Below are 60,948 nucleotides of genomic sequence, written 5' to 3'. Positions count from 1 at the left end.
CTGCTTTTTGCCCACTGGAGGGCGCCTAAACTTCTCCCTGCAGTACAGCTGGTTTACTGAAACAGTGTCTCAGACGTGGGACGCTTGCATGTTTACCCAGGGAGAGCGTCCTTTCTGATAGGCTGATCCACCCTGTGTCTCCAACAGTCACATTTATCGGGTCTGTGAAGCTTCCAGACCCGCATAGGAGAGAGCCTAGTATCCCGGACATTGTTACATCAGCCAGGAGAAGGACATTCGATCGATGTTTACATCTGGCTGGGTAATGTACTGTGCTCACCATTTGCACTAATGATGTCTTGCTAGACAGCCCACAAACTAAAACCGCAAGCTTTAACAATTTGAAGTCTGAAGAGGGTGCTGGTCTGATGCAGACATTTGGAAAGTTTTTTTTATACTTTTTTTTATTATATTGTGTACATTGTGGAAACTTTCCCTTTTTTAACCATATAAAGGACTGGATCTTCCGAAAATTAAAGTGTTAATGTATGTTTTTTTCTTCACAAACATTAAGTGGATTTATAATTGGTGAACTTTCAGGAGCGCAGAGTTTTCCTTTTTGGTGTATTTCAGTGTGAAAGCACTCAGGCTTTCACATTGGGATTGCAGATGAGGCTTCTTTCAGGCGCTTTACAGGCGCTTTTGTTAACACTAAAGCGCCTGAAAAAACGTCCCAGTGTGAAAGGGCTCTAAGGTGCCATGCTTCGGGGGAGGGCCCATGACACTCACAGTCCAGAAATTCAACTCAGAAGACTGGGGACATCTTGTGACAAAGGAGAGGTACTGTAGTAGACAGCTCAAGGTTCAAGGTGAGCATTGCAGCCAGAGCTGCTTTTTTTGTTGGCACAAAGAAGATCATCATACCTCAACATATTGAAAGTGTTTTATTGTTGTAACGGAATGGCCCATGATACCCAGAAACTTTTGAAGGATGTGGGGTACTCCTGTGCCAGCTTCACTAATGACTCTTGGGTCTAGGGTCATCCTATGTCCAATAGGGGCATAGGATGACTGAGAAATGATATCTCGGATTACATGAGATGGGACAGTAATGATAATTCATGTATTGCAGGAAATAAGGGACATATGTTGGATTGTTTTAGCATGGAACAGTAATCTGCAATATATTCCTTAATGTCTAGAAGAACTAATTACAACCGGTCAATAGAATGACTCATTCAATGTGGGGACACATACTGTTGAGGTGTTAATTGAGTCTGGCTCCTAAAATATTCTATTGTGCTAATTAAGTCTGCCTCTCAAGAACCTTTCATTGTGTAAAGTTCCATTGATGATAGATATGTGTTGGCAGTCTAAAAGGTCAGATGTCTGACCTTTCAGGTGTATTGGATTAGCATGTCAATTATGTTTACTAAAGGAATGTGTATTATGTAGCAGGTGAGAATAACTTATCGCAGAGTCAGAACGTCTGGGTAATGATTAGTAATTAGCTCATCTGAATGTCATTATCTAACGGAATGTTGTGTTCCTTGTGTCATGTTGTGGGTGGAGTTGAGTCATTGTCCAGATTTGGTTTCTAACTGTATATAACAAGCTGAGTTTACCATTAAAGTATTCATTCATTTTGGAACCAGAGACAGAGCTGTGTGTGTGTCTCGTTTCTGGGGGAAATCCAATGGGTCCTGTCTGCTGGATTGTGGAGTGTCGGATAAGCATGTCGTGGGTTGGTGGAATGGAATATCGTAAATGATGTTAACTCCTGACCGTTACAATTGTCTATTCAATTTTGTGCTAAATGAACTTTTAACCTCTTTATTCCTCATACTATAGATGAAAGGATTTAACATTGGAGTCACTGTAGTATATATGATGGAAACGACACTGTCCATTTCATGAGTGCTAATAGAGCGGGGCCTCAGGTACATGAACATGATGGTTCCATAAAAAATGGTGACCACAGTCAGGTGAGATCCACACGTGGAGAACGCTTTATGCCTCCCTTGCGAGGAACGGATCTTCAAGACCGTGGAGATAATACGGATGTACGAGATGAGAGTCAAGAAGAAAGAACTAATGACGATGAGCCCTGCAGATGTGAAGACCACCAGAAGGTTGTGCTAAGTGTCTGTGCAGGCTATTCGTAACATTGGAGGAATTTCACAGAAGAAGTGGTTGAGCTGTGCCCTGCAGAAAGGCAGCGTGAAGGTGTCACTCACCAAGACAACAGAGTTGAGGATTCCTATACTCCAGGTTATTGCTGACAAACAAAAGCAGAATTTCTTATTCATGATGGTATTGTAGTGCAAGGGCTTGCAGATGGCAACATATCTATCATAAGCCATGACTGCCAGTATCATACACTCTATTGCCCCTAGAGCTAAGGAGATAAATATTTGTATGCCACATTCCAGTAAGGAAATACTTCTGTCTTTGGCAAGCAATTTGACTAAGATTAGAGGAATGATACTGGAGGAAATGGAGGCATCAATAATGGAGAGGTTACTCAGGAAAAAGTACATGGGAGTGTGGAGTTTCGGGTTGATCCTCACCACAATGACCAACAGAAAATTACCCGACAACATGATAATATAGATCACCATGAAGACGATGAAGAAGATGACCTGAAGATTCGGGACATCGGAGATGCCGAGAAGAATTATTCAAGGTGGATATGTCTGGTTGATGACTTCCATAATTACCTAGTAGAAGGAATACATTGAAATTGTTTTAGAACATGATATAAAAATGCAATTATGGAACATAGTAATATAAATTTGATGTGTCTCAGGAGCACATGTAGGCTTTTACTTTATACAACTATTAATCACGATCAAGGAATTGTTCACAATAAATATAAGTAAACTGGCACTCCAGGAATTTATGTTTGTAGTGGAGCACAGGCCCAAGAGACTGTATCAAAATGCAGATGCCCTCTCCCGAGCCCATTGTCTTAGCTCCACTGTTGCCTCCACATCCTTGGTCTTGGGGATACGTACAGGACGCTATATTTCTTCTCTGTTTGGACTGTGGTTCCTTTAAGGTAGGGTGACCAGACATCCCCGGTTTCCTGTGGACAGTCCCCGGATTGAGGACACTGTCCCTGGAGCCAGTCTGTCCCCAGATTTGTCCCCGGATTGCAGTGGCATGGCAGTGGCAGTGGCATGGTCGGGCATCTGGTACTCTACGTACAGCAACTATTGGAGAAGCTCTTGGCAGGGGATACTGAGGAGCAGCTGGGTGTCGGGAACAGTACCTGGTGCTGGGGAGAGCCCTGCTCTGATGGATTATCATGAAGGCCATGGAGAGGTGAGAAAAATCAACTGATCTACACTGTTCATATAGGGGGGGGTGTGTGGGTAGTGCAGGAATCAGGTAGGTCAGTTTAGTGGTCAGTATAGGAATCAGGTAGGTCAGTGTAGTGGTCAGTATAGGAATCAGGTAGGTCAGTGTAGTGGTCAGTATAGGAATAAGGTAGGTCAGTGTAGTTGTCAGTATAGGAATCAGGTAGGTCAGTGTAGTGGTCAGTATAGGAATCAGGTAGGTCAGTGTAGTGGTCAGTATAGGAATAAGGTAGGTCAGTGTAGTTGTCAGTATAGGAATCAGGTAGGTCAGTGTAGTGGTCAGTATAGGAATCAGGTAGGTCAGTGTAGTGGTCAGTATAGGAATCAGGTAGGTCAGTGCAGTGGTCAGTATAGGAAAAAGGTAGGTCATTGTAGGAATAAGGTAGGCCAGTGTAGTGGTCAGAATAAAAATCAAGTAGGTCAATGTAGTGTTCAGTATAGAAATCAGGTAGGTCAGCGTAGTGGTCAGTATAGGAATCAGGTAGGCCAGTGTAATGGTCAGTGTAGAAATCAGGTAGGTCAGTGTAGGGCTAAGGTAGGCCAGTGTAGTGTTTAGCGTAGAAATCAGGTAGGTTAGTGCAGTGGTCAGTGTAGGAATCAGGTAGGTCAGTGTAGTGGTCAGGTAGGTCAGTGTAGGAATCAAGTTGGTCAGTACTAGTGTACTGGTGGAAGGGACTCAGGGAGTGCTAAAAGTCTGTCAGGGGGGTGCAAATTTCTTGCCTTGTGCCGTCGCTGACAACCCATGTTACACCACTGACTGCATAAATAATTTGAGGAAAATATGCGTATAAAATAGTTTACCATTTGCCAATAAAAAAAGATGTCCCCAGATTTCATTTTAAAAATCTGGTTACCTTACTTTAAGGGAAAAACAGGGTTAACTCACTGGCCAGAGGAAGTGGGCTTAAAAAAGACAGGACGCCTACGAGTTTCAGACATTAGTCTTTAGTCACAGCCATGACTAAGGGTAGAGTTGAGCGGACACCTGGATGTTCGGGTTTGACGGGTTTGGCCGAACTTCGGAAAAAAGTCCGGGTTCGGGACCCGAACTTGACTCCGAACCCGAACCACATTGAAGTCAATGGGGATCCGAACTTTTGAGTACTAAAATGTCTCTAAAAAAGTAATGGAAAGGGCCAGAGGGCTGCAAATGGCAGCAAAATGTTGGTAAGAGCATGGCAAATACTCTGCAAATAAATGTGGATTGGAAAATAACTTAAAATAACATAAAAAAAATTAAAAATAAAAATAAATTAAATAAATTAAAAATAAATAAAAATAATCTTGACCTAGGAGGACGAGGTCCATATGAAGTAGGGGGTTGAGGTGGCGGTGGATGTGGCGTTGTAGGTGGAAGCGGCTGTGGAGGAGGACGAGGTACCCAACACAGGTTTTTGTTTTTAATTTATTTATTTTTTAAATTAGGGTAAACCCCAAAAGAGTGAGAAAGATCTAGGGTTGCCACCTCATCCCTTTAAACCCGAACACATAGTAATTACACAGGTTCTGGGGCTAATTTAATGTCGATAAGCCACCAAGTGAGTTTAATTAGCACCTTAATCAGCCAGAGAACCTGTGTAATTAATATGTTTTCGGTTTTAAAGGGATGAGATGGCAACCCTATAAAGATCAGAAATACAAGAATGGCTGGGTAAGGCCGGAATATTCTGCACAAGGTACGGACAAGTCCTGTGGGATCCATGCCTGGTTCATTTTAATGAACGTGAGCTTGTCCACATTGGCTCTGGACAGGCGGTTGTGCTTGTCTGTGATAACACCCCCTGCCGTGCTAAATACACGTTCAGATAATACACTGGCTGCAGGGCAGGCCAGCACCTCCAAGGCGTACGGGGCAAGCTCAGGCCATGTGCCCAATTTGGAGACCCAGAAGTTTAAGGGGGCATAGCCATCATTCAGTACGTGTAGGCGTGTGCACAGATACTGCTCAACCATGTTGGTGAAATGCTGCCTCCTGCTAAAACGTTCCATATCAGCTGGGGGTGCTGGTTGTTGTGGCGTGCTGACAAAGCTTTTCCACATTTCGGCCATGCTAACCCTGCCTTCTGAGGTGCTGGCGGTGCCCTGGCTGCGTTGGCGACCTCTTCCTCCTCCTCTGCCTTCGCCTTGTGCTTCCACTGTGCCCTCGCTGTCAGGTGGGAATTCCACCAGCAGCGTGTCTACCAGCGTGCGCTTGTACTCGCGCATCTTGCAATCACGCTCCAGTGAGGGAATTAAGGATGGTTCATTGTCCTTGTAACGGGGATCCAGCAGCGTGGCCACCCAGTAATCAGCACCTGTTAAAATGTGGGCAACACGGCGTCGTTGCGGAGACACTGCAGCATGTAATCGCTCATGTGTGCCAGGCTGCCCAGAGGCAACGAAAAGCTGTCCTCTGTGGGAGGTGTATCGTCTGTGTCCTCGGTATCCCCCCAGCCACGCACCAGTTATGGCCATGAGCTGGTCTGGGTGCCACCCTGCTGTGAACATGGCTCCTCCTCCTCCATCTCCTCCTCCTCATCCTCCACCTCGTCATCCTCCAGAACTGTGCCCTTGCTGGAGAATTGTGCACCTGACGTTTGTTGGTGCAGGAACCCACCCTCGGGGCCACTTGTGAATGCCTGCCCTGAAAGCCTTGGAAATGATCCCAATTCCTCCTCCTCCTCCTCCTCCTCCTCCTCCTCCTCCTCCTGTGCCACATCCTCTTCCATCATCGCCCGAAGCGTTTTTTCAAGGAGGCATAGAACTGGGATAGTAACGCTGAGAACGGCGTCATCGGCACTGGCCATGTTGGTGGAGTACTTGAAACAGCGCAACAAGGCACTGTAACAATACGCCAAATTAAAAATAGGTGAAACTCCTGCGCTGAAATGGGTAGATGGGGAAGGGAGGGAATGGGAAGGGGAGGGGGGGAGAGGGGATGCAAAGGGCTGTGAATGTGGGCACTGCAGCAAACAAAGAAAGGTCTGTCCAATGAAGACAATGAATAAATGTGCAAATAGGTATGAGTGTCTGCGCTGTGGTTAAAACTAGTGAATGGGTGAATGGATGAGGGAAGAGCAGGGGAGGTGGGAGGGGATGTGGACTAGGGGAGACAGAGAGTGTACAAACACAATGAAGTGACCTAACGCGGTAATGGTTGGGTACAGTGCTAGCTAAGCTGTGTCACAATGAACACAGTAAAAAACTTAAGGTGGCAAAACATATATAGTGACAAAAATGTACTGTATATATAAAAATATATAAAAATGAAAAATCCAGTCAATATAGTCCCAGATAGGTTCAAACAAAAAGAAAAAGCCACAGTTCCAAGAAGGGTTGATGCAAAGGTGAATAAGTGAATAAATGAAAAAATGGAAAAAATACACGGCTACACGGCTTGTGGATTAGATTAGGCTGCACACCTTCACTTACTGGATCTTGCAATTTTTTCCATTTTTTCATTTAGCGCAAGGCTACAGGAAGTGAGAGGATATTCAGAAAGAACGAAGAGAGTTGACTGGGAAAGAAGCAACTATAGTTGTACTTAGTGCAAAGCTAATAGGGTGGCGTTACATAGCCCCCTCCTCAAGGGAGCACCTCCGGGGCTCCGACGACCAGATGGCCGATTAGGGTACCTGCGATGGAAGAGCTTGATTAAACGAGGAGCATGAACATGTGAAGCGTCTTCCCAAGGGTCATCCTGAGGCCCATAGCCTTTCCAGCGTATTAAATATTGTAGAGTAGATCCACGCTTTCTGGAATCTAAAATCTTCTCTACTATGTATTCAATCTCGCCCACTACCTCCACAGGAGGAGGAGGTCGTGGGACTCTGCCAGGAAACGGATTGGGTTTGAAGGGTTTGATGAGAGAGACATGGAACGAAGGGTGTATCTTCCAAACCGGAGGTAACTTGAGTTGTACAGCATTGCTGTTGATTATTTGTAGAATTGGGAAGGGACCGACAAACTGACGGCCAAATTTTTTGGAAGGGACCTTGAGACGTAGATTACGGGTAGACAACCAAACAAAATCTCCCACTTTATATGAAGGGGGAGTTGTTCTATGTGCATCGTAGTACATTTTCTGCCTTTGTTGGGCTGCTTCTAGGTTAGAACGAAGAAGTCCAGAAGTAGTTTTCAGAGTAGAGAGGTAGTCATCCACCGATGGCACATTACTTGGAAGGAAGGATGAAGGAAGAGTTGTAGGGTGGAACCCATAATTCGCGAAGAATGGAGAGAACTGTGTAGATGAATTGGTAGCGTTGTTGTACGCAAATTCAGCGTGAGGAAGTACTTGGAACCAGTTGTCTTGAAGGTGGGTACAGTAGCAGCGAAGGTACTGTTCAAGTGTTTGATTAACACGTTCAGTTTGCCCGTTGGTTTGCGGGTGATATGCGGTGGACATGCGATGGTCAATTTGTAATGCTGCACAGAGTGCCTTCCAGAATCTAGAGATGAATTGGCTACCTCTGTCGGAGATGATGCGAGATGGTAAGCCATGGAGCTTAAGAATGTGGGCGATGAAGGCTTTGGCAGTCTGAATGGCTGTGGAAATTAGCCATTTTAGTAAGTGAGTCGACAATGACCATAATGGTATTGGCACCTTGAGAGGTGGGAAGCTCGACAATGAAGTCCATTGAAACAGTCTCCCAAGGTCTCTTCGGAATTGGAAGAGAGGTTAGAAGACCAAAAGGAGGTTTACGTGAATGTTTGCTACAAGCGCAAATTTCACAAGAAGAAACATAGTCTTGTATAGTTTTAGTCATACCAGGCCACCAGTAATTCCTTTTTACAAGGTGGATAGTCTTTGTAATGCCAGGGTGACCAGCCAAGGGGCTGTCATGAAGTTGTTTAAGGAGTAGAAGATGCAACGTAGGTGGGACATAAAGCTTGTTGTTGTGGGTATATAACCCATTAGGTTGCTTAATGAGTCCATCGGGTAAGGTGGGATCATTGGTAGTATCTTGAATGAGTAGTTGTTTGAAACTGGTGGTAACCCCAATGAAACGGTTCGAAGGCAAAATAGGAAGAGGTAGAACGTCAGTGGTGTCTTCTTCATTCAATCGGGATAATGAATCAGCCTTTACATTTTGTGATGCGGGACGATAAGTGATTTGAAAATCAAAGCGGTCGAAGAAGAGACTCCATCTAACCTGTTGGGCAGACAGGGTTTTAGAGGCCTTGAGATGTTGGAGGTTGCGATGATCCGTGAGGATAGTGAAGGGGTATGTGGTACCCTCTAGAAGATGCCTCCAATTAGCTAAAGCAACTTTGATGGCAAGTAATTCCTTCTCTCCAACAGGGTAGTTTTTCTCAGCAGGTGACACAGTTTTGGAGAAGAAGGCAACAGGATGTAAAGGTTTATCAGGAGATTCCCATTGGGAAAGCACAGCACCTAAAGCAAAGTCAGAAGCATCCACTTCCAGAACAAAGTGATAGCATGGGTTAGGTAATTGAAGAATTGGAGCTGTGGTAAACCTTTGCTTCAGAGAATCAAAAGAGAGTTGAGCTTTGTTGGACCATGCAAAAGGAATCTTTGAACTTGTTAGACTACTAAGTGGTTTCACAACAGAGGAGAAATTTTTGATGAATTTGCGGTAGTAATTGGGAAAACCAAGGAAACGTTGTAACGCCTTCCGGGAACGTGGTACAGGCCAGGAAAGGATGCACTCTACCTTCGAGTGGTCCATTTGAATGCCTTCAGGAGTGACGTAGTATCCTAGGAAGGAGATGCAAGCTTGTCCAAAGACACATTTTTCCAATTTGGCATATAAAGAATGTGTTCTGAGTCTGGCTAAAACCCAACGCACATGTTTAGTATGTTCTTGAGGGTTGTCAGAGTATATCAGAATATCATCTAAGTAGATGACAACACATACTGTACATCAAGCAAGTCATGGAAAATGTCATTGATGAATCGCTGAAAAGTTGCAGGTGCGTTGCACAAACCAAATGGCATGATGGTGTACTCAAATAATCCATAACGATGGTTTTGAAGGCTGTTTTCCATTCGTCACCAGAATGAATTCTAATCAAATTGTAGGCACCCCTGAGGTCTAACTTTGTAAAAATGTTTGAAGTTTGTAGCCGCTCGAGTAACTCAGGGATGAGAGGTAAAGGAAAACGATCCTTAACTGTAATCGTGTAATCTATAATGGGTCTTAGAGAACCATCCTTATTCTTAACAAAGAACATTCCAGCACTGGCTGGGGAAGTGGATGGCCTAATAAATCCCTTCTTTAAGTTTTCGTCTAGATAGACCTTGAGATGACCAAGTTCTGGTTGGGGGAGAGGGTAAATCCTTGCAGTAGGGATTGGACAACCAGGAACAAGGTCAATGGGACAGTCATAACTTCGGTGTGGGGGTAGGATGTGGGCCTTGGTGTTACTGAAGATGTCTGTGAAGTCCTGCAGATAGACTGGAAGATCTGGAAGATCTGATGAGTGAGCCTCAGCAATAAGGATGGGAGAGATCGGATAGCAGGTGTCTTTACAGTAAGTGGACTGTAGCTGAAGAGTGCCATTGTTCCATTGGAAGGTAGGTTGATGGAGTAGTAACCACGGAAGACCAAGTACTATAGGATAAAGTGGTGAAGGAATGATATCAAAAACGAGAGACTCAGTGTGACCTTCAGCACAAGTGACTAATAAAGGATGCGTTTGAGTAGTAACTGGGCCTGTGGAAGAAGTGGAACCATCTATGAAGGTAACTGAAAGAGGAGTATGTTTAGTCACCCATGGAATCTTCTTGGAGTGAACTAGGCCAGTGTTGATAAAGTTGCCACAGGCTCCAGTATCAACCATAGCTTCAACAGTGATCCTTTCGTGGTCCCACTGTAGGGTGAGCGTAATGAAAATATAGCTATTAGTTATGGTCTGAGATCGATTGTGCTTACAGATATGTGATATATTACCTTCAGACTTCTTTGAGAGAAGAGGGCAGCAAGAAACTGAATGATCAGAGCCAGCACAGTATAGGCAGAGGTTTTGAACTCTCCTTCTTTGTTTCTCCTTAGGGGATAGTGGCCCCCTGATTGTCCCCAAGTCCATGAGTACCCCTCTAGGAGGTGAACTAGCTCTTTTGGGAGTTGGAGGAATAGATGAGTTAGCTTGCTCCGCCTTTCTTTCTCTGAGGCGGCGGTCTATAGCAACTGTAAGTAGCATGAGGTCCTCCAAGGATGCAGGTATTTCAGTGCGTGCAAGCTCATCTTTCATGGCCTCCGATAGGCCCAGGTGGAATTGGTTCCGGAGGGCGATGTCGTTCCACTGGGAGTCACGACACCAGGGCTTGAATTCGGAAATATAATCCTCTACAGGTCTCTTACCCTGTTTAAGATTCCTGAGGGTATTTTCAGCGGTAAGCTGCTTGTTAGAATCCTCATAGAGGAGGGACATATCTCCTAGGAAAGTGTTGAAAGAACCCAAGAGTTCCCCATGTTCTTCTACATAAGTGTCTGCCCACGCTCTGGGATCTTCTTTGAGGTAAAAAATGAGAGTGAGTATTCTGATCCTGTCAGAGTAGTAAGTGCGCGGCTGTAATTCAAACATTAACTGACAGGAGCTGACAAAATGATGGAATAACTTCCTATCACCAGAGAAGGGTTCAGGTGGGCAGACCTTGGGTTCCGGACGATCCCTGTGAGGAGGAATATCTTGGTTAAGAAAGTTACGGAGAGTGTCATTCTCCAACCGTACTTCATGCAATGAAGCGGAGAGGGTATCAACCCGTTGTGAGATACCTACGAGATGATTGGTTAGTTCCGCTGGATCCATTTTGAAATTGGTTCCTCTATTATGTAACAATACGCCAAATTAGATTCAGGTCTATGGATCGCAACTGCAGAGACTTCTCAGGTTCGAACCCAGGTTTCACTCTTAACTCAGTTAAGAGTTTGGGTTCTACCATCACAGTCTCAGGAAAGTGTATGGCGCTTAGTCCAGCATAAGCAACATAAAGTAAACTTAGTGTTAATGGTATAAATCGGGTGTAAGGGTAAGAGTAGCCGCAGTACTAGATGAGGTTAGTAATGAACTCAGGCATGGAAGCAAAGCAGGTAATTGGTATCTATAGCAGTGAGCACAACATGTGAGCTTGAGTGAAACTCCTTAGTACTTTAGCAATGAACACAGGCTTGGAAGCAAGGCGACAAGCATGGAGAGCAGAGCATAGTAATTGATATCTATAGCAATGAACTTTAACATGAAAGCTGTAGTTGAGACTTTAGCAGATCTCCATAGTAATTGATAGCAAAGCAGTGAACATGAACTTGGAAGCAAAGCGGCAAGTATGGAGATCAGTGCATAGTAATTGGTTTCTATAGCAGAGTACTTGCGGTTTCAGATAGCTGGGCATGGATGAGCGTCCTGGGAGCCTGGATCTGGTTAATGAGAGCGGCTGTGCCGTGCGTGGAGTCCTGGTGGTCCAGTTCAGGAAGCTGGAGCTTAGTAATGTGAGTCTGGAAGCCCAGCTGACAGTGGCGTTCTGTCAGCAATAGAGGAACACCATACTGTCAGTGCTGGGAGTTTAAATAGGCCGCACAGGAGCGGACCAGGAAGTACCACTAGGTGGTGCACCTCCGCAACCACCGTGGAGCGCAAGGCTGCAGGAAGTGAGAGGATATTCAGAAAGAACGAAGAGAGTTGACTGGGAAAGAAGCAACTATAGTTGTACTTAGTGCAAAGCTAATAGGGTGGCGTTACAGGCACACAGGTCTCGCATGGAGGCCCAGTTATTGGTGGTGAAGTGGTTCTGTTCCGCAGAGCGATTCACACGTGCGTGCTGCAGCTGGAGCTCCACTATCGCCTGCTGCTGCTCGCACAGTCTGGCCAGCATGTGTAAGGTGGAGTTCCACCTTGTGGGCACGTCACATATGAGGCGGTGAGCGGGAAGGCCGAAGTTACGCTGCAGCGCTGACAGGCGAGCAGCAGGGTGAGAACGCCGAAAGTGCGCACAGACGGCCCGCACTTTCTGCAGCAGCTGTGGCATATCGGGGTAAGTTTTAAGGAACCTCTGCACCACCAAATTCAGCACATGCGCCAGGCAAGGGATGTGCGTCAAACCGGCTAGGCCCAGAGCTGCTACGAGATTTCGCCCATTATCGCACACCACCAGGCCCCGCTTGAGGCTCACTGCAGCCAACCACTCATCGGTCTGTTGTTCCATGTCCCTCTACAACTCCTGTGCGGTGTGGGTTTTTTCCCCCCAAACAGGAACGTTTTAAAACTGCCTGCTGGCGTTTACCCATGGCTGTGCTGAAGTTGGTGGTGAAAGTGTTACGCTGACCGGATGAGGAGGCGGTAGAGGATGAGGAAGCGGAGTAGGAGGAGTTAGCAACAGGAGGCAAACTGAAGTGCCCTGCAATCCTCGGTGGTGGAAGGACATGCGCCAAACTGCTATCCGCCTCAGGCCCAGCCGCCACTGCATTTACCCAGTGTGCTGTTAGGGAGATATAACGTCCCTGACCGTGCTTAATGGTCCACGTATCCGTAGTTAGGTGGACCTTGCCACAGATGGCGTTGCGCAGTGCACACCTGATTTTGTCCCCCACTTGGTGGTGCAGGGAAGGGATGGCTTGCCTGGAAAAGTAGTGGCGGCTGGGCATGACGTACTATGGGACAGCCAATGCCATCAGGCTTTTAAAACTCTGCTTCTCCACCAGACGGAATGACAGCATTTCAAAGACCAGGAATTTTGAAATGCTGGCATTCAGGGCCAGGGATCGCGGGTGGGTAGGGGGGTACTTCCTCTTCCGCTCCAGTGTTTGGGAGATAGAGAGCTGAATGCTTCCATGGGACATTGTGGAGATGTTTGGTGACCCAGGTCGTAGTGTTGCTTGCCGGTCCTCTGATTGCAGGGTGGCAGGTGGCACTGTCACTACGGAGGTGGATGAAGAGGCAGAGAGGCCCGAGACTGATGCAGAAGAGGAAGCAGGAGGAGCCAGAGATCTTTCTTGGTTTTTGAGGTGTCTACTCCACTGCAGCTCGTGCTTTGCACTTAGATGCCTGGTCATGCAGGTTGTGCTCAGGTTGAGAACGTTTATGCCTCGCTTCAGGCTCTGATTGCACAACGTCCAAACCACGCGTGTCTTGTCATCAGCACATTGTGTGAAGAACTGCCACGCTAGGGAACTCCTTGGACCTGGCTTTGGTGTGCTCGGTCCCTTGCTGCGTTGGGCAGTAGCAGGCGTACTGTCTAGGGGACGGACGCTCTGCTTTGGCACCCTGCTCCCTCTTCTGCTGTGCTGGTGGCTCTGTGCGACCACCGCCTCTTCCTCCGAACTACACGGGTCACCTGCATGAGGTTGATTCCATGTCGGGTCGAGGACCTCATCGTCCTGCACATCATCTTCCACCCAGTCTTCAACACTGCCCTCCTTGTCGGTCTGCACAATTGCAAAAGCACCAGCAGTTGGCAACTGTGTTTCATCATCATCATGCAAGACGTGCTGTGATGGTCCCCCATTAACTCATCCTGAAATATAAGTGTTTGGGCATCGGTGCACTCAATCTCTTCCCCTTCTGGGGCTGGGCTAGGTGGATGGCCCTGGGAACACATGCTAACAGACTCATCAAAAAGAAGAAGAGACTGCTGCATGCTTTGGGGCTCAGACTGCTTGGCTGATTTGCAAGGGGGTGAGGTGAAAGACTGATGGTGGACATCGGCTGTAGGCGCCAACTCTGAACTTTCAGCACAAGACTGGTTGGAAAACAATGTGAAGGAACTGGAGGCACTGTCAGCAACCCAATCTACTACCGCCTGTTCTGCTCCTGGCCTCAACATTCGTAGAGCTGGATTAGGCCCGACCAAATACCGCTGCAGGCTCTGACGGCTACTCGCACCTGAGAAAGGTGTTTTACTTGTGCTTGTAGCTGGCACAGATCGACCACGTCCTCTCCCTGTAACAGGAGCTCCACCAACAGCACCACGACCGCGGCCACGTCCCTTATTTGACGTTTTCCTCATATTTCTCAAATTTAGGGTCTTGCCCTAATTTTGAGAAATGTTAAATACAAAAATAGTGTAATATGGTGAAATAGGCAGAGATTCACCTATATATTTCTCTAGCTATAGCCACAAGCAGGAAGCCAGCCCTAAACAATTGTACTGCACAGACAGTATATGACAGGGGACAGGTAGAGTGTGCTGGTGAAATGGGCAGAGATTCACCTATATATTTCTCAAATTTAGGGTCTTGCCCTAATTTTGAGAAATTTTAAATACAAAAATAGTGTAAGCTGGTGAAATAGGCAGGGATTCACCTATATATTTCTCTACCTATAGCAATAAGCAGGAAGCCAGCCCTAAACAATTGTACTGCACAGACAGTATATGACAGGGGACAGGTAGAGTGTGCTGGTGAAATGGGCAGAGATTCACCTATATATTTCTCAAATTTAGGGTCTTGCCCTAATTTTGAGAAATTTTAAATACAAAAATAGTGTAAGCTGGTGAAATAGGCAGAGATTCACCTATATATTTCTCTACCTATAGCAAAAAGCAGGAAGCCAGCCCTAAACAATTGTAATGCACAGACAGTATATGACAGGGGACAGGTAGAGTGTGCTGGTGAAATGGGCAGAGATTCACCTATATATTTCTCAAATTTAGGGTCTTGCCCTAATTTTGAGAAATTTTAAATACAAAAATAGTGTAAGCTGGTGAAATAGGCAGAGATTCACCTATATATTTCTCTACCTATAGCAATAAGCAGGAAGCCAGCCCTAAACAATGTACTGCACAGACAGTATATCACAGGGGACAGGTGGAGTGCTGGTGAAATGGGCAGAGATTCACCTATATATTTCTCCACCTATAGCAAGAAGCAGGAACCCAGCCCTAAACAATTTACTGCACAGACAGTATATCACAGGGGGCAGGTGCAGTGCTGTTGAAATATTCAGAGTCACCTATAGATTGCTGACTGCCCCTATAGGAAAATTACAGGAACCTGTCCATGAACTATGTACTTGACAGAAAAACACAGTATATCACAGGTGGTGGCAGGTGCAGTGCTGTTGAAATATTCAGAGTCACCTATAGATTGCTGACTGCCCCTATAGGAAAATTACAGGAACCTGTCCCTGAACTATGTACTTGACAGAAAAACACAGTATATCACAGGTGGACAGGTGGTGGCAGGTGCAGTGCTGTTAAAATATTCAGAGTCACCTATAGATTGCTGACTGCCCCTATAGGAACATTTCAGGAACCTGTCCCTGAACTATGTACTTGACAGAAAAACACAGTATATCACAGGTGGACAGGTGGTGGCAGGTGCAGTGCTGTTAAAATATTCAGAGTCACCTATAGATTGCTGACTGCCCCTATAGGAAAAATTCAGGAACCTGTCCCTGAACTATGTACTTGACAGAAAAACACAGTATATCACAGGTGGACAGGTGGTGGCAGGTGCAGTGCTGTTGAAATATTCAGAGTCACCTATAGATTGCTGACTGCCCCTATAGGAACATTTCAGGAACCTGTCCTTGAACTATGTACTTGACAGAAAAACACAGTATATCACAGGTGGTGGCAGGTGCAGTGCTGTTGAAATATTCAGAGTCACCTATAGATTGCTGACTGCCCCTATAGGAAAATTACAGGAACCTGTCCCTGAACTATGTACTTGACATAAAAACACAGTATATCACAGGTGGACAGGTGGTGGCAGGTGCAGTGCTGTTGAAATATTCAGAGTCACCTATAGATTGCTGACTGCCCCTATGGCTGAACAAAATTCCTAAACTATATGAAGCACAGCAGATGTCACAGGAATAAAGAGTGCTTGTTGAGATTTGTGGACCAGGATACACCTAACACTTTCCCTAAGCAGCAACAGCAGCCTTTCCCTATCATAAGTGAAGCACAGTGACGAGCCAGATACCATAAGATGATGCAGATATCAAAGAAATAAAGTGTGCTTCTTGAGATATCTGGAGCAGGATACACCTAAAACTGTCCCTAAGCAGCAGATTCAGCAGCCTTTCCCTATCATAAGTGAAGCCGAGTGATGATCTGTGCTGTGTGCCTCTATCTAATATAGAAGCTGGTCACATGATGGGTCACATGCTGCACTGGCCAATCACAGCCATGCCATAAGTAAGCATGGCTGTGATCAGTTCCCAGTCACAGTAGTAAAACGAATGGCGATTGGCTGCCATGCAGCGCGCCAAAACATACCTGAACTCCGAACCCGAACCCAGACTTTTTCCAATTGTTCAGGTTCGGGTCCAGGAAAAACCCAAAGTCCGTACCGAACCTGAACTTTACAGTTCGGGTTCGCTCAACCCTAATTGCAACCTCTCCAGCATAATGGGGATTTTTCCTGTTGAATCCCATGGACTTTCTCAGGCGTTCTCAAGTCCTTTCTTGTATAAGAGAGGTATGGATTCCAGAGAGAGAGATATCATTTTGCCCCTGTACAAATCATTAGTAAGACCTCATCTGGAATATGCAGTTCAGTTTTGGGCACCAGTTCTCAAAAAGGATATCGGGGAACTTTTTTCTTGAGAAGAGCAGATTAAGGGGGGATAAGATCAACATGCACAAACAGAGGCGGCTCATTACTTAGGCAAATTAGGCGGTCGCCTAAGGCCTCGCACTCACAGGGGCCTCGCGGCCGCCTAATTTGCCTCTGCTTGAATTTTTTTATCCATTATGGGCATGGTGGGGCCCCCGTGTCTCAGTTTTGCTTAAGACCTCACGAAGCCTAGAGCCGCCTCGGTGCACAAATATATAAAGGGTCCATATAGTGAACTTGGTGTTGAGTTACTCACTTTACGGTCAACACAAAAGACAAGGGGGCACTCTTTACGTCTAGGGTAAAAGAGATTTCATCTCCAAATACGGAAAGGATTCTTCACTGTAAGAGCCGTGAAAATGTGGAATAGACTCCCTCCAGAGGTGATTCTGGCCAGCTCAGTAGATTGCTTTAACTACTTGCCGACCAGCCGCCTCAGTTATATGGCGGCAGGTCAGCTCCCCTACGCGAGGTCACGTAGATCTATGTCACCTCGCGAATTAGCCACTAGGGGCTCGTTACAGAGCGAGAACCGGGAGCTGTGTGTGTAAACACACAGCTCCCGGTCCTGTCAGGGGGAGAAATGCCTGACCGTCTGTTCATACAATGTATGAACAGCAATCAGTCATTTCCCCTAGTCAGTCCCACCTCCCCCCTTCAGTTAGAACACACCCAGGGAACATAATTAACCCCTTCCTCGCTCCCTAGTGTTAACCCCTTCCCTGCCAGTGGCATTTTTATAGTAATCAATGCACTTTTATAGCACTGATCGCTATAAAAATGCCAATGGTCCCAAAAATGTGTCCGAAGTGTCCGCCATAATGTCGCAGTACCGATAAAAATCGGTAACACTATAGGCAACACTTTTCTTTTTCAATTTCGATAGAGTAAGGGAGGGTTAAAGCCCCTGTCGGTTTATTTTTTACCATCCCTGTCCCATTGCAGAGATTTCCCTACACTTCCTGCCCCATAGCCAAACAGGAAGTGAAAGAAAATCTATGCAAATGAAGGGAATTCATTGCCCACCCCCAGGCCCTCAGAACTAGTGTCCCCACTCGAAAGTTTCAGGGCGGGTCTTAAACAGAAAGGGGTGTGGCCTTGACATGAAGGGATGGTCATATTTAAATTAGGTGGTGAACGAGTCAGGCCTAGGGCAGTACAAAATCTAAATACACTACTGGGTCCAAGTGTTAGCCGATAAAGCCCCACTTGGATCCTCTCACTTTGAAGCATTTAACTTGATCCATGGGTTAACCATAGAGGTGAGGGCAAGGTTTTTTACAGCTCTGTGTGTAAATTAGGTAATGTTTTTAAATAAATAAACTGATTAAGCATCCACCTATACAAAGTCCTCTCTAAATACTCATCTAGTTGTGTCAAACGATGAGAAGGCATCAGTGCCGATCCTGACCTCCCTGGGGCCCTAAGCAAAATTCTACTTATGGGCCCTCTACCTGACCTGTGATGCCATGAGCTATGTAGACCATTAGCCTTGTGCCCAGTGCACACCATGCAGCCTTGTGCCCAGTGCACACTCTGCAGCCTTGTGCCCAGTGCCCACCAAATGCAGCCTTGTGCCTACCAAACGCAGCCTTGTGCCAAGTGCCCACCATGCAGCCTTGTGCCAACCATACAGCCTTGTGCCCAGTGCACACCATGCAGCCTTGTGCCCACCATGCAGCCTTGTGCCTGCCATGCAGCCTTGTGCCCAGTGCACACCATGCAGCCTTGTGCCCACCATGCAGCCTTGTGCCCAGTGCCCACCAAATGCAGCCTTTTGCCCACCAAATGCAGCCTTGTGCCCAGTGCCCACCATGATGCAGCCTTGTGCCCACCAATGCAGCCTTGTGCCCTGTGCCCACCAAATGCAGCCATTCAGTCTACCTGTGCAGGGGAGGAAAGGAGAGGAACAGGTGAGCCACACAGATGATCAGCGCGCAGCGCAGGGAACACATCGATAACAGCTTTCATTTCAATTGTTGTGTTCCCGCCGCTCAACGTCATATACAGCCCCGCCCTCTGGCCGGGGAACTTTAATTGACAGATCACCCGTCACCAGGATTGGACGACTGATCTGTCTATCAAAGTTTCGGGACCAGGAGGAGGGGCTGTATCTGACACGGCAATTGAAATGAAACCTGTTATTGCTGTGTTCCCTGTGTGCGCTGCGCTCTAAACATCCGGGCAGCTCTCTCTCTCTTCCCCTCCACGATTGCTGGGAGAAGGACTCCCATTCCACCGGCGCCGCCCCTGCACCCACAAGGGGGAAGCCGGGGCCTAGAGTAATTTTCGGAGGGCCCTACGCATCTTGCGTAGTGAGCGTATAGGGTGCATCGGCTCTGGAAGGCATGTCTGGTCTACTAGCTCTAAGCACAAAAATTAAACAATGGCCAGTTAGCCTTCTAGATCTTTATCCCATGTTGGTTTTACTTTAATTGTATCTTTGACATCCTTGTTTCTCATACTGTAGATGATGGGGTTCAACATTGGCGTCACAGCCGTATAGAAAATAGACAAATTTTTGTCTGTTTCTGCAAAATACGTAGAGCGGGGCCCAGGGATGTATTCTGGCCTAGGCCGACAAGGCCCAGGCCTAGGGCGGCACTTTGCGGGGGGCGGCCGGCCGGTTGCGATTTTGCTGGGTCTGGTAAGAGGGCCTGTTGGCCATTATTCATTATTTTTCCCAGTGACGGAGCCATTAGGAAGTGCCTAACCTGCTATTCTCTAGGTCTTATTGACCGCCACAATGTCCCTCTCTGTCCTCTTCCCACGGCGTCCCTCTGTCCGTCACCCACGGCGTCCCTCTGTCCTCTTCCCACAGCGTCCCTCTGTCCGTCACCCACGGCGTCCCTCTGTCCGTCACCCACGGCGTCCCTCTGTCTGTCACCCACGGCGTCCCTCTGTCTGTCACCCACGGCGTCCCTCTGTCTGTCACCCACGGCGTCCCTCTGTCTGTCACCCACGGCGTCCCTCTGTCTGTCACCCACGGCGTCCCTCTGTCCGTCACCCACGGCGTCCCTCTGTCCGTCACCCACGGCGTCCCTCTGTCCGTCACCCACGGCGTCCCTCTGTCCGTCACCCACGGTGTCCCTCTGTCCTCTTCCCATGAATATGACAGGGCAGGTCTTAAAGAAGGGGTGGGTCATATTAGGGGGTGCGCAAGTTTAGTCAGGCCTAGGGCAGCACAAAACCTAAATACACCTCTGGCGGGGCCTCAGATACACAAACATGATGGTCCCATAGTAGAGAACCACCACCGTCAGGTGAGAAGCACATGTGGAGAAAGCTTTAAGTCTTCCCTTTGAGGAGCTTATTTTTAAGATGGTGGAGATGATGTGGATATATGAAATAAATGTCAAGAAAAAAGAACACATAGCAATGATACCCGTTGCAATATAAGTGGCTATTTCATTAAGCTGTGTTTCTCGACAGGACAGTCGAAAAAAAGGAGGCATCTCACAGAAGAAGTGGTTGACATGGTGGGACTTGCAGTAGGGGAGTTGGAAGGTGAGGACAACGTGGATGGCGGAGTTCGTGAATCGTAGAATCCATGAACATGCAGCTAAACTGACACAAAGCATCTTGCTCATGATGATGTTGTAGTGCAATGGTCTACAGATGGCAGCAAACCGGTCATACGCCATGACGGCCAGAATGATACACTCTGTGGATCCTAAAGCCAAATGGAAGTACATCTGTACTGCACATCCCAACAAGGAGATACTTCTATCCATGACCACAGTATTCACTAGAATTTGGGGAACAATGGTAGATGAGAAACAGATGTCTATAACGGAGAGATTACGCAGAAAGAAGTACATGGGGGTCTGTAGCTTTGGGTTGATCCTCACCGCAATGATCAGTAGAAGGTTTCCTGACAACGTCATTATGTAAATCATAAAGAACACAAGGAAGAAGATGGCCTGGAGATGGGGAACATTAGATAGACCAAGGAGGATGAAACTTTCTGGAGATGTTTGATTGACGTCTTCCATAATATTCAGTTACTGCCTAATATAAGACATTTTTAACATCTTAAATCGAATATATGTACCGTATATACTCACGAATAAGCCGACCCGAATATAAGCCGAGGCACCTAATTTTACCACAATAAAATGGGAAAACTTATTGACTTGGGTATAAGCCTAGAAATTCAGCAGCTACTGTAAGTGGAAAAGAGGGTCAACAATGCCCATCTGCAGCTTTACTGTGCCCATTTGCAGCCTCACTGTGCCCATTTGCAGCCTCACCGTGCCTCACTGTGCCCATCTGCAGCCTCAATGTGTCCATTTGCAGCCCCACTGTGCCCCACTGTGCCAATTTGCAGCCTCACTATGCCTCACTTTGCCCATCTGCAGCCTCAATGTGCCTATTTGCAGCTTCACTGTGCCCATTTGTAGCCTCACTGTGCCCATTTGCAGCCTCACTGTGCCCATCTGCATGCCTCACTGTGCCCATTTTCTGCCTCACTGTGCCCATTTACAGCCTCACTGTGCCCATCTGCATCCTCAATGTGTCCATTTGCAGCTTCACTGTGCCCATTTGCAGCCTGACTGTGCCCATTTGTAGCCTCCCTGTGCCCATCTGCATGAGGCTGCAGATGGACACAGTGAGGCAGGGAGACTCGAGTATAAGCAGAGGGTGGCTTTTTCAGCACAAAAACTCGGCTTATACTCGAGTATATACAGTAAGTTATTTTCCTTAACTACTTGACCTCTGAAAGGTTTAACCCCCTTCACAGCCAGGGCATTTTTTCCTATTGAGCACTGTGCTACTTTAACTGGCATCTGCTGGGACATGCAACACTGTACCCAAATAAAATTGATATCACATTTTCAAACAATCAGAGCTTTCTTTTGGGGGTATTTGACCACCTATGAGTTTTTTATTTTTTATGGATGAGCGAGTTCGGGGTGGAGGAACTTGACTTGCCTTGACTTGAGTCCTGACCTCAACTCAATATAACACCTTTGGAATGAATTAGAGCAGATACTGTGAGACAGGCCGTTTCGTCCACATCAGGCCATGAGTAAGAAGGCACTACTTCGAAATGCGTCAGCCAGCAGTGGTTCTAAGGTCCTCCTCACTTCTTTCTGGAGACTGTCGTCTCTATGATTGATTGCCACATCCAAGTGGCCTTCACAAGCTTTTTATTTATTACATGTTTGTGAGTAGTATTTTACAGACTTTTTTTTAATTAATAAATTATCTTGGGATAATGCACAAGGCTGGTGCGCCCTTTGCTTTTTATCTTTGCTTGTCCACATCAGTGCCTGACCTCACAAATGTGCATCTGGAAGAATGGTCAAACATTTCCATAGACACACTCCTAAACCTTGTGGACGGCCTTCCCAGTAGAATTGAAGCTGTTATAGCTGCAAAGGGTGGGCCAACTCAATATTGAACCCTATGGACTAAGACTGGGATGCCATTAAAGTGGATGTAAAGCCACTCTCATCCTTTCTAAACTACTGCCATAGTGCTGATCTATAAGGATATAGATGCCTCCTGCATGTATCCTTACCTGTCAAATGTCTCCCTTCTGTCTGTTATAAGAACTGAAAAACTGCAGATTCTGAAGGTGGGTCTGTTGTCTGGAGCTCGGTGGGTGGAGTCGTGATGTCAGTAGTCTCCCCGTCCTCCTCTACACTCCCCCTGTCAACATACATTTTCGCATGTGTATTCCTTACACTAAATTCTGCTATGATCACTAACATCCAGTCAAAATCCATAAAACTAACCACATGACTTCAGAAAAGGAGTGGGGGTGGGAATTAAAAAATAATGCCTGTCTCCAGGCTAGTGAATGAGATATGTAAATAACCTGTCACTCACAGCAAGGGGGCGGAACGGACTAAGGTTTTTCTCTGTAAGAATAAAAGAGGATTGCTCAGAGCTGGATTAACTCTGTGTGGCAAGACTGGGCACAGATGATAGGAAATCTTACACTGTACATTGTGACATCAAAAAATAAATACAATTTTTCGGGTTTACATACACTTTAAAGTCCATGTGCGTGTAAAAGCAGGTGTCCCAATACTTTTGGTAATATAGTGTTGTTCCACCGGTTTCCCCCCCCTCCTGACCCTCCCCCTGCCTTTGTTCCTCCCTCTCCCCCCCCCTCCTCTTACCTGGTGGTGTGGCCTCGACGTGCAGGTTGTGACCTCTCGTAGGCCTAGGGGGTGTCTCTCCATCTTATGCCTCCCTTTGGAGTCTTTTACAACTGACCCAGGGGGTTCTTTGTCTCCCCCCTACCCGCCGGTACCCCAGTCCAGAGTTGTATTTTGATGGTGTGGCTCGGTGCCTGGTCCCCGGTCTGCTCTTCGACATGTGTCTTGGTAAGTGGCATCTTTTGGTTACATCATTGTGTATTATATCCATGCAGGAGGAGTACCTACACCCCTTTATCAATACTTATGTTTGGGGTAGATGGGTCCTCCTTGTATTTTTTGTTACATGATTTACCTATTTGTATGTATTTTCTTTATAGAATCTATGGCAGCGTTTAAATTATTGCTCCCTGAAGAAGACCGCTACTATTAAGGTCGAAACGCGTAGGAGTTTTTCCGCCCATAGTGTTGACATGTACACAGTATTGTTTAATCTGTATTCGATATTTATTGTGTGATTTTTTTCCTTGATTGATTTTTTTTTCTGTCAAGCTCATATCCTGAGTCTTCCATTTGGGGTTCTCTTTTTAAATATTATATCAAATAAAATTTCTACTTTTTTACCAACTTGTATATTCTTTATAATGTGCTGCAACTCAAAGCCCCTAGGGGTAATTTTCTCTTTTTTCAAGTACTATCAGGGGTGTGCAGCACTCTTCATCCATGGGTTGTAATACCTTTTCTTTGCTAATATAGGGCTAGATTCACAGACGAAGTACGCCGGCGTATCTACTAATACGCCGGTGTACTTTCAAATTTCCCGCGTCGTATCGTTGTTTTGAATCCTCAAAACAAGATACGACGGCTTCTGGGTTAGATCCGACAGGTGTACGCCTTCGGATCTAAGATGCAATACTTCGGTGTCCGCTGGGTGGCGTTTTCCGTGTCGGGTATGCAAATTAGCGATTTACGACGATCCACGAACGTACGCGCGGCCGTCGCATTTTCTAACGTCGTCTGTAGTCGGCTTTTTCCGGCGTATAGTTAAAGCTGGTATTTTGCGGCGTATACATAGACTTGCCATGTTAAGTATGGCCGTCGTTCCCGCGTCGAAATTTTAATTTTTTTTTGCATCAGTCGTCCGTGAATAGGGATGGACGTAACTCACGTCTAAGTTAAAAAAATGACGTCCTAGCGATGTCAATTAGCGCAATGCACGGCGGGAAATTTTTCGACGACGCATGCGCATTTCATTCGGCACGGGGACGCGATTCATTTAAATGAAACCCGCCCCCAACCCGCCCAATTTGAAATCTGCCGCCAGAAATACACTACGCCGCCGTAACTTACGGCGCGAACTCGCTGAGGATTCGAAACAACGCCAGGTAAGGTACGACGGCGTAGTGTATCTCTGATACGCTGCACCGTTCTACATGTATGTGGATCTGGCCCATAGTGTATGTTGAGTCTACATAACAGGAAATGGAAGGAAAATCTCCCTAATTGACAGAGGCTTTAACCCTCCCCTACTCTAGCCCCCCCAAAAAAAGGCTATAGATATGCTTTAATTTTACTGAGCCCATCCTTTCAACTGAATAAGGAAACGTATGATGGTTGGGTAAATGCATGAATATGTTTTGTGATCATGATGAACCTTTTGATGATGAAAAAGTAAATTAAATAAATATATATGCAAATGAAGTGAAACAAATGTCAATGTAAAATATATAAAACATTTTATTTTTTTATTTTTTATTAAATGGTTGTGTGCCTTACCTCCTTTCTAGGTAGTAGCACCAACATAGGCCAACAAAAAGAAGAAATATATATATATCTTTTATCCACCTTTTCCATAATTTTTTTTTAATAAAAATTATAAAAATGATATGATTATTTTTCTTCTTATTAAACCTTTCAATGACTCTCTTAGGCCTAGTACACACGAGAGGATCGATCCGCGGAAACGGTCCAGGGGACCGTTTCCGCGGATAAATCCTCTGGCGGATTTTGATCTCATGGTTGTACTAACCATGAGATCAAAATCCCCGCGGAATTCCCTCCGCGGTGACATGTCGCGCCGTCGCCGCGATGATGACGCGGCGACGTGCGAGGCGCTGTCATAAAAGGAATTCCATGCATGCGTCGAATCATTACGACGCATGCGAGGGATGGAATCGGACGGATTGATCCGCTGAGTCTGTACAGACCAGCGGATCAATCCGCTGGACTGGATTCCAGCGGATAGATTTCTTAGCATGTTAAGAAATCTTGATCCGCTGGAAATCCATCCCCGGGGGAAAAAATCAGCGGAAAAATATCCGCTGGATTGTACACACCAGGGGATCTATCCGCTGAAACCGGTCCGCGGATCAATTTCAGCGGATTGATCCTCTCGTGTGTACGGGGCCTTACCGTCTTTTAGCATCCAGAAAAAGTTATGCTCATGTTTTATGCTCAGAGAGGATGCGTAAATTTGCGTAAATTTTGGGTAAATTCTGTAGATAGAGAGAAACCAGGAGAATTGCATTCTTATATATATGGTAAGAGGCACATTTTGGTCCCTCAGTTGGCCATGAGAATGAACATTGTTTTATTTTCACATCTCCCAAGTGGACGATCTCTGGCCTTGTGTGAATATGTGTCTGCATTCCTTTCTTAATTAGTATTGCATATCAAATACTTGATATTTTTTTCTGTTTTTATTTTTTTAACCTTTATTATGGTATGGCAGTCTTCATTATTATTATTCACTCTTCTTCAAATAAAAGATTACAGTTTGCAAAATGACGTCCTTTCGATTTCTTAACAATGTTTAATTTTATACTTTATTAACCACTTCAGCCCCGGACCATTTTGCTGGCCAAAGACCAGGCCACTTTTGCGATTCGGCACTGCGTCGCTTTAACTGAAAACGTGCGACGTGGCTCGCTGTAAATAATTAAATTCTGCTTGCTACGGTTTGGTACAGCTTCCAACAAAATTCACTTTTACAGAGATTTATGGCAATGTGTGTTAAAATGGTCAAAATGCACCATTGTAAATAAACTGATGTATGTTTTTTATTAGAATCTAGAGATAGTGAGACCTGTTTCTCTAAACGTCCCTGACTGTGTCCTGACAAAGCAAAACAGCAAAACGCGTTGACGATTTTTTTTTACCAAAATTATGTAGAAGAATACGTATCGGCCTAAACTGAGGAAAAAAAATATTTCTATATATTTTTTAAGGGTATTTAGAGAAGAAGGTGACACAAGTGGGGGACAGTAAGGAAGAGGAAGGTGACACAATTGGGGGACAGTAATGAAGAAGAAGGTGACACATGTGGGGCGCAGTAACAAATAAGGTGACACATGTGGGGGACAGTAATGAAGAAGAAGGTGAAACAATTGGGGGACAGTAATGAAGACAAAGGTGACACAGTAAAGAAGCTGACAAGTGAGGGGATATGAAGGTAACACGGGGGAACAACTGAGAGAACAGTAATGAAGGTGACATAGGGAACAGAGGGGACGCGAATAAAGGTGACACACAGGGAACTGAGAGGACATTGATGAAGGAGACAGAGAGACCTGAGGGGACACTAAACAGGGTGATTTTGATGAACTTGCAAGAGTAAGTAAAGTACAAAGTACGCCGCTGTCACTAAGTATGGGGTGTCAGGTGTCCCTGAATGGCAGTTTGGAAATGTGGTCACCCTAACCCCACTACATCCCTGATACCCTATACTGTGGCCTCTCTACATCCCTTATACGGTTGCCTCTAGCACTAAAGTCACCCAAGCTACCCCAAGCATTGCTACCCCCTATACACCCAGATTCCCCCTCAGCATTGTTTTCCCCCATACACCCGTGAAACACCCAGCACCAATATTCCATCCATGCAGTACCCCCTTTTCCAGTGGAGATACAGTGCATGTAAACTTTTGGCCTTGTGCCCACCTCCAGCACTGCACTCACCTATACCAATCAAGCAAGCGGAGGAGGGAGCATCCCTCTGGGCATTTCAAGCCTTTCGGTGCAAACAGTGCCGCACACCTGGGCTCACCATGACACCATCCACAATGCTACTTCTGTAGGTGGGCTCTCAGTGCTGCTGAATCAGCAGCTCTCACTCCAGCTCCTACCCTGCAGCCTTCGAGTCCCGAGCTTTCAAGGTGCATCACTGGCGCTCCTGCCCTGCCCCTCCTTGCTGGCTGTGAAATAATAGGTATCGTTCTGGACAGCGAACTGCTGCCAGCCTGCCTCCCCTGTGTATCCTTAACTCTCAGTGCCATCATTGGGCCCCCTATTTGGGACAGCGTTGGATTAAGGACCAGCTGGTTTGGGGAAAGTGAAGGGGCCCCTCAAGCAGCTGGGGCCCCTGGGCAGTGCCCAGGTGTGCCCTCTCATTACATAGTATTACATCGTTAGTCAGGTTGAAAAAAGACACAAGTCCATCCAGTTCAACCACAAAAAAATAAACAAAAAAACACAATACAATCCCATACACCCAACTCCATACCCACAGTTGATCCAGAGGAAGGCAAATAAAACCAGCAGAGCATGATCCAATTTGCTACAGCAGGGGAAAAAATTCATTCCCGATCCCTCAAGAGGCAATCGGATTTACCCTGGATAAACTTTACCTACAAATCTTAGTACTCAGTTATATTATATATATTTAGGAAAGTATCCAGGCCTTTCTTAATGCAATCTACTGAGCTGGCCAGAACCACCTCTGGAGGGAGTCTGTTCCACATTTTCACAGCTCTTAGTGTGAAGAATCCTTTCCATATTTGGTGGTGAAATCTCTTTTTATCTAGACGTAAAGAGTGCCCCCTTGTCCTCAGTGTTGACCGTAAAGTGAATAACTCACTATATGGACCCCTTATGTATTTGAACATGCTGATCAGGGGTGGACTGACAACTCATGGGGCCCCCGGCAATAGAAGATTATGGGGCCCCCGGGCTTACAGATGGCCACCACGCCAGGAGGCATTGCATAGGCAGGGCAGCTAAAATCTCAGGATTTTCACATCAAAAACATGTCGGTTTCGGACATATCAGGGACAGATGTAAAAAAACTGTTTTTTACATACTGTCCCTGGTTTTATTGAGCCTGGCAACCCTGATGGGGGTCCCCTAGTGGCATGGGGCCCTCGGACAGTGCCAAGAGTCCCAATGGTCAGTCCGCCCCTGATGCTGATCATATCCCCCCTTATTCTCCTCTTCTCAAGAGTAAATAGATTTAGTTCCTCTAATCTTTCCTCATAGCTGAGCTCCTCCATGCCTCTTATCAGTTTGGTTGCTCTTCTCTGCACTTTCTCCAGCTCCCTGATATCCTTTTTGAGAACTGGAGTCCAAAACTGAACTGCATATTCCAGATGAGGTCTTACTAATGATTTGTACAGGGGGGCAACATGATATCTCTGTCTCTGGAGTCCATACCTCTCTTATACAATATATATATTAGACTTTGCTCGCTTTGGAAACCGCAGCTTGGCATTGCATGCCATTATTGAGCTTATGATCAACTAAAACCCCCAGATCCTTCTCCACTACGGATCCACTCAGTTGTACTCTGCCTAGTCCAGAGCTTTATCCTGGCCTAGGCCAACAAGGCCCAGGCCTAGGGCAGCACTTTGCAGGGGGGCAGCACGGAAAGTGTCCCCGCCAACTTGTGCTACACTGTTAGTGTATTGCCAGTCTTATGGGCTGGCAGAGCGGCCATCAGGGGGGTACAGGCATTTTTTTGGCATTACACATGTAAGGGACCCAATGGTCTCCAGGGCACCTTACAGACCTGGCCGGCCCCTCCTGTTTTTTTTTTGCATTATACCTGTAAGGGGCCCGATGGTCTCCAGGGCCCCCCCGCTTACGCTTATTATCTTGAGTCAGCACCTCCCCCCTCCCCCTCCGGTTTTGTGCTCCAGGGAGGCCTTGCCTAAAGCTGTGTAAGGGGCCCCAAAATTTGTGATGGCTGCCCTCTGGGCCGGACTGGGGTGAAAGGCAAATTAGTCCAGCGCCCCCATAAAGCGGCCGCACTGCCCCTGTCAGTTTATTTTTTACCGTCCATGTCCAATTGCAGAGATTTCCCTTCACTTCCTGCCCCATAGCCAAATAGGAAGTGAGAGGAAATCCCTGCAAATTAAGAGAATCCATTGCCCCCCCAGGCCCTCAGAACTAGTGTCCCCACTCGAAAAGTGGGGCGGGTCTAGGGTGGGACTTAAACAGAAATGGGTGTGGCCTTGACTGGAAAGGGGTGGGTCATATTTAAATTAGGGGGTGCACGAGTTTAGTCAGGCCTAGGGCAGCACAAAACCTAAATACACCCAGGGCCGGATTTGCTTTCCCTGCCGCCCCAAGGCCAGGTTCCACAATGCACCCCCTCCCCACCAACCAAACCACCCCCCCAAATCAATTGAGAATGGCAACCGGGTGGCAGGGGCGGCACAGGCGGGACAGTTAGTTCAAATATATATATATATTTTACTTTTTTATCACTTTTTTTTTTGTAGCTTGTCGTTTACTTTTTTTGATTTTTATATAATTTTCTTAATTTTTTTATATTATTTTCTTATTATTTACTTTTTAATTACTTTTTTATTTTAATAATTTAATTATTATTTCTTATTATTTTTTTTTATCTATTTTTTTCCACTTAACTTTATTGCTATCACACAGGAGAAAACAATTCCATGTGTGATAGCAATTGGAGGTGACAGGTTCTCTTTATTGACCCTGTCACCTCCAAAACAGGAGTCCTAGCACTGTGCTAGAACTCCTGTCACAGCTGAGATGGGAAGAGCACAGCTCACCCCTCTCACTGTGTACAGTAGCGGCAGGGACGGGAGACAGACTAGGCGGCCGGGGGGGGGGGGGGGGAGTCCCGAAGACAGAGCCAGCAGAGAGAGGTATGTGGGGGGAGAGAGAGGGGAGGACGGATGGCAGCACACATTTTACAAGTGATTTTGGCGCCGCAATCACTTGTTAACAAGCGAGCGGATTTCCCCACACACTACATTTAGTTCTGCTAGAAAGCAACTTACCGCCCTTAACTGTATGTTTGGGCCATCGGGGGACTCCATGCCGCTGCCGCCCTATGGTGCCCTGCCGCCCCGAGGCCTGGCCTTGGTGGCCTTGTGGGAAATCTGGGCCTGAATACACCACTGCATATTTTTAGCCCCCAAACTTATTTAAGACAGCCCTGGTGAAAAGCCATCATTTGCTATAAACCAATTGGGTGGCATAATAATAAAGACGCAAAATAGGCAATGCCAGACCTATATTTTAGTGGCTATTGCCAATGCTTTAGTTGCCTTGTTCTCTCTATCAGCTTGATATTATATTACATTTTACAATGGACTGTGTTAAATGTAGATGCCTAGATCAACATTTATTTATAAAATTAGATCGCCTAAGGATATACTTTACTATGGAACTCTTAACATCCTTATTCCGTATGCTGTAGATGATAGGATTGAGCATGGGCGTGATCGCTGTATAGACAATAGACACCGCCTTATCTGTTTCAGAGAAAGATGAGCGAGGTCGTAGATAGATAAACATGATGGTCCCGTAGAAGAGGGTGACAACTGTTAGATGTGAAGTACAAGTAGAGAAAGCTTTTCGCCTCCCTTGGGAGGAACTTATCTTTAAGATTGTGGTGATAATACGGACATATGAGATTAGAATCAACAGGAAAGCGCATACACAAAGGATCGCAGCTGAAACGTACATGACCAACTCGTTGAGTCTCGTGTCTTTACAGGACAAACGTAACAATGGAGGCATTTCACAAAAGAAGTGGTTGACATGGTGGGACCTGCAGAAGGGTAATTGAAAGGTGAGGATAACATGAATTGTAGCATTTACTACGGCACCACTCCATGCTGATAATGCTAAACCACTGCACAGATTTTTGTTCATGATGGAGTTGTAGTGCAATGGTTTACAAATGGCTGCAAACCTATCATAGGCCATCAGAGCAAGCAAGAAACATTCCGTCGCTCCAAGAACTAAAGAGAAGAACATCTGGGCTGCACAGCCATGTAGAGAAATACTTGTGTCCTTGGAGAGGGTGTTGATTAAAAGAGTGGGAATGATGGAGGAGGAGAAGCAAAGGTCAATGACGGAGAGGTTACTTAAGAAAAAGTACATGGGGGTGTGTAGTTTTGGGTTAATTTGCACCACGGAGATCAGAAGAAGATTTCCCAATAAGGTGATCAGATATACCACTAGGATAGTGAGAAAATAGACCACCTGGAGGTTAGGGTCACTAGACAGCCCAATCAGAATGAATTTTACAGACGTTTCATTTGTGTCTTCCATAAAATGTACCTGCTAAATATAAAAAACAAAGAATTAAAGGTAACAATGTACATTCGCCAAAGTGGATTTTTGTATACCAGTCAGTGTTGCCAACCTACCAGATTGGAATTTACTGGCACGACACCCAAAATTTACTGGCACAGCCACGTTTTTACTGGCATTTCACAAAAGTTACTAAATTACATTTTTAGGTGCAAATTTCAGTATTTAGGCTACAAACACGTACACTAGGCAAATAGCAATGTGATTTAAGGTAGATATTAACCACTTCCATACCGGGCTTTTATACACACATCCATACCAGGCCTATTCTGGCACTTCTCTCCTACATGTACAAATCATAATTTTTTTTGCTAGAAAATTACGCAGAACCCCCAAACATTATATATGTTTTTTTAGCAGACACCCTAGGGAATAAAACAACGGTCATTGAAACGTTTTATCTTGCACGGTATTTGGGCAATAATTTTTCAAACGCCTTTTTTTTGGAAATAAATTGTTTAATGAATTAAAAAAATAACAAAACAGTAAAGTTAGCCCAATTTTTTTGTAAAATATGAAAGATGATGAATGAATGAATGAATGAAAAACTTATAAAGCGCGGTGCATGCGAACTGAATCGCTTCTGGGCGCTAGTTGTTCGTGTCTCATGAAATCAAAAGAGCAGAGTTTTGATCCGTCTTCTGAAAGTCAGGTGGTTTTCCTCCAACCGAATGCTGGTTGGTAAAACGTTCCATAGTCTAGGACCCTGAAAAGCAAACCTTCTTTCTCCTTTGGACTTGTATTTGGTTTTTGGTACCCTGACCAGATTTTGGTCGGTGGATCGCAGAACGCGATTCGAATTGTGAGGTTACACCGAGTAAATAGATACCTAACATGTCACGCTTTAAAATTTCGCACACTCATGGAATGGCGCCAAACCTCGGTACTTAAAAATCTCCATAGGCAACGCTTTGAAATTTTTTACAGGTTACCAGTTTAGATTTACAGAGGAGATCTAGTGCTAGAATTGTTGCTGGCACTCTAACGCACGCGGCGATACCTCACATATGTGGTTTAAATGGCGTTTACATATGTCGGCGCGACTTGCGTGTGCGTTCGCTTCTGCGCGCGAGCTACTGGGGACAGGGGCGTTAAAAAAAAAAATGTATTTCTTTTTTTTTTTTACATATTTATTTCTTTTTTTACACTTTTTTTTTATTTAATTTTTTTTATTATCACTTTTATTCCTATTACAAGGAATGTAAACATCCCTTGTAATAGGAATGTGTGTGACAGGTACTCTTTATGGAGAGATGCGGGGTCAATAAGACCCCGCATCTCTCCTCCAGGCTGGAAAGCATGAAATCGGTGAAAAAAAAATCACCGATCTCATGATTACTGTTGCTTAGCAGCCGCAATTGCGGCTTTGTTTACTTACGGGGACCCGGGCGTGACGTCATCACATCGTGCCTGGGTCCTCCGACGGTCATAGAGATGACTGGTGACCATCTGGTCACCAGTCATCTCTATGCTTCCTGCCAGCGCCGGACGATTCGTTCTCCGGGCCCCCGATGGCACGGGAGAGCCCGGAGAAGCACCGGATGGCGGCGGGAGGGGGGATGTCCCCTCCCGCAGCCTGTAAGAACGATCTAGCGGCGGAACCGCCGCTATGATCGTTCTTACTTTGTGCAGAATCGCCGGCAGAAGAGAAGGATATCTGAATGATGCCTCTAGCTGCAGGCATCATTCAGATATCCCCCCACAAAGCCCAGGTTGTCATATGACGTCCACCCGGATCAGTAGAGGTCCTTTGTGGACGTCAAGTGGTTAAGGTAAAAAAATATATTTTCCTTATTTTCGATATAATAAGGGCAAATTATTTACCCCCTGCCTCCAACCCCCTCTGTCACCAACAACCCCTGCCTTCACCCCCCTCTGCGGTGCCACAATCTCCCCCTGCCTCCAATCTCCCTCTGCCTCCAATCTCCCCCAGGCCCCCTGCCTCAATCACCCCCTGCCTCCATCGTCCCCTGCCTCCATCCCCCTCTGCAGTGCCACCAACCCCTGTCTCCATCCCCCACCCTCTGCGGTGCCACCAACACCCCCTGCCTCCAATCACCCCCTGCCACTAACAGCCCCTGCCTCCATCCCCCTCTGTGCCACCGCAGCCACCATCACCCCCTGCCTCCAATCTCCATGCGCAGTTCCAAGCCATACCGATCTCGGCTATTTTTACTGGCACATTCCCGTAACTACGAACATTTACGAACGGGGGAAAAAAGGACCCGTTTTTACGAACTGTCCGTAAAAATACGAACGGTTGGCAACTCTGATACCAGTTACCAATAAATACTATTTTTAATATACAGGATTTATATGAAATTCAAATCAAATCTAATCTTTCGACAAGCTTTTACGTAACGTATATACTCGAGTATAAGCCGACCCGAATATAAGCCGAGGCACCTAATTTTACCACAAAAAACTGGGAAAACGTATTGACCATTTAAAAAAATTAAATAATATATATATATATATATATATATATATATATATATATATATATATATATATATATATATATATATATATATATATATACCGTATATACTTGAGTATAAGCTGACCCGAATATAAGCCGAGGCACCTAATTTTAACACAAATAAATGGGAAAACGTATTGACTCGAGTATAAGCCTAGGGTGTCCATCTGCATGCCTCACTGTGCCTCACTTTGCCTCACTGTGTCCATGTCCATGCCTCACTGTGCCCATGCCTCACTATGCCCATGCCTCACTGTGTCCATGACTAACGTTTAACATGAGAGTCTATGGAAGGGGTGCCTGGCTTTGAAAAATCTGCGCTCCCCGGCCGTAGGTCCCCTGGCATTAGTCAAGAAGCAGTTCAAATGTAGTTCAATATTCAAACCCAGCGGCTGCATCGTACGTAGCCGGTGCAACCACTAAGTTTCATTTTGTGAGACCGCCTTCTTCAAATCTGTCCTCGCCAATGGCTGATGACCCTGTCTATACCATTGTGACTAGGTGGAGTGTCCCTGCAAATTCCAATATGTGGGTCGGACCACAAGAGAATTAAAAGTAAGAATTAATAAACATGTGGCTAATATCATCAGGGGCTTCCCTAACCATAGTGTGTCTAGGCACTTTGAGGAATACCATAATAAAGATCCACGACAGCTCACTTTCTATGGTATAGACAGGGTCATCAGCCATTGGCGAGGTACAGATTTGAAGAAGGCGGTCTCACAAAATGAAACTCAAGGGTTGCACCGGCTACGTACGATGCAGCAGCTGGGTTTGAATATTGAACCACATTTGAACTGCTTCTTGACTAATGAATAGTATTATGATTGATATCTTTTTCTGCTATTCTAAAGTTGCATTATACAACTTTTTACTACAAATTTTTTATTACAACATTTAATATGTCTATTTAATTCTTTTTAATTTATATATTGGTGGTTTAAACTTTAAATAATATATCTGTGCTGTGTTTTTTGCACCAGTGATAAATCTATTTGACCAATGGATATGTTAGTCTAGTGATCTGGATAATTAATATGTATTGGCTTGAATATATATTTTTTGTGGGTATGTTTTTATTTTTGTTTCTGTTTTTGCAATGTGGCTCTTTTTAGCTGCCATTAATGGAGTCAAATGTGCGGTTGCTTGAACCGGGACAGAGGCTGTCACACGCTTAATCCCTCCCACTTATTTGATTGAAGGGCCTATATTACAGGCCTAGTGTGTGACCAGTGACGCTTCCTGACGATGTGGTAACACGAAACGTACGTTGAGGTGCCTGGTCATGCACAATCAACATACTTCCGGTCGCGCTGGCTCTCTGAATCCGAGAGGTGGAACGCACGCTGCTTTGCAGGCTTCCTGAGCGTGGAACCGTCTCTCCATTTAAACACTCAACGCTGATCAGCCTCAGTACCGGGGGAAAGGCACCAACTCAAGTAAGGGCGCTGTCTGTTTTTATACTTTTTTAAATAAAACAATATTATTCTATGGCGGTTTTTCTTTCTGGTTTACTTTATGTGGTGTGGCGTTTGGTGGAATCAAGTGAACAAGAGCTGCGCCTGGAATCCATGGTTTATGCTTCATGCCTTTATTGACCTCTTTTTAATTAAATTGGTCAACATCTTGCGGTAAGGTGCCATCCTTGAGCACTTTTGGCAGTGATTGCTTTCTCTTTTTGGTGGACGTGGAAACTTTTATAGATTAAGTGGAATTATCCTCCAAGCAGCTGCATATTATCAACTTTCACTTTAGTTATGGACTTTTTCTGCACAATATTGGTTCAACATATCTCCCAATTGGGAGTTTGCACTGTGATGGACATTATTTTTATTATCTTCTATTATTATCACCATTTATGATTAATTACTGTTTGCTGTTTAATAATTTATCTGGATTTACTTTGTTTATTAAGGTATTTTATTACCTGTAGCGCCCCCTTTCTCTTCACAATAGAAGAACACTAGCTAAAGTGTTTATCTCACACGTACAGATATGTAGGAAATGCACCAAACAAAAATTATTTGCTCTAAATAATTTTTTTTTTGAATAGCACACTAGAAAAACAGTATCTAAATTGTGTATCTCACACGTACAGATATGCAGGAAACACTGCAAACACTGGAGGAAAAACTGCAAAATATTTTCTTTTGCCCTAAATCACAGGTGTCAAACACAAGGCCCCCGGGCCGAATCCGGCCCTCCAGACCATTTCACTTGGCCCTCGCACCTCCCTTGCAGCTGTGACAACCTCCTTGTTCCTGCCCACACCTTGTCTCACCAGTCGGCAGCACAGAGGAGGACAGATCTCCTCTGCCAGATCCTGCCCTTCTCTGTGCAGCTGTAGAGAGGCTTATGTCTGCCCCCTCCCCATCTCAGCAGTTGGCAGCAGAAAGGAGGCCAGAACTCCTTCTATTGATCCTGTGCCTCTTACAGATCTAGCCGCAGCACCCCCTGGTCTCCACCCTCTCCTGGTCTCGCCATTCAACTGGCTCCAAACCCCCTCTGTTCCTCCTCCAGACCCTGCACTTTTTGCTTTCCAGCTCCACCCCCCAGCAACACAAGGTAAGGGGGGTGAACTGTGATGTAAGAGATGGTGGGTGACTCTTGACTTTTGATGGTGGGGGGCTCGTAACATCTGGTGTAAGGTGGTGCTCAACTGGCCCTAATGCCCATGCGGCCCACGAAGACAACTAAATGCCCATGCGGCCCACAATGGCAACTAAAATGCCCATGCGGCCCACGATGGCAACTAAAATGCCCATGCGGCCCACGATGACAACTAAAATGCCCATGCGGCCCACGATGACAACCATAATGCCCATGCGGCCCACAATGACATTGAGTTTGAAACCCCTGCCCTAAATGGGAGTTTTTTGAATAGAAGAACACTAGCTAAAGTGTGTATCTCACACCTACAGATATGGAGGAAACACTGCAAAATATATTGTTTTTGCCTAAATGTTTTTTTTTTGAATAGCACAATAGAAGAACACTAGCTAAAGTCTTTATCTCACACGTACAGATATGGAGGAAACACTGCAAACACTGGAGGAAACACTGCAAAATATTTGTTTGCCCTAAATGGGTGTTTTTTGAATAGAACAATAGAAGAACAGTAGCTAAAGTGTTTATCTCACACGTACAGATATGCAGGAAACGCACCAAAAAAAAAAATATTTGCCCTACATTTTTTTTTAATAGCACACTAGAAAAACAGTATCTAAATTGTGTATCTCACACGTACAGATATGCAGGAAACACTGCAAACACTGTAGGAAACACTGCAAAATATTTTTTTTTTTTTACCTAAATGGGTGTTTTTTGAATAGCACAATAGAAGAACAGTAGCTAAAGTGTTTGTTTATCTCACAGGTACAGATATGGAGGAAACACTGCAAAATATTTTTTTTTACCTAAATGGGTGTTTTTTGAATAGAACAATAGAAGAACAGTAGCTAAAGTGTTTATCTCACACCTACAGATATGCAGGAAACACACACAAAAAAATTATTTGCCCTAAATAATTCTTTTTGGAATAGCACAATAGAAAAAAAGTATCTAAAGTGTTTATCTCACACATACAGATATGCAGCAAACACTGCAAACACTGGAGGAAACACTGCAATATATATATTTTTTTGAATAGCACAATAGAAGAACACTAGCTAAAGTGTTTAACTCGCACGTACAGATATGGAGGAAACACTGCAAACACTGGAGGAAACACTGCAAAAAAATGTTTTTTCCCTAAATGGATGTTTTTTGAATAGCACAATAGAAGAAAAGTATCTAAAGGATGTATCTCACAGGAACATATGCAGTGCTGGTGTAATTTGATTTCTGAAGCAGGACTGACTCCTATATATTTCTCTCCCTATAAGCAAAATCAGGAACCTTTCCCTAAAGTATCTAATGTAGAGTATCTCACAGGAACATATGCAGCGCTGGAGTAATATGATTTCTGTAGCAGGACAGTCTGACTCCTATCTAATTCTCTCCCTCAGAGGAGCAGCAGCAGCAGCCTTTCCCTACACTATCTAAAGCAGAGTGATGAGCTGTGCTATGTGCCTCTAGCTTATATAGAGGCTGGGTCACATGCTGGGTCACATGCTGCACTGGCCAATCACAGCCATGCCATTAGTAGGCATGGCTGTGATGGCTTCTAGGTCACACGAGTAAAACAAATGGTGATTGGCTGCCCTGCAGCGTGCCATTACATTGCCGAACACCGAACCCGAACTTACAGCAAATTTTACAGTTCGGGTTCGCTCAACCCTAGTCGTTACAAATCTCTGTGCTAGTTTATCTGAGTAGGTTTTATAGTAAGACAGGGAGTACCCATCAGGCATGAGGGCTTTACTAGATTTTAGTGACTGATTTAAGGGCTCCTAGGAACTCGTCCACTGTAAGTGGGACATCCAATTCCTCTTTTGGGATTACTGTTATATGAGCTAGAAGCATCTCCGACGGAAATGCCTGTTCCTCTCGTATAGAATTAAAGGTCATTACAAATCTCTGTGCTAGTAGGTTTTATAGTAAGACAGGGAGTACCTATATGGTGATGGGGGCTTTGCCAGATTTTAGTGATTTAACCACTTAAGGACCCCTTCACGCCGATATACATCGGCAGAATGGCACGGCTGGGCACATCCACGTACCTGTACGTGGCCCTTTAAGCCCAGCCGTGGGGTCGCCGCCAGCGGTCTGAAGCTCCGTGACTGCGCCCGCGATCAAAATTGTCGCTCTATTTTTGTTTATAGCGCAAAAAATAAAAACCGCAGAGGTGATCAAATACCACCAAAAGAAAGCTCTATTTGTGGGAAAAAAAGGAAGCCAATTTTGTTTGGGAGCCACATCGCACGACCGTGCAATTGTCAGTTAAAGCAATGCAGTGCCGAATTGCAAAAACTGGCCAGGTTCTTTACCTGCATAAAGATCCGGGTCTTAAGTGGTTAAGGGCTCCTAGGAACTTGTCCACTGTAAGTGGGACATCCAATTCCTTTGCTATCTCATCAGTCAATTTGGGCATTCCCGACGCTTGAAGATATTTTCGAACCGCTCCCAGAAGGCTTCCTTCTGGGACGACAGACATGCAGACCAATTTGATGCAGTGTGAGGCATATGGTCTGAGCACTGACAGGCTGACCCACCACCCCTTCAACCTCTGTCTGCAGCAATTCTGGCAGCACTCATACGTCTATTTCCCATAGACAACCTCTGTATATGACGCTAAGCTCGTGCAATCAACCTCTTTGGTCGACCATGGCGAGGCCTGTTCTGAATGGAACCTGTCTTGTTAAACCGCTGTATTGTCTTGGCCACAATGCTGCAGCTCGGTTTCAGGGTCTTGGCAATCTTCTTATAGCCTAGGCCATTTTTATGTCGAGCAACAATTCTTTTTTTCAGATCCTCAGAGAGTTCTTTGCCATAAGGTGCCATGTTGAACTTCCAGTGACCAGCATGAGAGAGTGAGAGCGATAACACCAAATTTACCATACCTGCTCCCCATTCACAACAGAGACCTTGTAACACTAATGAGTCACATGACACCAGGGAGGGAAAATGGCTAATAGGGCCCAATTTGGACAATTTCACTTAGGGGTGTCCTCACTTTTGTTGCCAGCGGTTTAGATATTAATGGCTGTGTGTTGAGTTATTTTGAGGAGACAGCAAATTTACACTGTTATACAAGCTGTACACTCACTACTTTACATTGTAATTTTTTCAGTGTTGTCACAAGAAAAGATATAATAAAATATTTACAAAAATATAAGTGTACTCGATTTTGTGAGATACTGTATATATAGCGCCATCAATTTACACAGCGTTTTACTTATATATTTTACATTCACATCAGTCCCAGCCCTCAAGTGCTTACTATCTAAAGTCTCTAACTCACATGCATTCATACTAGGGACAATTCAGACAGGAGCCAGTTATGTCCCAGCATGTCCTTGGAGTGTGGGAGGAAACCGGAGTACCTGGAGGAAACCCAATGCAGACACAGGGAGAACATGCAAACTCGGTGCAGGTAGTGCCGTGGTTCCTATAACAACTTATTCAGTTATACTATATAACATTTATTCTTTAAAAGTTAAACTTCATAGGGCATGACTATCTATTGAAGAATGAGAATCCAGATTTTGGTCAAATGGTTCTAAATGTGACTTGATTTAACCATTGAGTAGATAAAGGCACAAAGGCAATTCACTTTAAAACAGAGGTAAAAATTTTGGTGAAAGGAAAATCAATTTTGTTTATTAATGTGGAATGAAAAAATATTATTGTATTGCTGTAATGCATAATCTATATTGTTACATTTTAATTTATTTATTTTGTGCCTTACCTTGATTTAAAAATACAGAGGAATATACAGAATTGTGTAATATGGCAAAAGACAGGGTGAAGACTGAAGACTGAAGACTGGAGATGCTTTTTATATAGGATTTAACAAACGTATTTTGGTCCCTCAGCTTGCCCTGGAGACTGAAAATTATTTTCTTTTCTTTTAGCTTCTCCCAGTTGGATGGTTCCTGGTCTTTTGTGAATGTGTGTTGGTTTATGCTTCTTAATAAGTATTTCAAATAAAATATGTACAATACAATAATATTATATTAAAAATAATTGTATGAATAATAATGATAAAAAATAATATATGCTGTATATACCTGTATTGAATTAATCATTTATGAAACGTGCAACTTTGTTTCTATTGTAGGTAAAAAATGGATTTGCCCGCTCGCCAGCCCCGCTCGCCCGCTGACCAGCCCCGCTCACCAGCCCCGCTTCCAAACCCGCCAGCTCTCACACTTACCCTATCCAGGTCCTGGGCAGCTTAGGCGACTTCTCCTCCTGGCCAATCTTGTCGCTTCTCCTCCCGGCCAAATTGGTCGCTTCTCCTCCCGGCCAATCTGGTCGCTTCTCCTCCCGGCCAATCCAAGGAGATGCAGGAAGATGCCAGGGCTTAAAGCGGAGTTCAAGGCTAAAATGAAACTAGATCTAGAACAATCGAGCCCATCACCCAAATCGTTTTTGGATATCCTTTTGTTTTTTTGGGGGTTATTTTTGGTGTTTTGTACCTTTTTTGTTGTTCTCCAGCTGGACTTCCCTCCTACGTCATTCCCTCCTCCTTCCCCAGCTGTCTTCTGGGACCTGTGTGTGTCCCAGAAGACAACAAGGCCATTCAGAAAGTGCAGCATGGCTCACACATACGTAGTAGGAAACCCGCTGTGAAGTCTAAATGCTTCACTGCCGGTTTCCCTTAATTGCAATGCCGGCCCCTGCACCTGAGCCAATGGCTTTGGGTGGACTGACATTGCAGGCTCCCTGGACAGGTAAGTGTCCTTATATTAAGTCATTCGTTTCCCCCAGAAAATTTGTTCCAGGAACAATTGTCTAAGAGAGGAATTCCCTTAATTTTGAATGATTTCTCCCAATGTCCTGATGCTTCTCTCAGGGCTGCTGTTAGAAATCATGGGGCCCCATACAGCCTTCCGGACAGGGCCACCCCAACCCCGCCTCCACCCCCCCCTCCTCCAAGGTGCAGCGGAACAGCGGCACTGATTTATCTGACTACACCTCAAAAATGAAAAAAGTCCCTCCTCTGCCTACACTGCAAAAATGAAAAAAAGTCCCTCCTCTGCCTACGCTCCAAAAAAAAAAAGTTCCTCCTCTGCCTACGCTCCAAAAAAAAAAGTTCCTCCTCTGCCTACGCTCCAAAAATGAAAAAAAAAAGCCCCTCCTCTGTTTACATTCCAGAAATGAAAGAAAAAGTCCCTCTTCTGCCTACGACCCAAAAATGAAAAAAAAAGTCCCTCCTCTGCCAATGCCCCAAAAATGAAAAAAAAAAAGTCCCTCCTCCAAGGCTTAAAATTTGGTTTCAATTACATTTCCCTGGACCCCATCATGTCAACAGAGGAAACCAGGAGGTGGGAACAGAGGGGGGACTTTTTAAAATTTTTGACAGGTACCCGCTGGTTTTGACAGGTACCCGCTCCCACTTCAGGCTCATTTCGCCATGGCAAACCCAGCCAGAAGTTTACCCCTGCTCAACTCCCCCCCCCCCCGCAGCACAGAAGGCAAACCCACAAGGCTTCACTGCCACTTTCCCTTAGCTAAGATGGCGGTGCCAGCACCTGAAAGCCGACTCAAGAATGTCTTGTGAGGTAAGTGTTCGTTTTTTAATGAATTTCAATAAATTTTTTCATTCGGAAATATTCGAATTACCGAAAACCTGTTTAACTAACTTTTCTGAATGAATAAAATGGGATTCTGCTCAACATCTCACACATACATGGTAAGTTAAAAATATGTGAATAAAAATGGGTAAATAAAACAAGAGAGCTACCAAGCTCAATAATAATAATGAGTGAATGGAATAATAAATAATAAACAAATAAATAAGAGAGCTCACAAGCTCAATATGTGGATGAATCAAATAAAGGTACAAAAAAGTCCCAAAAAATGTGAATATATAAGTGATAATATCACAAAGGCAATAGGAATAAAAGAGTGATATGTGCAAAATAGTCCTAAAATTAAAAAGGCTGCCCAAATGGAACTGCTGGTGTTGTGAGTTTCCACTTAATCAGATAGGGGTTGCTGAGCTTTACATTATTATTATTGAGCTTGGTAGCTCTCTTGTTTTATTTACCCATTTTTATTCACATATTTTTCACTTACCATGTTTGTGTGAGATGTTGCGCAGAATCCCATTTTATTCATTTTTGTATTTGTGTACTGTAAACACTTTTAGGTTTTGCTACACTGTATATTTTGTTTAGGATTATTACTCATTAGGGGTCCTTATTAGCGCAAAAGCACTTGTCACTTTATTAACTTTTCTGAATATTTGTAAATTCAAATATTTGTAAATTTTTATATGTGAAAAAAAACATAAATTCCAAAACATTCGGAAATTCGCTAATTTGGAAATGTGAAAATTCGTAGATTTGTATATTTGTAAATTCGGAAATTCGAAATTCAAAATTTGAAAATCTGAAAACCTGAGTATTCGAAAATCTTAAATAATAACTAACTAATAATAACTTAACTATTGCTAACTAATAAATTATATTGTATTGGAATTTCCTTTCAAATTTGGCTGTTAGTGAACCTAATGAATACAAATTTATCCAAAGTTACGAATTATCCGAAATAACGAATGCCGCATCAAAACAAATGGAAAGGAACAAATTAATAATAAATATTAATAATAATATAAAACGTTTTTATTATTATTATTATTATTGTTATTTATTATTATTAATTTCTAATACCTATAATTTAATAGTTAGTAATAGTTAAGTTATTATTAGTTAGTTATTATTTCTGATTTTCGAGTTTTCGGGTTTTCGGATTTACGAATTACGTAATTTTTTGAATTTACAATTTTTTTCGAATTTACGAATTGCGATCATAACGAATGACCCGAAAAACAAATAAAACGAAAATGAAAACCCAGATTTGGCTGCAAATGTGACCTGATGTGACCACTGAGCAGTTAAATGCACTAAGCGAATGCACTTTCCTGACGCATTCATGGCAGCACACACTGGGTTGTGACTCCGCCTCCAAAACCTGACAGGATTGGTTAGCTATAAATTTGAAGGGGAGACACCCGGCATCATTCTCTTTTTTTATCCTCACCTGACAGGACGTGGACGTACAGCTTGTCTCCTACCGCTATCGCCCCAGCAGGTTCAGCCTCTCCTGTTTGGAAGTCCCCCTTGTACAGTCTCTAATAGAGCTTTATAGGGGGAACCCCGCTCTGGTGGTCTCAGGGGTTAATCCCGGCAAATTCCTGGCATATATGCAAGCTTTAAATAAGCTTAAACAGGCAGTGTGGCTCTCTCCCATTCTCTCTCCTCTTTCTGAGTATCCCCCTCGTTTTGTATATTACTTTGCCCTGCCAATTGTACCCTCTGAAGGTTCCTGTTCCTTTGCATACTTTTTTTTTGTACATCAGTACCTTTAACAGCAGGCTCTCTGAGCCATGTAGTCCCTCGCAACCGCCGCATCCCCCGGGCGTACTGCGCATGCGCGCAGCACAATGATGACGCCGGAGGTCTCCCTCACCCTCATCCAAGATGGCGCCGGGACGCGCGGGACGCTACTGCGCATGCGCGCACGCGTCATCAGCGCCGCGACGGCAGCGCCAAATTTAAAAGCCTGAAAATTATTTTTTTCCCCTAAGGCTGCTGCTTTGCTTGAATTCCACAGGGATTTCTCCCAAGGTATGCAGGTGCTTCCCTTCCCTTTTGCTTTATGCTTTGTTTTGGTTTTTGTTTATTTTTTTTTTTTAACCACCTGTTGCTTCCTTCCAGCTATCCTTCTGCTGCTTCCCTGTATTTTTCATGGAGCCCACTGCCCTCGCAGACCACTACCAGCAAACAAGGTATGGAGACCATCATATTATTAGGTAAGTAGAGAAGAGACAAAAAAGAGAGCCGGCCGCTAAACACTGCCTTTCTGTTGCAGTCCCATCAGGCCAAGAGACGCAAGCCCACGGCGCAGGGAGAGGTCCAGGCATGCATCAAGCAGGAGGTCCCGTAAAATTCGGTCAAGATCTTCCTCCCGCTACCATCGATCTGGGCATAGCCGATCACGCCGCAGCCGCTCCCGTCACAGCCGGTCTCATCACAGACGGTCTCCCTCATTTCACCACAAGCGTCACCATACCCGTCCTGCAGCAAACGCTTGCTGGGTGTGCGGTGCTACTGCTTTGCCAGGAAAGCTAGCATGTCGTACTTGCTTTAACGAAGCAACTAGAGAAAAGGAGACAACGCCAGGATGGCTACGGATCTCTCTTCCCGTCAGCTCATACAGGAATCAGCGCAGGAATCAATCTGGACCGCAGATCCTCTGGCCTGTGATGAACCCATCCCAGGCACTTCATCCGCCTCTGACCCATATGCCAGAGGCTCATTCCGATCATGAAGATCGAGAGCTTGTGTCTGGATTTGACTTTGGCCTGGTCGAACCTTTTGCCCGCTCGGTTAAGAAGACAATAGGTTGGGAAGAACCTGTGACGGAACCACTGAAGGTTGGGAAATACTTCCCCGAGTTAAGGAGGGACCCCGAACTGTATCCCTTCATTGAAGAGTTGGAGGACCTCATTAAGGAGGAGTGGGAAAAAACGGACAATCGGCCCGGTCTGTCCAACAAACTAACAAAATTGTACCCTCTGAAAGAATCTAAAGTCGCTTCCCTCATTAACGCTCCCGTTGTGGATTCGTCTCTTATGCGGCTCGCCAGGCACGTCACTCTGCCAATAGAGGACACAGTCTCATTCCGGGACGTCCTCAACCGTAAGATCGACCTAGAGTTGAAGAAGGCATACTCCACGGCGGTGGGAGCATGTAGACCGGCTATTGCCACAGCGGCAGTCGCCAAAGCCATTTCTGCATGGGCAGCCAGCGCTGAAAAAGCTCTCCTAGAAGGTACTGACCGTGGGGACGTAATATCCTCCTTGCAGGAGATCAGACTAGCCGGTGACTTTGTGGCAGGGGCTTCGGTGGATGTCATTCGCTCTTCGGCCAGGTCCATGTTAGCCTCAGTTATGGCCCGTAGAGCCTTATGGCTGAAGCCTTGGGTCGCTGACACGGCTTCAAAATCCAACTGGTGCAAGATACCGTATGATGGCACGAACCTGTTCGGCACGAAATTGGATTCAGCAATCTCCAAGGTCACGGGGGGAAAGTCAGGGCTTATTCCCTCCGACAGGAGGCCCAAGCCTCAGAAAGGTCCTGCCTTCAGGCGTAATCTGCCTGATAGGTACAGGGAAGCCAGATCCTATCGCCCCGGCAAGGAGTTCAGAAGAGATTGGAGACCTACTCGCCCTCCCTTTGCGAGGGGTCAGAAGTCCAAGGCCATTGCTACAGGGGACCAGCAGAAGTATTTTTGAAGTCTTGCCTGCCCACCCAGCACAGGTGGACGCCAGGCTCAGCAGTTTCGCACGAGTATGGTCGGAACACATAAAGGACCCATGGACTCTTTCTACAATAGAGCATGGCCACAAATGGAACTTTATGGGGGCATTGCCTCACGCTACTTTCCAACCCACCAAAATTCCGTCTTCCCTAGACAAAAGGAAGCTACTCACTCAATACATCTTAGAACTAGTTCAGAAGGGAGCTATCGTGGAAGTTCCTTCGCACCAAAGGGGCAGGGGATTTTATTCCCCTCTCTTTTTAGTGCGAAAGAAATCAGGGGACCTACGGCCCGTGCTGGACCTCAAGCGGCTCAACAGAAGGATTCAAATAGAGGTGTTCAAGATGGAGAGTCTCCAGTCCATTCTCCTGGCAGTGAATGTCGAAGATTGGATGCTGTCGATAGACTTAGCAGACGCCTACCTTCATGTGCCAATTCATCCCGCATTCCAGAAGTTTCTGCGCTTCTCCATCGGCCAACATCACTACCAGTTCTGATGTCTACCATTAGGGATCTCTTCAGCTCCCAGGACATTCACAAAGGTCCTTCTCCCCCTCATAGCATTCCTCAGGGAGAAAAGGTTGCGGGTACATCATTACCTGGACGATATCCTGCTCTTAGCATCAAATCGGGAAACTCTACTCCTCCAGCGGGAGATCCTAATGTCGACCCTCCAAAAGTTCGGCTGGTTAATCAACTGGCGGAAGAGCAGCCTTCAGCCATCACAGTCTATGGTATTCCTGGGGGCAGAATTGGATACAAAACGGAACAGAGTACAACTGCCCTTAGAGAAGGTGGAATCCTTAGTACGGAAAGTGCGGAACCTATTGTCCTCCAGTTTCACGTCTTCCAGAACCTGCCTCAGTATGCTGGGCTCGATGTTGTCAACCATACCCATGGTACAATGGTCCCAATGGCACATGAGAACCTTGCAGAAAACCTTTCTCAGACAATGGGACGGATCCTCAATGCACCAACCCATCAGCGTTCCCAGCCATGTAGGGCACTCTCTTTTGTGGTGGACTTGCACTCCCAACCTCAGAAGATTCAGGCCCATAGCTCCTCCAAAACCGGAGATAGTGACATCAGATGCCAGCGAGAGAGGTTGGGGGGCTCATTACCTGGATCAGACAGCCCAGGGTCACTGGCACTTCCCTGCTCGGGGGACAGTCTCGAATATATTGGAGCTCAGAGCGGCATTCCAGGCCCTCTTAGCCTTTGCACCTCTGCTACAGGGGAAGAGCGTCCTAATTCGGATGGACAACAGGGTGGCGGTGGCCTACATCCAGAGGCAGGGCGGTACCCGAAGCCACACTCTTCTAGAGGAAGTTCACCCCATAATGGAATGGTCCCAGGTACATCTTCTGGACCTGAGAGCAGTCTATGTTCCAGCAGCACAGAACACGCTAGCTGACTTCCTGAGCAGGGAACTTCTTTCCAACAACGAGTGGTCTCTGAATCTCCGGGAGTTCTCCGTTCTGACGGAAGCATGGGGGGTTCCGGAGATAGACCTGGCAGCAACACCAGCAAATGCCAAATGCTCGAGGTTCCTTTCCAGAGTACCCTTCCCGACAGCAGAGGGGACAGATTGCCTTCTTCACCCATGGGACTTCAATCTGGGATACATCTTTCCTCCAACTCCTCTAATAGCGAGGTTTCTATCTCGACTCCGAAGATCATCGGCCACAGTAATCACAGTAGTACCATTCTGGACAAGGAGGCCGTGGTTTACAACGCTCCTACAGCTCAATACCCGACCTCCAATCCATCTACCAGTTGCAGCGGATCTCCTACACCAAGGTCGGTTTCTCCATCCAGCCCCAGACAGGCTCCACCTGACAGCCTGGAGGTTGAGAGGGCTAGACTAAGAGAACAGGGATGTTCCCAGGCGGTTATAACAACTTTAATGCAAGCCAGAAAAACCTCCACAAACACCATTTACACCAGGGTTTGGGAAAGATTCGCCCAGTTGGCGCAACTTAAAGGTTGGAATCCCACCTCGCCCGATCCTTACCAGATCCTGGAATTCCTGCAAACGGGAGTTGACAAAGGCATAAGTTCAAGCACCCTAAAGGTACAGATCTCCGCTCTGTCTGCCAAAACTGGCACCAGATGGGCCTTACATCCTTTGATCATCCAGTTCATAAAAGCATGCATAAAGATCAGACCGCCCAGAAAACCGTCCTTTCCGACCTGGGATCTTTCGGTGGTCCTCGAGGCGCTTTCCAATCCACCTTTCTTCCCACTTAACTCAATCTCCCTATGGGATCTGACCTTGAAGTTATCCTTCCTCATTGCCATTGCCTCGGCAAGGAGAGTGTCGGAGATGCAAGCTCTCATGTCTAAGGATCCATACCTGTTTTTTCGACCCGACAGGGTAATACTGAGACCTTCAGATCGTTTCCTTCCCAAAGTTACTTCGGCCTTCCACTACAGCCAGGACATCGTCTCACCATGCATTTCTAACGAGAGTGGCGAACCTCATGCCTTGGACATTAAGTCTACAATTTCCAAATATCTGTCGGCTACTACCCATCTTCGATCAACAGACGCCCTCTTGATTATACCTCACGGGGCTAGGCATGGCCAGGCGGCCACTTCCCGCACCATCGCCTCTTGGCTAGTCAAGGCTATTGAAAAAGCGTATTCTACTCAACAACTGGAGATCCCGGAAGGCGTCAGGGCACACTCAACCAGGGCAGTGGAAACCTCTTGGGCAGCATATTGTGGTGTTTCTTCGGAAACTATCTGCAGAGCAGCAACCTGGTCTTCCAGGCATACCTTTATCTCCCACTACAGGGTGGACGCCGCTCTCTTGGCTACAGCCGAATTTGACAAATCTGTCATCAGGGCCAATTCTTCTGCTATCTAGGGAATAAAATACTTTTGCATTGAACCCTCCCGACTGGCGAGTTATTTCCCAGTGTGTGCTGCCATGAATGCGTCAGGAAAATGTAAAATTGTTTACTCACCTTTCCGTAATTTTCCTTTCCTGACGCATCTTCATGGCAGCACACAGCTGCCCACCCTACTGTTCAATGATGATATTTACGGAGAATGATGCCGGGTGTCTCCCCTTCAAATTTATAGCTAACCAATCCTGTCAGGTTGTGGGGGCGGAGTCACAACCCAGTGTGTGCTGCCATGAAGATGCGTCAGGAAAGGAAAATTACGGAAAGGTGAGTATACAATTTTCCATTTTATAACTGTGATAAATCTTTTGGCAATAGAAATTTTTTTTTTATTATTATTATTAAAAATATTACAACGGTGTAAACAGGAAGAAGGAAGAGAAGTGCGTTCCACCGCCGACTACACCGTAACCAGGAAAGGTCTCTTCAGCACACGCGCGGCCCCTATGTTCGGAGGACAGCGGTGAACACTTTATTCTTTATGTTCTTTACAAGTGTTTATATTGTATGTGTAGCGCCCCCTTACTTTCAGTATGGGCACTACGCTGAAGTTGGTGGGGAATAGGAGAGTTATTTTGCTCCCATTCATGATTTGTTAAATTTGGGCTGCTGTCATTCCTGAACTGTCCTGTGGGTCAGTCTGCGCTCCAGGGGTGCCGATCCCACCCCTGGGCGACAGTTGGCGCTGGAGGGGTTCTGGCAGAGCAGCAGCCAATTAGAGGAGTTTTCCCTCACGGGGCATGCTGGGGGAGAGTATATCTGTGGCAGACGCTGTTTTCTTTGGTTCTTTGCGGGTTCCTGGTTTCAGGTGCGGCACCCACCTTTAGGGTGTGCGCATCCAACGGACCCCGGAGTTATGGCCTACCAGGCCGGGACGGGGTCGCATGCTACGCGGAGTTCCATGTTGCTGGAAGGGGGCCCAGTGACTTGCTGGGTCCCCAGCTTTATTGAAGAGATCCCAAGCTATATGCTGTGAGGTGGGGGATCGCCTCAAGGAGAACCCGGAGGCAGGTTATCTGAGGGGCTTGGACGAACCATCGGGGATCTGGTGACCGGGACACTGACAGGTACACTTCAACTGTCAGACCCTAACCTAATCTACTGGGAGGATTCGCTCAATCCATTTAGCTCATCCAAGTACTAGGCCTGTGGCAGAGGTCCCTAGAGCCAGGTCTGTGGCAGAGACCTGTTTCTCCCAGCAACCATAAAGTGGCGCTTCGGCTGCCAGGCACTTCACCCACTCTGGCTAGAGTGGCGACAAACTGTATCTACTACTACTGAGAGCAGGACTGCTCTTTTTCATATCCAGGCCTGATACTGTAAAGTTCTCTCCCGCTTCATCAACGTTTTCTCTCTACCTCATGTTGATGTTGGTCGCGTTGGGCTGAGAAATAAAGCATTTGGAAAATCTCATTCGCTGATTGGACATTCGTTTACTTCTCTACTCACTACAATCACCCTAGTCAACGATAAGTGGTAACTTAATACGCCGATCCCAAAACAACCAGCGGCTCCTGAGCGCTACATACATATACTGCAAGCGGGGTTGTTTTTACATGGGGTTTACTTATTAAAGCAGGATTACACTATTTCTGCCTTTGTGTTTTGTATTACCCTGAATGAAATTAACCCTTGCTCATCCTGGAGTGATGATGGAAGTCTAATTAAGAGGATTTTGTATACAAGGCTCTGGTCATTCAACCTTTTGGTGAGTGTGAACCCCAGAGGGGGAGTGTGACCCACTTTTGCGGTGAAGACTGGGAAATGGTGTAGGGTGCACTACAAATCCAAACCTAGAAGCACTTACCCCCTTAGAACTGTGATCCTGTTATACCTTTTTTGGACTGTTTTACTCATTATCATTTCATGTGGAGACTTCATCCAATATTAGCGCTGTTTTATCAATTGGACCTTGGTTCTATGAGCTTGATACATTTTATACGCTTTTTATAGATGAGTTTTTCATTTATTTTTAAACAGCTGATGCTTATATATATATATATATATATATATATATATATATATATATATATATATATATATATATATATATATATCTATCATATATTTTAATATCATTTGGATATTAATTAATTCAATAATTTTTTTCCCTGTATGATATACTTTGCTAGTGGAGTCTCATAGACGACAGATAATTTATTTTCTTTGGCGCAGAGAAGTGGACTGTGGGCTAAAAATAGCATATTTGAGTTTAATTAGTTTAATAATTATTTTCATTATATTCAAATGTTTTCCACAACATCTTTCAACATCGAAAAAATAATTACGCTGGTGGGAAAAGAGGAGGATAATTTTTTTCCGAGGCAGAGAAACCAAAGGTATTGGGAATGCTTTAACAAATGTATTTTGGTCCCTCAGCTTGCCATTGAGACGGAAAATTATTTTATTTTATTTTAGCTTCAGCCCAGGTGGACAACTTCTGTGTCTGTTTATGCTTCTTAATAATTGTCTCCAATAAAATAGTATAATGATGTAATGCTTACCCCAGAAGGATTCACTGTGTTCTTTGGTCCCAAGTGCCCACAACTCTCCAAGCAGCACCATGCTTTCCAACACACCAACGCCAAAGGGTGGATATTTGGAAGAAATGCACAATCATTTGTTTAAACAATAAAAGAATGGAAAATGGCAAAAAAACACTTCAACAAGTATGCCAAACAGTTGCAAAATAACAAATACTGTACACTTGATAAAGTTGAGAATAATCAAGCAGTCTGACCTCTTATCCCTATTCTATAGGAAGTGCTGTCTAAGGCCGGGTACTCACGACCAAACATGTATGATGAAAGCGGTCCGTCGGACCGTTTTCACTGTACATGCCTGCCAGAGGGCTTCTGTACGATGGTTGTACACACCATCGTACAGAAGTCCGCGCGTAAACAATACGCGGTGACGCGGCGATGACGCGGAGACGTGGGCGGGCCTGCCATTTAAAGGCTTCCACGCATGCGTCGAAGTCATTCGACGCATGCGAGGGACGGCGGGCGCCTGGACATGTACGGTAGGTCTGTACTGACGACCGTACATGTCCGAGCGGGCAGGATTCCAGCGGACGGTTTTAAAACACGTCCACGAATATTTGCCCGCTGGGAAAAGGCCCGGCGGGCAAATGTTTGCTGGAATTCGGCCCGCTCGCGCCTACACACGACCAAACATGTATGCTGAAACTGGTCCGCGGACCAGTTTCAGCATACATGTTTGGTCGTGTGTACGGGGCCTTAGGGGAAATGCTAGGACAGTGGTCCAACAGTCTTTGGCAAACCCTCACCTACTTGACAGTAGTCATTTGCACTGCTGAAAAATGTGTTCATTTTATTTTCGTTTTATCTTTTTTTTCCGGGTCATTGGTATGGTCTCAATTCGTAAATTCAAAATTTGTAGATTTGAAAATTCGTAAATTCATAAATTTGTAAATATGAAAATTTGTAAATTCGTAAATTAAAAAATCCAAAAATAAGAAAGAAAATCCAAAAATTCTAAAGAATAACTAACTAACTAACTAACTAACTAACTAACTAACTAATAATAACTAACTATTGAATTATAAGTATTGACATTTCTTTTCAAATTTGGCTCTTAGTGAGCGTAAAGAAAACAAATTTATCTAAAGTTACGAATTATCCGAAATAACGAATGCTGCATCTAAACAAATGGAACAAAACAAATTAATAATAAATAGTAATAATATTAATACAAAGGGTTTATTATTATTATTGTTATTTATTATGATTAATTTGTTACGTTCATTCATTTAGATACGGCATCCGTTATTTCAGATAATTTGTAACTTTGAATAAATTCGTATTTGTTACGTTCACTAACAGACAAATTTAAAAGGAAATTCCAATACTTATAATTTAATAGTTAGTAATAGTTAAGTTATTATTAGGTAGTTATTATTTCAGATTTTCAAATTTTCAGGTTTTCAAATTTACGAATTTACAAATTTGTGAATTTTGCGAATTTTACTAATTTTTGAATATTCGAATTTACGAATTTATGAGTTTTCGAATATACAAAAAATTAATAAACAAAATTAAATTAAAATAATTTCAACTAAATTCATTACTAATTCATTTATGAATATTCATTAAAAAATTATTAAATGGGTTTTCATTAATTTGGATAATTTGTCGAAATTCGTAATTTTTTTTTATTTAGAATGAAACGAATTGTACATGTCTACTGGACAGTGAATTATGGGCCCAAATCTGGCATTGGAGCACTCAACATTAAAGGGGTTGTAAAGGAAAAAAATTGTTTTCATAATAAGCATCCTTTACCTGCAGACATTCCTCTTTTCACTTCCTCATTGTTAGTTTTTGCTCAGAAGTTGCTCTATTTCTTCTCTGTTCTGTTCACTTCCTGCTTGTCTGATTTTACTGACCACCATGAAGGGAGGCTTTACTGCGGTGGTCAGTGACGTGCTCACCCCCTCCTGGGAACTACATCTGTGCGGCAGGACGCTCTCTACGTGTTAGAGACTTCAAGGAGGTGTGAATTACTGGGCGTGCCGCAATTCATACTGGAAAATGTAGGGCCAGATTCACGTACAATTGCGCCGGGGACACGTAAGCCATTTAAGTTACACCGCCCTAAGTTTTCAGGTTTAGTGCTCGATCCACAAAGCACTTACCTGGAAACTTGCGGCGGTGTATCGTAAATGCGTCCGGCGCAAGGCGGGCCAAATAGAATGGGGCGAGTACCATTTAAATTAGGTGCGCTCCCGCACCGGACGTACTGCGCATGCTCCCGTCGCAAATTTCCCGACGTGCTTTGCGCGAAATTACGACGCGCCAACGTTTTGTGAATCGCAACGTCAAAAAAGATTTACGCCGGGAAAAATAAAAGATTTGAAAAAAATTCAAAAGCGACGCGGGAAAGACAGGCATACTTTAACATGGTGGAGTACTTTTACACCATGTTAAAGGTGCCCTATCTTTGCAACGGAAATCTAACACTCGCAACGACGTAACGATGGGAAAAATCTTCGTGGATCGCCGTAACTCCTAATTTGCATACCCAACGCTGGTTTACGACACGAACTCCCCCCAGCGGCGGCCGCGGTACTGCATCCTAAGATCCGACAGTGTAAGTCCATTACACCTGTCGGATCTTCTGCCTATCTATGCGTAACTGATTCTATGAATCAGTCGCATAGTTACAAACAGAGATACGACGGCGTATCAGGAGATACGCCGTCGTATCTCTTTTGTGAATCTGGCCCGTAGTTCTTACATGAACGAGCGATGCAAACCAGGAAGTGAATGAGAGAACAGAAACTAGAACACCGGAGGTGATATAGATGAAGGAATTTGATAGGTATTTTAACAGAATCATTACACTATTCTGTCTGTCTACCTTGCAGACATAGGGCCAGATCCACAAATATCCTGCGTAACTTAAATCTTCCGATTTAAGTTACACCGCCGCAAAATTTCTACCTAAGTGCCCGATCCACAAAGCACTTACCTTTAAATTTGCGGCGGTGTAACTTAAATGTGTCCGGCGCAAGGCGTGCCGAATCTAATGGGGCGAGTCCCATTTAAATTAGGCGCGCCCCCGTGCCGGACGTACTGCGCATGCTCCGTCGGGTAACTTACCCGACGTGCATTGCGCTAACAGACGTCGCTCCGAGGTCATTTGCTTAGACGTTAACGTAAATGGCGTCCAGCGCCATTCACGGACGTCTTACGCAAACGACGTAGAGTTTAAAATTTCGACGCGGGAACGACGGCCATACTTAATAGGGCTTAGTCAAATAGGACTTAGCCCTATTTTTACACAGCGTAACTCGACGTAAACGACATAGATTTAGCGCGACGGGCCCGTCGGAACGTTCGTGGATCGCCGTAAGTGTTCATTTGCATATTCTAGGCCGGCCCCAATGGCCTCGCCACCTAGCGGCCGGCCTAGAATTGCATCCTTAAGATCCGACAGTGTAATTCAATTACACATGTCGGATCTTCTGCCTATCTATGGTAAACTGATTCTGTGGATCAGTTCCATAGATAGAAACAGGTATACGACGGCGTATCAGTAGATACGCCGGCGTATCCCTTTTGTGGATAACCCCCATAAATTTTAGGCAAAAATTGTTTTCCATTACAACTCCTTTAAGTCCCTCCAAACCCTGGTGTAGGTGTCTGAGCGGTGTCCCCAGCAAGCAATACTATTCCTTTAGGTAGAGTGTGGTAGGATCAGTAGCCTCTCACCAACTAGACATGTGCAATTCCTTTCAGTTCGACGGCAAATTCAGATGAATTTTTTGTTATTCGTAGATTCGGATGTATCTGAATCTCCAAATGTATTAGTATCAACTTTATTTGCAATTAGTTTATTAATTTTCTAACAAATTTTGCAACGATTCAAATTGGGATCGGTCGAAAAAATGATCGACCGATTCAAATTCTGAATAGCTGGTTGTTAAGGAGCTGGTCGGATAAGCTAATTGCCATCTTCTTAACCACTAGCCGACCGCGCACCGCCGTTCTAGGTCGGCAGGTCGGCTCGGCTGGGCGAGAGCACGTAGTATAACGTCCTCTCTCTCAGCCGCCACTAGGGGCGCGCGCGCCCCCCGCTCGCCCCCGACTCCCGTGCGTGTGCCCGGCGGGCGCGATCGCCGCCGGGCACACGCGATCGCTCGGTACAGAGCGGGGACCGGGAGCTGTGTGTGTAAACACACAGCTCCCGGTCCTGTCAGCAGGGGAAATGCTGATCTTCTGTTCATACAATGTATGAACAGAGGATCAGTGTTTCCCCTAGTGAGGCCACCCCCCCCCCACAGTAAGAACACACCCAGGCATACTTAACCCCTTCCCCGCCCCCTAGTGTTAACCCCTTCACTGCCAGTGGCATTTTTATAGTAATCCAATGCATTTTTATAGCACTGATCGCTATAAAAATGCCAATGGTCCCAAAAATGTGTCAAAAGTGTCCGAAGTGTCCGCCATAATGTCGCAATACCGAAAAAAAATTGCTGATCGCCGCCATTACTAGTAAAAAATATATATTAATAAAAATGACATAAAAATACCCCCTATTTTGTAAACGCTATAACTTTTGCGCAAACCAATCAATAAACGCTTATTGCGATTTTTTTGACGAAAAATATGTAGAAGAATACGTATCGGCCTAAACTGAGGAAAAAAAATGTTTTTTTATATATTTTTGGGGGATATTTATTACAGCAAAAAGTAAAAAATATTCATTTTTTTCAAAATTGTCGCTCTATTTTTGTTTATAGCGCAAAAAATAAAAAACGCAGAGGTGATCAAATACCACCAAAAGAAAGCTCTATTTGTGGGAAAAAAAGGACACCAATTTTGTTTGGGAGCCACGTCGCACGACCGCGCAATTGTCTGTTAAAGCGACGCAGTCCCGAATCGCAAAAAGTACTCTGGTCTTTGGGCAGCAATATGGTCCGGGGGGTAAGTGGTTAATAACCGATGACTCATCAGCTGTCAGCGGGCTTCCCCACTGACAGCTGAAATGTAAACAAAAGAATGCCAAGAATAAACCCCCCCCCCTTTCCTGACCTGCCAGTCTGCATGCTCAGGTAAGTGTCTGGTATGGAATTTAGGGGGGACCCCACACTGTTTTTTTTTTTTAGATTTTATCGTGGGGATCCCCCCAAATCCATACTAGACCCGAAGGGCCTGGTATGGATTAAGCGGGAGACCCAATGCTGTTTTTCAAATTTTTTTTATGGAATTATTTTGTTTACATTTCAGCTCTCAGCTGGGAAGCCCGCTGACAGCTGATGACTCATCGGTTGTTAAGGATGCGGCAGTCGGATTCCTTAACCGCTTGCCGACCGGCTTACGATTATATACATCGACAGAATGGTCCGGACAGGCAAATGAAGGTATATTTACGTCAGTTTGAATTTGCTGCTGTGTGCGCTCACGCGCCTGTCATGAGCTCCGTGCCCGGGGGACCCGCGGACTCGATGTCTGCCGGTGTCCCTCAATCGGGTCACAGAGCGGCAGAATGGGGAGAGGCCAGTGTAAACAAGCATCTCGCCATTCTGCCTAGTGAAACTGTCAATGATCATATGCTCCCTCTCATCGGGAGCAACGATCAGTGACCTGTCACTCAAAGCCATGGCCCCTAACAGTTAGAATCACTCCCTAGGACACACTTAATCCCTTCCTAGCCCCCTAGTAGTTAACCTCTTCACTGCCAGTCACATTTACACAGTAATCAGAGCATTTTTATAGCACTGATCGCTGTAAAAATTTGAATGGTCCCAAAATAGCGCCAAAAGTGTCCGATATGTCTGCCATAATGTCGCAGTCAGGATAAAAATCGCTGATCGTTGCTGTTACTAGTAAAAAAAAAAATTAATAAAAATGCCATAAAACTATCCCCTATTTTGTAGATGCTATAACTTTTGCGCAAACCAATCAATAAACGCTTATTGCGATTTTTGCAATTGCAACGACCACCATTTTATTCTCTAGGGTGTCTGAAAATAAATAGATATAATGTTTGGGGGTTCTAAGTAATTTTCTAGCAAAAACAAACAAAAAAAACAGATTTTAACTTATAAACAACAAGTTTGAAAAATAGGCCTGGTCCTTAAAGCGGTTGTAAACCCTAATGTAAACCTAATGTAAACCCTAATGCCGCGTACACACAACCGTTTTTTGGGTTAAAAATGAAGTTTTTAAGGGTCTAGAAAAAACAACGTTTTTTTCAACCCGATCATTAAAACGGCCTTGCCTACACCCGATCGTGAAAAAAAAATACTCTAGCAAAGCGCGGTGATGTACAACACGTACGACGGCACTATAAAGAGGAAGTTCCATTCGGATGACGCCACCCTTTGGGCCACTTTAGCTGATTCCTTGTTAGTAAAAGACGATACTCGCTTTTCTGTCTGTTACAGCGTGATGAATGTGCTTACTCCATTACGAACGGTAGTTTTACCAGAACGAGCGCTCCCGTCTCATAACTTGCTTCTGAGCATGCGCGGATTTTTCACGTCATTAAAGCCCACACACGACCATTTTTTACAACCTTAAAAACGACAACGTTAAAAACGTCGTGAAAAAATAGAGCAAGTTCGGAAAAAAATTGCCCATTTTTTAGAACCCGAAAAATGCTCTGAAGCCCACACACAATCGTTTTTAATGATATAAAAAAAATTTCATTTTTTAGAACCCGAAAAATGGTCGTGTGTATGCGGCATCAGACTCCATTCACACAGGGGCAACACGACTTCCAGCACGACTTTGGGAAGCAACATGGACACGACTTGAGTATGAATCACAGCGTAACCTGAGGCAACTTCAAGTTGCCTCCAGGACAGGAGGCTTTCCAGTGGCCAATCAAACAACAATCAGCTCTGTGGGAGCGACCCCTTCCTCCCACAGAGCTGATTGTTGTTTGATTGGCCACTGGAAAGCCTCCTGTCCTGGAGGCAACTTCAAGTTTCCTCAGATTGTGCTGTGATTCATCCTCAAGAGGGAGGGGTTTGCCTGAGAAATGTATGTTCTCTTCCTCTATTGTTGCTTCTGTTAAGACAGTGATCCGACTTCTGAGGCGACTTCCATTGAAATCAATGGGTAAAAGTTGCCTACAAGTCGCCTAGAAGTCGGATTGAAGTAGTACAGGAACCTTTTCTGAAGTCGGAGCGACTGCAGTAGTGTACATTAAGAGCCGGTTCACACTGGGGCGACTCAGCCGCCTGACAAGTCGTGTCCCATTCTATTCAATAGAACCGTTCTAATAGGAGCGACGCAAGTTGCTTCGACTTAGAATTGCCTTCTATACAGAAGTAATTTTGCAAGTCGCCTCTGAAGTTGTCTTCAGGTCGCCTTGCTGAGTCGCCCCCAAAGTCGTGCCGCCCCAGTGTGAACCGGCTCTAAGACGGCTCCATTCACTTACATTGATTTTCTCATGCAGCGCGACTTGAGGCGACTTGGGGCGACTTGAAGTCGGATCCAAAGTCGTCCCTGTGTGAATGGGCTCTTACAGACCACTCTTGACTACAGGTAAGCCTATAATATGGCTTACATATAGCTACCACAGATATCTCCTTAACCTGCACAGTTTAGGAGATATCCCCCGGGAATCTGCATGTGCCGACGTCAGTGCTGGGACAAGGCCATTTGGTGCCCAGGGCGAAGATGGCAAACTGCGCCCCCCCCCCCCCGTTTTTAAGAAACGCTGGCATTTGATGGGGCAAACTGGCAGCACACTGGCGGCAATTGATGGGGCAAACTGGCAGCACACTGGTTGCAATTGATGGGCACACTGGCAGCAATTGATGGGGCAAACTGGCAGCACACTGGCGGTAATTGATGGGGCACACTGGTGGCAATTGATGGGCACACTGGTGGCAATTGATGGGCACACACTGGCAGCAATTGATGGGGCACACTGGAAGCAATTGATGGTTACAGTGGCTGTGTTTGATGGCACAGTGGCTGCATTTGATGGGCACAGTGGCGACAATTGATGGCACAGTGGCTGCGTGTGATGGGCACAGTTTCTGCATGTGATGGGCACAGTGGCTCTGTTTGATGGCACAGTGGCTGCATTTGATGGGCACAGTGACTGCGTGTGTTGGCACAGTGGCTGCGTTTGATGGGCACAGTGGCTGCGTTTGATGGGCACAGTGGCTGCGTTTGATGGGCACAGTGGCTGCTTTTGATGGGCACAGTGGCGACAATTGATGGCACAGTGGCTGCATGTGATGGGCACAGTTTCTGCATGTGATGTGCACAGTGGCTGCGTTTGGCGGCACAGTGGCTGCGTTTGGCGGCACAGTAGCTGCTTTTGATGGGCACAGTGGCTGCTTTTGATGGGCACAGTGTCTGCTTTTGATGGGCACAGTGGCTGCTTTTGATGGGCAGAGTGGCTGCTTTTGATGGGCACAGTGGCTGCTTTTGATGGGCACAGTGGCTGCTTTTGATGGGCACAGTGGCGACAATTGATGGCACAGTGGCTGCGTGTGATGGGCACAGTTTCTGCATGTGATGGGCACAGTGGCTGCATGTGATGGGCACAGTGGCTGTGTTTGATGGGCACAGTGGCTGCGTTTGATGGGCACAGTGGCGACAATTGATGGCACAGTGGCTGCGTGTGATGGGCACAGTTTCTGCATGTGATGTGCACAGTGGCTGCGTTTTGACGGCACAGTGGCTGCGTTTGGCGGCACAGTGGCTGCGTTTGGCGGCACAGTGGCTGCGTTTGGCGGCACAGTGGCTGCGTTTGATGGGCAGAGTGGCTGCTTTTGATGGGCAGAGTGGCTGCTTTTGATGGGCACAGTGGCTGCTTTTGATGGGCACAGTGGCTGCGTGTGTTGACACAGTGGCTGCGTGTGTTGGCACAGTGGCGACAATTGATGGCACAGTGGCTGCGTGTAATGGGCACGATTTCTGCATGTGATGGGCACAGTGGCTGCGTGTGTTGGCACAGTGGCTGCGTGTGTGGGCACAGTGGCTGCGTGTGATGGGCACAGTGGCTGCATGTGATGGGCACAGTGGCTGCTTTTGATGGGCACAGTGGCGACAATTGATGGCACAGTGGTGACAATTGATGGCACAGTGGCTGCGTGTGATGGGCACAGTTTCTGCGTGTGATGGGCACAGTTTCTGCGTGTGATGGGCACAGTGGCTGCGTTTGATGGGCAGAGTGACTGCGTTTGATGGGCACAGTGACTGCATTTGATGGGCACAGTGACTGCGTTTGATGGGCACAGTGACTGCTTTTGATGGGCACAGTGGCTGCTTTTGATGGGCACAGTGGCTGCTTTTGATGGGCACAGTGGCTGCTTTTAATGGGCACAGTGGCTACTTTTGATGGGCACAGTGGCTGCTTTCGATGGGTACAGTGGCTGCTTTTGATAGGTTGCATGGCTCATTTAAAATAACACCAAAAAAAAAAATGATCTGACATTTTTTATTAATAAGTTCTGGTCACCTCACCCCAGTCAGCCCCTCAAGAGCCCCCCCCCCCCCTTAGCCATTTTATTATCTGCTTACTTTACAGTCCAGAAGTTTGTTTTGTAGCAGACACAGGTTCCAGCTAGAGCCAGGCAGGCTCCTCGTCCTCGTCGGCTCCTCCTCTCTAGCTCCCAGGCTGTGAGTCACATCACAGGCAGTGCCGACACAGCTCCCTGCGCAGCCCTCGGAAGTCCTCCATCTCCCCCCCTCGCCTCCGGCCGTGATTGGTGTGACGTCACGCCGCTGGCAGGGAGGGACTAAGACTCCTCCGTAGGGGGAGTAAGCAGACAGGGAAGGGAGCAGGGGAGGGAGGTGGCGGACCCGCATACAGGAGTGGCGAGCGGCGCGTACACGGCAGTCGGCACGCTGGCAATGAC

The 60,948-nt window shown here is 45.5% G+C and overlaps 2 protein-coding genes and 1 pseudogene across 2 annotated transcripts; all 3 read right to left on the bottom strand.

Annotated features, from left to right (window-relative positions):
- Nucleotides 1–1,726: 1,726 nt before the first annotated feature.
- LOC120920719 lies at nucleotides 1,727–2,654 on the bottom strand (annotated as a pseudogene).
- A 10,208-nt stretch (nucleotides 2,655–12,862) lies between these two features.
- On the bottom strand, nucleotides 12,863–20,796 carry LOC120920361 (olfactory receptor 5V1-like; the record flags this gene model as incomplete). The annotated part of the gene is made up of 3 exons (XM_040332396.1): nucleotides 20,001–20,796; nucleotides 19,232–19,326; nucleotides 12,863–12,889 (listed from the first exon to the last, which is right to left on the bottom strand). Coding segments are annotated over exons 1-3 (918 nt in total), but the record flags the coding sequence as incomplete, so codon positions are not given.
- A 9,353-nt stretch (nucleotides 20,797–30,149) lies between these two features.
- Nucleotides 30,150–35,537, bottom strand: LOC120920417 (olfactory receptor 1020-like). The gene is made up of 2 exons (XM_040332506.1): nucleotides 35,515–35,537; nucleotides 30,150–31,197 (listed from the first exon to the last, which is right to left on the bottom strand). The coding sequence occupies exons 1-2, from the start codon at nucleotides 35,535–35,537 to the stop codon at nucleotides 30,282–30,284; spliced, it is 939 nt and encodes a 312-aa protein (XP_040188440.1). The 3' UTR covers nucleotides 30,150–30,281.
- Nucleotides 35,538–60,948: the final 25,411 nt, after the last annotated feature.

Source organism: Rana temporaria, chromosome 13 (genome assembly GCF_905171775.1).
Source record: "Rana temporaria chromosome 13, aRanTem1.1, whole genome shotgun sequence".
NCBI lineage: Eukaryota > Metazoa > Chordata > Amphibia > Anura > Ranidae > Rana > Rana temporaria.
The sequence above is the reverse complement of the archived record's forward strand: the minus strand, read 5'-3'. Positions and strand labels throughout refer to the sequence as shown.

Coding starts and splice junctions, on each gene's coding strand:
- LOC120920417 (XM_040332506.1), bottom strand. CDS start 35,537: ATGTTGAACCAATATTGTGCAGA. Junction 31,198..35,514: donor TTGAACCAATATTGTGCAGA/AAAAGTCCATAA, acceptor TGAAACGTCTGT/AAAATTCATTCTGATTGGGC.